The 70,149-nt window shown below is 53.6% G+C and overlaps 2 protein-coding genes across 2 annotated transcripts; one reads left to right on the top strand and one right to left on the bottom strand.

Moving 5' to 3' along the window:
* Window positions 1-16,952: 16,952 nt before the first annotated feature.
* On the bottom strand, window positions 16,953-61,444 carry LOC135405001 (zinc finger protein 420-like). The gene is made up of 4 exons (XM_064639722.1): window positions 60,699-61,444; window positions 19,264-19,617; window positions 17,410-17,610; window positions 16,953-17,241 (listed from the first exon to the last, which is right to left on the bottom strand). Exons 1-4 carry the CDS (start codon window positions 61,442-61,444, stop codon window positions 16,953-16,955), a joined length of 1,590 nt encoding a protein of 529 aa, XP_064495792.1.
* LOC135405559 (B-cell antigen receptor complex-associated protein alpha chain-like) lies at window positions 31,959-36,327 on the top strand. Its single transcript, XM_064640267.1, has 5 exons — window positions 31,959-32,085; window positions 32,886-33,378; window positions 34,267-34,385; window positions 35,903-35,971; window positions 36,076-36,327. The coding sequence occupies exons 2-5, from the start codon at window positions 33,084-33,086 to the stop codon at window positions 36,184-36,186; spliced, it is 594 nt and encodes a 197-aa protein (XP_064496337.1). The 5' UTR covers window positions 31,959-32,085; window positions 32,886-33,083; the 3' UTR covers window positions 36,187-36,327.
* Window positions 61,445-70,149: the final 8,705 nt, after the last annotated feature.

The following is a 70,149-nucleotide window of genomic DNA, read 5'->3' as shown; positions in this document are numbered from 1 at the left end:
GGTTGCCATGGTAACTGCCCATGGCAATGGAAATGTATGATGATTGTCATGGTAACTCACACTAAGAATGGGAATGTATGGTGGTTGCCATGGTAACCGACCATAGTGATGGGAAATGTATGATGGTTGCCATGGTAACTCAGCTTAGCAATGGGAATGTATGATTGTTGCCATGGTAACTGATAGTGAGAATGGGAATGTGTGATTGTATCCATGGTCAACGATTGTAGCAAAAGGAATGTATGCTGGTTGCCATGGTAACTGACTGTAGCAATGGGAATGTGTGATGGTTGCCATGGTAACTGGCCATGGCAATGAGAATGTATTCTATTTCCAAGGTAACTGACCGTAGCAATGGGAATGTATGGTGGTTGTCATGATAACTGTAATTTCCTTAGACTATGAGCACGACATTTTCATCTGCAAAAACATCTGTGAGTGCCCAGAGATCTCCCAAGATGGGCTTTAAAGGTCTCAAGCACATGAGCACTAGAGAGGGGCTAAGGAGCTGTGGCCTCACTGGTGTGGAGACTGAGGACAGTACAGGACAGCCCTGAGAGGGCTTGAAGGGAGGGTTTAGAGCTGATGGATCCTTTTGTCATAGGAGAAAAGAGCATGAGAAAGAATTAATGCCAAGTGCAGCTGGGGAGGACCTGAGTGGACATGAGGAAAAAGGAATTTCACTCCATGGAAAACACTGGGCTGCAACACGTCACCCAGGAAAGGGGTCTGGATGAGCCCCAGGCTTTGTGTGTGCAGGAAGAGCCAGGGAGGACGCAGAGATGTCAGTGCAGGAAGGTGCCAGCCAGGTGGGGCAGCCGGGGGGATGACGACAGCCTGCAGGGAAAGGGGCAGGGCATGGACACCGTAGGACAGCCTGGGCTGGAGAGGAGACAGGGATGGGGAGAAGCTGAAAGGCCCTGCCAGAGCCACCTTCTGCAGGCCTTTGACCAGGGCTGCTATCTGTGCCCCTGATGCCAGGAGGGGAGTGCCCCTTGCAGCCCTGGGGCCTCATGGCCTCCTTGTCCCTGCTCAGCAGCCTGGCAGGTGCCACCCCATGGTCCTGCCCTTGGCATTGCACATCCCACATCCCAGTGCCCCAGGAAGAGCCCTGAGGAATGAGGCAGGGACAGGATCTGCCTTCCCAGGGGCTGAGGGTCAGGGCTTGGCCCGTTGGATTAAAGAAACATGTCAAAGTTTATTCTGCATTAGAGCCACCTTTCCCTTGCTTGTCCATCCTTGTCATCACTGTCTGCAGTTTTCTGTTCCAACTGGAATCTGGGGACACTTTCACAGTCATGTCCTTCAGTGGGACCCATTAACAGTACAAGAAACTTCAGTATTTCAAACTCAGTTCCTCTCAGGGACTGAGTCTCATGTAAACAACATCAATCCCCCCTGAGGGTCATGAAATGCCTGGGGCTGTTGCTGTGCTGCTGAGCTGGGCCGGGCTCCTGGCACACAGGGAGCTCCTGGCAAGCAAGAAGAGCTTCAAAGAGACAGCTCTGCTGGTGAGCAGCTCCTCTGCACAGCCCAGCAGGGCTGAGGGCTCTGCCAGGGCAGCTCAGGGACACCAGCATGGCACAGACAGAGCTTCAAGGGGCTCAGCACTGGCAGGATGGCTGAGAGCTCCCTGCAGGAGGAATCTTGGCAGGGCTGCACATGGTGAGTCTGTGGCTGCAGGGCAGTGCAGGGGCAGCTCCTGGAGGCATCTCCTAAAGCTGGCCCAGCCCCAGTTGATGGGGTGGGTGAGCAGGGGCTGTTTTGGGGCACTTTGGAAGAACTGTGAAGCCAGGGGTGCAGCCAGGGGTGCCCAGGGCTGTGGGGCAGAGCAGGGTCCTGCAGCCCAGGGCGCTGTGCTGGGCAGGGACTCTGCTGCCTGCCAGGGGCAGCTCTCAGCCGGCCCGGGGAGCTGCTCCAGGGCTGGGGGAGAAGGGCTGTGGGCAAGGAGCAAACCTGGCAGCTAAGGTAGGATCTTTTCCATGTCTCACTGTTGCAGGGTCAGACCTGCTCACAGACCACTACATGATAGTGAATGGAGAAGTTTTTGCAAAGCTCACAAAAGACAGGGGCTACAGGAAAGGAATTAGTCCTGAGGTGTGTTTCCTGCTTAGGCATTGTAGCAGAGACATTGTTCTCTCAGTTCAGGAGGCTGCACTGAAATTCAAACTCTTTTACTGTCAGAGATGAATATTTCAGGCAGTGTCAGAAATGAGCACAGGATCTGGGGCAGTGCTGAGCCTTCTTTTGGGGGTGGGCACTCTCCTGTCCCAGCCCTTGACTTCTCTGTGGGAGGGCTCCTGTCCTGGTCTGTCCAGCACAGCTGCACCTCTGGGCTGGCACAGGGGACACTTCACAGAGCTGCCCTTTCAAGCAGCACTGCCCTGCTCTCAGCACAGATCTTGGTGGGGTTTTTAAAGAGGAATCTGTGTGTGAAGTCATCTTCAAGGCAGCCCAAGAGAAAGTGCAGGGCAGATGGGAAACAGGCTGAAAGGCACTGCAGCTCTCCTGGCTCTGCAATAAGCAAGGGAGAGCTCAGCCCTTCTGCCTGTCCTGTCTCAACACTCTTCAGATTTGTCATCAGAAAAATTTGCCCCTAAAAAAACACCCCCCAGGTGTTATAACTGTAACCAAAAAATCCAGTCAAAATTATTTTAAGGATACACTGTGCCTCTCTCCTGCAGCCAAAATTTCTCCAAGACAACAGTACAGGAATTGAACTTTTCCATCAAAGCTGGGTTCCATGTGACATCCCCTGTGATCATGAGAGCTGTTCCAAAGCAGTTCCATGTCTGCACTGCAGCAGAGCAAAGCTGAGTCCTCGGCAGCACATGGGCAGAGCTCCTGCTCCTCACAGCACCCTCAGAGAGCACAAACCAGAGAAAAGAAATGCCTTGACTTGGAGGGGATTTCCCTGAAAACTGCACTGCTTTGCTGAGAGGGGGCTGTCTTAATTGTTCCCTGTGCTTTCCTTTTCAGAACAGACCCTGTCCTAAGGAACAGCAAATGTCCAACAGCAGCTCCCTCACCCAGTTCCTCCTCCTGGCATTGGCAGACAGGCGGGAGCTGCAGCTCCTGCACTTCTGGCTCTTCCTGGCCATCTCCCTGGCTGCCCTCCTGGCCAACGGCCTCATCCTCAGCGCCGTAGCCTGCGACCACCACCTGCACACCCCCATGGGCTTCTTCCTGCTCAACCTCTCCCTCACAGACCTGGGCTGCATCTGCACCACTGTCCCCAAAGCCATGCACAACTCCCTCCGCAACACCACAACCATCTCTTACACAGGATGTGTTACACAGGTCTTTCTGCTTGTCTTCTTTCTTGGAACAGAGTTTTCCCTCCTTACCATCATGTGCTACGACCGCTACGTTGCCATCTGCAAACCCCTGCACTACGGGACCCTCCTGGGCAGCAGAGCTTGTGCCCACATGGCAGCAGCTGCCTGGGCCACTGGGTTTCTCACTGCTCTGCTTCACACAGCCAATACATTTTCCCTGCCCCTGTGCCAGGGCAATGCCCTGGGCCAGTTCTTCTGTGAAATCCCACACATCCTCAAGCTCTCCTGCTCACACTCAGGCTACCGCAGGGAAATTGGGCTCATTGTGGTTAGTGCTTTTTTAGGGTATGGTTTTTTCATTTTCATTGTGTTCTCCTATGTGCAGATCTTCAGGGCTGTGCTGAGGATCCCCTCTCAGCAGGGACGGCACAAAGCCTTTTCCACCTGCCTCCCTCACCTGGCCGTGCTCTCCCTGTTTATCAGCACTGGCATATTTTCCAACCTCAAGCCCCCCTCCATCTCCTTCCCATCCCTGGATCTGATTGTGTCTGTTCTGTACTCAGTGGTGCCTCCAGCACTGAACCCCCTCATCTACAGCCTCAGGAACCAGGAGCTCAAGGATGCCCTGAGGAAAATGATGACTGGATGCCTTTCAGGAGCAATAAAATGCCTGTTTTCTGGTGTGTAGCATTCAGAATGGGACTCCTTAATGGACCAGCCTTCCTGCTCAGGTTTTTCGTGGAGGTCATCAGGTTGTTCTTGCAATAATTTTCTGTGCAATTAAATATTATGCATCTACCTTCTAATTTAGTGTCTACCCACTGAATTTGTCCCAGACATGTACAAATGGTGAATTGTGCTCACTGAGGATTTTAACAAAATAAAGGACCCTGCAGTGCCTTCTTTGTCCAAGACCCTTCTTCTTAGATGTTCCTAAAGGACAGCACACTGCAGGACAGGGGGTATTTGCAAATGGGAAGGGGACAATAATCTCAGCCCATCAGCACTGCCAGGGAGCAGCAGGGCTTGGTCTTTGCAGAGCTGCTCTCTTGCCACTTCCACACTGTCCTCCTGAGCCCCTTTGTCGCTCTAAGGCCTGAGTGCTCTCTGAGCACAGTCCTGTGGGCTGGAAGCCCTTGGAGCACAGGCAGGGACAGGCCCTGGGAACTTGTGAAGCAGAGCTGGGCTCCCTTCCAGCATCTCCAGGATGCTGTGGGATCTTCTGAGGCCACTGCATGGACTGGGTCACTTCTTCTGTGTCCTTGCTCCAGGGCTGGAACTCTCCTGCAGTGACACCATGACACTCCTGCTCTCTGCTTTCCAGGTTTCATTTTCAGATCCAATCTCCCCCTCCTGTTCACAGGGACATCCTGTGAGTGCTTCAGAGCTGCCATCCTGGGGCAGCTCCTGCCCAGCGTGGGCAGGCACAAGGTCTCTCCACCTGCTCCTCTCCCCTCCCCAGTGCCACTGTTTTCTGCAGCCTCCTCATCCTTGCCCAGCACAACCCTCCTGGCACAGTTGGACACAGCCCTTGTTCTACCCCCTCCTCAGGCACCTGCCCAACCCCCTCAGCTCCAGCCTGATGGCCAGAAACCTTCAGGGATGGGAGGCACGGGGGAAAATGTTGAGGAAACCTTTCAGCTGCACTCAAATCCAACTGGAGGGGTTGGCCTTGAGGAAGAAATCCCTTCTCATTCTCCAGAACCACCAGGACAACCTGTGTTGTGTCCTGGGCACTCCTCTGGAAGTGTGGGATATGGAAAAGGTTTTGGTGTCAGGGCTATTGAGAAGGTTGGGCAGTGTCACTGGGAGACCTTTCCCAAACCCTTGGAAAGGCCAGAGCCATCCCAGAGCTTCCTGGGGCCTTGGCAAAGGCAGACATGGAACCAGTCTGCAAACAGGGCAGCAAGGAGGGTTGACAGAGTTCCAGTTCAGGCTGGGAAGGGGATATGACAAGTCCTCCTGCAGCCATTCCCAGGCATGGAAAGGACAAGGCAGGGATTGCAGAACCCCTGTGGGAGGGAATAGAAGAGGATGTTTTGTGCCCAGACTTCATCAAGGTCCTTGACATGGTGTCCTGTGGTCTCCTTATGGCCAGACTGGTGAGAGCTGGACTGAAGAAGTGGAAGATGTGGTGGGTGGGAAGTTGCTGAATGAAGAGTGTCAAATAAAATCCAAGGTACAAAGTCCTCTTGGCAGCAACTTCCTGGTGAAATCCCTCAGTGATCAGCCCTTGAACACCACTGTAGAACATCTTTATTATCTCTCTGTACAATGAGATAAAATGTGTTTTCAAGTCCTTTGTGAATGATGCCAAATTTCAGGGAGCCCTTGAGCAACCTGTCCTGGTTTACAGACACATATTGGGGTGGGAACTACAATAAAATTAAATCATTTCCCTTTTATTCCCTACCAATACAGGGAGACAAAATACAAGGAGGTATAAGTGAAAAAATAAGTTTACTGACAAGAAATATAGCAGCAAAACCAGCAATACCAACAGAACAGTCCAAAGCAACAGCAGAGAGAGAAGTTCCCTCCTCTCTACCCATCTGCCCCAACTCCCTTTTGTAAAGAGATACAAACAGGGATCAACAGGTGCCTCCCTTCCCCCTTCTCCTCCTGAATGAACAAAGAACAAAAAACAAAACCAGGGGAAAGAGGGGGCAAAGCAAAATCTGGGAAACTCTCTGGTCTGAGATCAGTTGTGCTGCCCAAGAACACGCTGACTCCAGAGGTGTCCAAGCGGGGCAGAGCCGGCGACTCCGGTCCCTGTAGTGGTGGGGGGGAGGCAGCGGCTCTGCTTGATTCCATGGAGTTCTGGGGAGGTACAGTGGGTGCCATGAGACTCTTCAGTGTTGCTATGGCCCCTTGGTTCCACGGGGTTCTGAGATATCTCAGGGTTCCTTTTGTTTCAAAGAGACCCCACATGTCACAATGGTCCCTTGGTTCCATGAGATTCCACAGTGTCCCTGCATTCCTTTGGTTCCATGAGGCCCTGCAGTGTCACGGTGCCACTTGATTCTGTGACGTTACAAAGATCAGAATGGCCCCTTGATTGAAGGCGAACTGCACATGGGACTGCCTTGGGGGGAGTGTGGGCACCCAGACAAGGGAGTTGTCACCCCCCTGGATTCAGCCCTGGGGTCACCACATCTGGACTGGTCTGTCTGTCTGTGAGGTTCCCCATTCTGGAGGAATGAGGAAGAACTGGAGAGGGTCTAGAGGAGATCTGACAGGATGGAGGTTTTTCCATATTGAAAATAGAATAAAATCTCCACAAAGAGTAGCAGTGATGGTTCAGACTGAAGGTGAGGAAAAAGAAATGTCACTCAACAGTGACCCTTGTGCTGCAAGAGGTGCCCCAGAGGGAGTCAGGATCAGCCCATGGCTTTGTGTTCCAGGGAACAGCCAGAGCTGGTGCAGAGACATCAGGGAGGGTCTAGAAATGCTGCTGGGAGGGGGTGGGAAAGCAGGAGGGGTGTGTGCAGCCTGCAAGGCCAGAGCAGCAGCAGGGCCAGGGCAGGACAGCCTGCAGGAGAGATGGCCAAGGGCTCTGGCAGGGCTGCAAGGCCCAAAGGCACCCAGGCCTTTGTCCCCTTGCCTCTGGCAGCTGCCTCTGCCACTCAGGCCACCACAAGCAACTTTCCTGGCAGGTTCTGCCCTTGGTTTCTGCCTCGCCCCTCCCTCAGGAGCCTGGCAGGGGTTGCCCAGTTTTGGGCCTTTGTTGTTCCTCCCCCTCCCATCCCAGTGCCCCCCAAACAGCCCTGAGCCAGCCGGGAGGGACAGGATCTGCTGGGCCAGGGCCTGGGGCTCAGGCCTTGGCCTTTGTGCTCCACCAAACCAAGGCAGGCTTTGCTCAGCATTGCAGGGGCCTGCCCAGAGCCTTTGTCTGCCTGCACTCCTGGCCTCCAAGGAGCTGCTCCAAGGAGTCCCTGGGGAGGCTTTGGCAGTGCCTGCCCTCAGTGGGGCCCAGCAATGCTTCAAGGCACTTGGAGTTTGGCTTCTCACTTCTTCAGCAGCTGCTTCAATCTTCTCTCAGTACCTCAGGATCATGGGCTGGGCTGCAAACACACCGTGGGGCTCATTAAAATGCAGAAATCCCTCAGGATCTCTTTGTCTTCCTTTAATTGTCTTCAAGGCAATTTCAAAACAAGTCTTCAAAGTTTGTACTTTTTTGTTTTAATTCAATTATGGATATTTTTTAGTTCAGAGGAGAGGTGATAGAGGTGTTCTCCAAGTGATCTTGATGCTGAGTGTCTCCTCAGGAGATCCACACTGACCCTGGATGATCAACCTTGCTCCTCACCCCCCAACCTCACCAGTTCTGACATGGCCCATCTTGGACTGACAGCTGATGCAACTCCAAACACACCGTGGGACTCATTAAAACATTGAAAAACAAATTATTTTTCTTTCTTCAGTTGTCTTCAATTCTTCAAGACGTAAACAACTAATTAGAGTTGTTTTGTAGTTTATCTAAGGAGGAAGATTTTAAAGTGGAAGTCACCAAAAATATATTTTTTGATGAAAGGGAATGATTTACACAGAGCCTTGGGATGCAAGAGGGTCAGGACGCAAAGGATTTGGATCCAAAGACAAGTTGGCAAAAGAGATTAGTAGTATTTAATCATTGACCAATTGAACAATTATCAAGTGGTTCAATAGAATTTGCTACAATTTCAACAGTGACTGAATTAGAGATTCACCATCACAACATTCCCACCACAGTCAATTCACACCCACACTCAGGCAGAGATGTGTGGACACATCAAGAGCTGGGGGTGGAAAGGTCCTTCTCCCAAATTCTCCTTGTTTTCAGGGAAACACTCCCCCAAATCCCTTTGTGTTTGCCAACAGACAAGGGTCACAGCTGGAGGAGTGTTTGTGGAGGGGGATCAGAATTGTCTTGGGCATCACCAAGGGTCTTTGGAATGTTGCAAACTGGAGGGTTCCCAAGCTGGGAGAGGCTGCCAGAGGTGTCCCACTGAGAGGGAGGTGCTGGGGAGCTGCCAGGGCCTCCCTCAGCCCCGCTGGTTGTGGGCTCACAAGGTGACTGGCTTTAGTTATCTGCTGAATTTCCATCCTGGTGTCAGGAATGACTGGAGTTCCCAAACTATTTGGGAATTGTATCCAAACTGTTCCATTTGGGTTCTGATTCAGGCAGGGAATGTTCCAAGGCTTTCATGGGATGACTTATGGGGGTGGGACTACCTGACCTATAAAGGTCCCACCTTACTCAAACTACTTAGGATTCTATAGTTCTTTCTTATCGTACAGAGCCAAGGCTGACAAGGATCACACAAGTGTCAGACCCAGCTGAGCATCCCCTTTGATGGCCCATCTGGCAGCTCTGCTACAAAGCTGCTGCAAAGAACCTCCAGACCTAAAGGATCTTTTGTACTGGGCTGAGCTGTGGCTCTCAGGGCTGGGGGTTGGCTTTTGGCTGCCAGGTGCCCACCAGGGCTCTCTCTCACTCCTCCTACTTCTCCACTCCCCTTGGTGCCTGCAGGGTTGTTTCTTCCCCATTTCTCTCACTCCTCTCTGGGTCCCAGCACCCTGGATTTTATCCTTTCTCCAAAAGGTTATCACAGAGGTGCCTCTGGAATTGCTTTTTGGCTCAGCTTTGGGCACTGGCTGGTCCATTTTGGAGCCACCTGAAACTGGCTCTCTCTGACACAGAGTCAACTCTTGATCTCCTCTTCCCTAAGGGAAACCTGCAGCCCCCTCCCTGCTACCAAACCTGATCCACAGGGTCATTGAAGTGCCCAGGAATAGAGGAGGTCATTGATCCCATTATTCTTCAGGCTGGTTAAACAAGACTTTGTCCTCTTCCTGTCCCTGACTGCAGGTTCTTTCTGTCAGAGCAGAGCTGTGCTGGACCTCAGCTGTGCTTTGCTCCAGAGCCTGCTGGGGTGGGGGCAGATGGCAATGGCAGAGGGACTGAGGTGCCCCAAGGAGAGCAAACCCTGCTGTTCCCAGGGCCAGGGCGACACAGGGCTGGGCTGGGCAGCCTGGCAGGACAGGGCTTTGCTGCCTGGGGGGTCTCTGCCACTGTGGAGGGCCTGGAGGCTTCAGGTGACTCTGATCTGCAGGAAGGACAAGGTGCTGATGGAAATGTCCTTGGCTTTGGACATCCTGTGATCCAGGAACACTGTAAAAATCACTGGTCTGTTCCTTGGCTACAGCATCAAAGGGATGGCTAAGGGTTATCAAGCGTTGGAACAGAATGTCCAGGGAAGTGGTTGAGTCACCACAGAATCATAGAATTGTTAATGTTGGAAAAGACCTCTGAGATCATGAAGTGCAACCATGATCTGGCATCTTCACAACTAAACCATGTCCCCAAGTGTCACAGCTCAATGTGTTTTGAACACTTCCAGGGATGGTGACTGTGAGACCCCAGGTTTGAGCTACGAGCTCAGCAGAGGGGTTTTATTTTGAAAATATAAAATGCACCAAAATTTTCCACCCTCCAAATATTTGAGAAGGGCCTTCAGTTCTTTTAATACCTTGAGAGAGACCACAAGGAAGAAGACACTGCATACGTTTTCTCAGGAGGTCAAATAAGACACTTTTATTGGCAAACTTTAGAAAATAAGGGAGCTTGGCAAAAGGTTCTAGGGCAACATTCAACCAGAATAGAGCATTCCCCAAACCATTGACTGATCACACGCCAACCCATCCCAGTCAGCTGGATGGTTTATTGACAATGTGTCCCAAGGGGCAGGACCTCCGATGCCATAGAAACCCCTCCCCCTGGATTAGGAAACCTCTGGAATTCAGGAGGTGTTCCAGTGGAGCATGAAAATGAACAGCAATTTTCCTAAAGCCCAGACCCCAGCAGAACAAAGCCAGGCCCCCTCAGTGTCAGAGCAAAGGTCCCCCATCCCTGTGTCCCTGTGGCCGCTGAGGCGGCAGCGCAGGCCCGAGGCGGTGCCGGGTCCCGGTGCAGCCGGGGCAGAGCGGCGGCTGCGCGAGCGGCAACCCCGGCGGTGAGTGCGGCAGCCCCGTGGGAGCGGCGGCTCCGGGCACAGACGCCGGCGGCAGCCGCTGTGGCTCCTGGAACCGAGTGGCCACTGGGACACTGCAGGGCCTCCTGGAATCCAGGGGCCGGTGGGACACGGGGGAGCCTCTTGGAGCCAAGGGAACCCTGGGATGTTTTGGAACATCCTGGAATCAAGGAGCCATTGTGACACTGCAGGGCTTCATGGAACCAAAGGAACCCTGAGAGTTTTTGCAACCTCATGGAATCAAGGGGCCTTTTCTGGCAGGATGCTCTGCTCTGATAATACCTAAAAACTGGTCAGAGAATGCAAACAATGCACACTCTCTGTGATGAGTTACTGCTGGTGTCGAGGTGCTGTTTTTAATGCTGAATTATGCTAAACCCAAAATGCTTCATGAAAGTTCAAACACACATCCTGCTTTCTGAAGCAGGATTTGACAGATAAGCTGCTCCCTGGCCTGCAAATATGTCTGGCAGTCAAACCCTTGATAACTATAAAAGCCCCATCCAACTGTCATGGGGCAGATTCTTCCACAGACTTCCTTGAAGTGTGTGGAGCTTCTGCCATGAAGCAGGGACAGCTCTTCATGGTCACTGCCCAGGGGTTGGGTGGAAGAAAAAAGAATTACCCCCTGTCATTGTGGGATGAGTTACCTCAATCTCTGCTTCAGGATTGTTTCTTTTTGCTGGTTTTGATCCAATTGCATTAATAGAGTTACTTTGATAGACTCCACTGTCCTATCTTACACTATACTGCTAGGGGTTTTTGGCTTTTATAATTTGAAGAAAATAATTCTCTTTAAGGTCTTTCATCTGTTCACTTTTCTGATCAATTTTTTGTTCATTTGTCATAATAAATCATTGTTTTTATAGAAATATTTCTGATTTGCCATCACTAAAACCTGCAGGACAAAATGATTGAATCACACCTCTATAATTCCTTCAATTGAAACCAAAATCTGAGTCTGAGATTGGATCCAGCCACAGGCAGGCTCCTCTCTGAGAAGGACTTTAGAAAGCAAGGGGGTCCTTTGTGCACCTCGTAGCTCAACGAGTTTAGCACAGAATCCCCCTGCACACACACAAACACACAGGCATGGGAATCTACACACACACTCCTGTTCATCCCTACACAGACATAACCCAGACAGACTCGCAGGGGAACTCCACACACCATTCCCACATCACAACATGAGAACGGTTAGAAAAACATAAAATATGTACACCAACCATCACTGCACTGCAGCATTCACAGGATGTGACACCGGTGTCCACTTCTGAAATGTTACAGCCATTCTACACAACCTTTATTTCCTGTCAGCTGAGTATTCTATCAGTTGCATTCTAAGATGAAACTCCAGGCAGATGAACAGCTGAACTTGTTCCACATTTAAACGCTGTTGCACATTTTTAAATGGAGAAAGGGAAACTGCTCAGTGTTCAAATGAATGAAACACAGTGAGCCACAAAAGGCAAAAGTACATAGTGTGCAGCAGCTTCCTGGAGTTACAGATCTGCTCAATTTTTTATGTTTGGCATTCAGAGACCATGTTTAAATTTATTAAACTACTCTTGTTCTGCCCCCTCACCCCTTTTTTGGAGTGTTTCAATTGCCTTTCCTTCTTCCAACAGCTGTGACAACTGTTAAAACAATCAGTAAAATTAAGTCCCCTCTATAATCCCTTAGTCAACGTTACATTTTAATCAGAGGTTGAGGAAGATTTCCTGTTACAAGTGCACTGATTCATTTAAAATTATTAAACTGACACATATGTCAAAATGAGTAGAAACATTTATTGCATCTGTTAGCTCATTCACTATTAGTAATTATTAGTGCTATTGTTATTGCTGAAAGAGCAAAAATTCAAGAGTGCAGCTGGCTTTAAGTTATTGCATTCTTTAACATGTTCTCCCTTAAAATCAAAGCATACCTAGTGATGGTCAGACAGATGTCTCTGCACTCTCAAAATGTTCAGACAATTTTTAGCTTGAATCCTCTCTACCCTCATCCATAACACAAGAACTGCAGAAACTACAATACCTATTTCCTATGTCCTTATGCTCACATGTGCATATGCCTGTCACAATATGTAGTCAAATCACAATTACTATGGATATTAATTATGTGTCAAACTCTGGGGTTTATTAATTGAGACAGGGAAGCAGATATGTTTCTGAATGTTAGTTCTTTCTCTGTGTCCATTCAATCCCATACATTCAATCTCAAGCCCTGCACTCACACAATATACTGGGAGTGTTTTAAGATGGCTTTTAATTGAGCCAAAGAGGAAGAAAAAAATTAGTTCAAACCTTGCACCAGAGCCAAAAAGACATGTGCCCCAATTTCACTGAAATGCATCTACTCTAAGAGGCTTATCTAAACTAATCATTCAAATTAGCTGTAAGAAGGTACATTCAAGACAGTTCCTTTGGGGAGGTTGGGGGGGACAAAGCATTCACAAAAAAAAAACCAAAAAACACCAAAAAAAGCCCAACCTAACACTCAACTTATCATCTCTTTATATATTTTATAAAAAACGTGCCACTGTAGTAAAAGCTGTAGAAACTGCATTCTTATATTTCTGAAGCTATCTTGCACTATACACAGCGCGCTGATCTATAAACCATATCTGAAAGGGGACCCTCTCCTGTTTATTTTCTGTTATTTACCCCGGAACATCACAGTGGGTTTTCCCTGCGCCCCCTTCCCAAACTGTGCTCCCCCCAGCCAGGCTGTTTGCTACTTCCCGTCTCATTTCAGCACCGTGCGATCGCCGCCATTCCCTTTTCCTGCCTGGCTCAATTCCCCCCAGCCCTGCACTGTGCAGGCAGTAAGGACAGCGAGTGGGCAGCTCCCTCTAGCACACTGTCACCTCCCGAGCAGCCTCTGCGCCGCTGCGGCCGGGGCGATGCGGTCCCTGCTCTTCCTGGCGGTGCAGGGAGAGCGGCTCCGGCAGGCAAAGTTCTCCCCAGTCCATGTGCACCCAGCCTTGGAACAAAGCCTTGGAAATCTTTTATCCATACACGGGATGACTGGAACCATCACTTACATCAGGGTTATCTCTACGTGCTGTCTTTATGCCCTCTGACATCTAATGCATGGTTTTTAAAACAACAGATGAAAGGGGTTGCACTTCTTAAAGGTGCAAGGAACACTCAATTCAACCCTCACAGTTGAATAAATAACACTACAATAAATACTGACATCAGAAAAACATCTATTTTAAGTCCTGGAAACCAGAAAAGGGACTTTCCACGTGGGTGTCCTGTCATCCAGAACTAGAAGGGAAGAATTCAATAGAATAAAGAAGTCTATAAGTGTTCTGTCCAAGATCAAGGTGAGATTCTCTCTCTTCTAACATTTCACTGACCTAGGAAGCAAGAATTTGGCACAGAATTAATACCGGAGAAAAATGAGACCAGTGAAAGATCCTGAGCTCAGGAGAACCTGACTGTGCTGGGGAATCAGAGCTTTCACCCTGGGAAATGAACTGCTCTGAAAGAGTGGGAAGAAACCAGGAACAAAGGCTGAGTTCAAATGCTCCAGAGTAAACAACTCCTTCCTCACCAAAAGGTCTGAGCTCCCCTTAACTCATCTCTCGACATCCATGGAAATAAAAGAGCCTGACCTTGAATCCAAGGGAAACAAATTCCAGGGCTTAAGCTGGAGCAAGGTGGGGGGGATGTGTCACTCCTCTATGACATCACATGCTCTCAGTGATGTCACATCCTTCCTGTGACATCACACCTACCTTATGACATCACATCCTCCCCATGACACCACATCCCCTCTATGACATCATGTCCTCCCCTGTGACATCACATCTGCCCTGTGACATCACATCCTCCCCAGGACATCGCATCCTTGTTGTGATATCAAGGCTCCTCTATGATGTCACATCCATCATATGACATCACATCTCTCCTGTGATACCATATCATCCCTGTGACGTCTCATCCTCCCCTGTGACATCACATTGTCCCTGTGGCATCACAGCTCTGCTGTGACATCACATCCTTCCTGTATCTTATATCATCCCCGTGACATCACCACCTCCCTGTGACATCCCATGCTTGCCTGTGACATCGCATCCTCCCTGTGACATCACATCCTTCTTGTGACATCACATCCTCCCTGTGACATCACATTCTTTTTGCGACATTAAGGCCCCTCTATGACATCACATCCATCATATGACATCACACCTCTCCTACGATCTCCTATCATCCCTGTGACGTCACGTCCTCCGCATGCCATAAAAACTCCTTTATGATGTCACATTCCATCATATGACGTCACATCTCTAATGTGGTCTCATATAATCCCTGTGACATCACATCCTCCCTGTGACATCAGGTCCTCCCCTGTGACATCACACCCTTCCGGTGACATTACATCCTCCCCTATGACTTCACAATCATCATATAACATCACACCTCCACATGACATCACAGCTCCCCTATGACACCACATCTTTCTTGTCACATCACATCTCTCCTGTGATATCATATCATCCCTGTGATGTCACATCCTGCCCTGTGACATCATATCATCCCTGTGTCATCAAGGCTTCCCTATGATGTCACATCCATCATATGACATCACACATCTCCTGAGATATGATATCCTCCCTTTGCCATCATGGCATGCCCTGTGACATCACATCGTCCCCATGACATCTCAGCCCCCCCGTGACATCACATCCTCCCTGTTACATCACATTTTTCTTGTGACATCACAGTTTGCATATGACATCACACCCCCTCCTGTGACATCACATCTCCCATATGACATCACAACCATATGGCATCACATCTCTCTTATGACGTCACATCCATCATATGACATCACACCCTACCTGACACGTCGCACCTGCCCGTGACATCACATCCTTCATGTGACATCACATGTCCCCTATGACATCACAGCCACCATATGACATCACATCTCCCCTATGACAGCACGCCTACCTTGTGACATCACATCCTTCCTGTGACATCATATCTCCCCTATGAGGAGATGTGATATCCATCATATTCTGGGATAATGCAGGACCACATGAAATCAAAGGAATTCTGGGACACTGTCGAACCTCCTGCAACCAAGGGTTCCTGGTGACATGTGTGTCCTCCTGGAACCAAGGGAGCCCAGAGATATTTCTGAACCTCCCAGAATCCAGGGGCCATTGGGACCCTGCAGAACCTCCTGCATTCAAGTGCTCCTTGTGAAACTGCAGGCTCTCCTGGAACCCAAGGATTCCTGGAACACTGCAGAGCTCACGGAACCAAGGGGCCACTGACCCACTGCAGCTCCATCTGAAGCACAAAAGACCCTGGGACAGTGGGAAATTTCCAAGAATCCAAAGGGCATTTGGGGACTGCAGGGCCTCATGGAACTAAAGGAACCTTTGGAGACTGTGGAAGCTCATGGAATCCAGGGGCCATTGTGACATGTGGGGCCTCCTGGAAGCAAAGGAACCCTGAGAATTTTTATGGGAAAAAGTTAAGGCAGGAGCTGCTGCTCTCAGTTAATTCAGATCAACAAGGAGTGTTTTGGCCTTGACTGGTGTTTTCCATCCAGAGAGTGCTGTTTGCCAAAGTGGAAACCACTTGGAATGCTCTGCATGGCAGCCTGTGTTTTTGTCTGGTGGCTGAACACAGCCAGCACATGAGGGGAGGGGAATGTGTGGGATCAGGGCACTGCTTTGGGGCCATGCTGGGAATTCCAGTGGACTAAAAGACAAAGCCCAGGTGCTGTTTCCAAAGGAACCCCAATGAAAGGGGGACACCGGAAAGATGGGCGGACAAGTCCCGTAATGGAACTCTGTGTGTGCAGCCTCATTTTCTCCTTCAGCACTCACAGGAGAGGGGGCAAAAAGTGGGGGTTGGGCCCCCAAAACTGTTCAGGTGGAAAATTGGAGACTGAGGGGACAATGGGAAAGTGGGAGGAACAGGGAGACGGGTGGAAAAGGGGAGGTGGTCTGGCAGGCCTGATGGCCCCATGGGGGTCTTTGGGCACAGGGGAGTTGGCAATGGGTGGTGGCCCCCCTGAGCTCCCAACTTACTCTGGGGTTCTGGAGGCTGCTGGATCCAATCTCAGCCTTGGGACAACTGAAACAACAGTTTCAGTTTAGAGAAATTAGAGAGGTGTAAGTGAACCACTTTTGTCCCCAAGGTTTTAATGATGGCAAATAAATCTATTGATTTATTTAGGGTTCCAAATGACCAGACAAAAAATCTTCATCAGAATTATTTACTGCACAAGACAAACACTAAAACTACCAGGAGTACAGGATAAGATAGGACAGTGCTCTACACTAAAGCAATTGTTGAAGCAATTCTACTCAAGCTGGCACAAAGTAATAATTCTTAATTGGAGATGGATGGAACTCCCCCAGACCAATGCTCGTGGGGAGATCTCTGCTCTCAACCTCCAGCAGTGACCTTGGGGGGTCCCCAGCCAAGGCAGGAATCTCCACACACCCCCCAAGAAGGGTTCTGTTGGAAGAACGTGCCTCTGTTAAAGGGGACTGGCCCTTTGTGGTCAAAAGGGATGGACTGACAGTCACTGGACTCCAGGGGTTGCCTCAACACCAGGGGCTTCATTAGGGGTGGAAGCAGCGGCCGAAGCTCTTCCTGCAGTCGGGGCACTGGTAGGGCTTCTCTTACCGGTGGGTCCGTTGGTGTTTGGTTAAGACACCAATCTGGGTGAATCTCTTCCCACACTCCCCACACTTGTAGGGCCTCTCCCCGGTGTGGATGCGCCGGTGGGTGACAAGATGGGATTTCTCCTTGAACCGTTTCCCGCAGTCGGTGCAGCAGAAGGGCCTCTCATCCCTGTGCGTCCGCTCATGCGTGTAGAGATTGCCCCTGGTTGGAAACCTCTTCCCACATTCCAAGCACTTGTAGGGCCGTTCCCCAGTGTGGATGCGATGGTGTTTGCGGAGGGTGGAGCTGTGACTGAAGCTCTTCCCACATTCCCTACACGTGTAAGGACATTCTCCAGTGTGGATGTGCTGGTGGGAACGAAGGTGAAAGCTCCGGTTGAAGCTCTTCCCACATTCCTCACATGTGTACGGCCGTTCCCCACTGTGGATGCGCTGGTGGGTGCAGAGGTGGTACCTCCGGCTGAAGCTCTTCCCACATTCCTCACACTTGTAGGGCCGTTCCCCGCTGTGGATGCGCTGGTGGGTGCGGAGGTGGTAGTTCTGGCTGAAGCTCTTCCCACATTCTCCACACGTGTAGGGACGTGCCCCAGTGTGCATGTCCTGGTGTCGGAGCACGTGAGAGCTCTGACTGAAGCTCTTCCCACATTCCAAGCACCTGAAGGGCTTCTCTCTGCTGGGAGGCTGCTCAGGGACCACCAGGTCAGAGCTCTGGCTCAAGCTCCAGCTGCCTTCCTGGCACAGGCTGGCTCTTTCCTCCTCAGAGCACCCTGGGATGGCTTTGGAGCCCCTCCTGCGGGGGGATCTCCGGCCCTTTTCCTCCCCGCTGCCTTCCTGCACCGTGGAGCCCTTCAAAACGGCCTCTCCCACCAGGGTCTCACGGGGGGATTTGTCCTCCGGGCTCTCCATCCTCAGCTCGGGGCCTGGGGCAGGAAGCAAGAAGGACAGGCAGGGGATTTGCCTCCGGCCCACAGGGAAGGCCAAGGACATCCCCCCAACTCCAGCCCCGGCAGGACGGCGGCGCCAGCGGGGTTGTCCTGCAGCCGGGGCCATGCTCGGCTGACAGAGCCAGCACAACACCCGCCCAAAGGGACACTGACTTCCTCCTCACCTGCCTGGGGGGCCCAAGGCATCTTCCTCTTCCTCACAGCCTCCTCCTCCATCCGCCCAAGCTTTGGGAAGGACAAATCCTGATGGGGGGGAAAACAAGGGCTGAGCGCGTTGGCTTGGGGGTTCCTCCTAGAACTCACTGGGCGTCTTGTGTCCATAAAACCCTCCAAAATACCAAGATTCAGGCAAAAAAAACCCCAGAAATAGCAAGAAGACACTCGCCCCCCCAAACTGCAAAAAGTTAGAGTTAAACCAAAAAATACTCCAAACTATGAACATGCAGCCCAAAAAAATTCTCCCAGAAGTTCCCCATCTCTGTTCTCTTCCCTCTGGGGTTCAGAGGGTCACCCCTGACTGACCCTCTGACTCCTCTGTGGTGTTGGGGGTCCCAAGGGTCCCTTCTCCTCTGACTCTCGCCTTTGGGTGCACGTTCCCAGACATTCCTCCTCTCCAGGTTCTCCACTTCATTGTCCCAGGGATCCCAGGGGTCCCCACTGTCCAGGCTTCCCCTTCTCCGTGTCCCCCATTTCAGGCTCCCAGGGGTCCTGAGGCTCCTCCCTCTCCGTGCTCCCCCCTCCAGGCTGCCAGGGGTCCCCCAGCTCTGCCCTCCACACTCCGCAGCTCCCGGGCTCCACACCCACCCCCGGCACTCCCAGGGGGCCCCAAACCCGCTGTGTCCCCCCCCCCGGCACCGGGCTGACAATGGAGCCGGCGGGGCCTGACCCAGCAACACCAACCCCCATCGCAGGGGGGGACCCACACAAGGGCCTGCTGTGCCCAGGGCAACCAAACAGCCCCACAGGTGGGGGTACACCAGAGGCTGCCCCAGGGCAATGAGAGCAGGGAGCGGATTAGGCTCCCTGACACGTGGGCGGGCTCTGGGTTCAGCCTGACCAGGGGCAGTTTGGCACCAACAGCACGGCCCCAACCGCTGGCTCAGCACAGGGGGCCCGAGCTCCCCCATCTCCAGGCTCTCAGGGCTCTCTAAGCTCCCCCCTCTCTCCAGCCTCCCCCGCTCTCCAGGGAACAAGGTATGGGGACAATAAGGCACCCCCACTGCACATCCACTCCCACTCTCCCTCCCTCCCTCCTCCCCCTACCCCCCTTTCCCACCCCTTCTTCGAGCTGTTCTTCTGTGTGGATGTGCTTGTGCCGGATCAGGTGGGAGCTGTGGCTAAAGCTCTTCCCACACTCCCCACACTTGTAGGGCCTCTCCCCGGTGTGGATGCGCCGGTGGGTGACAAGGTGGGAGTTCTGCTTGAAGCCCTTCCCACAGTCGGTGCAGCGGAAGGGCCTCTCATCTGTGTGCGTCCGCTGGTGCACGACGAGATCTGAGCTGGTCCGACACCTCTTCCCACACTCCCCACACTTGTAGGGCCGTTCTCCAGTGTGGATGCGTTGGTGGGTGCGGAGGGTGGAGCTGTCCCTGAAGCTCTTCCCACATTCCCCACATGAGTAGGGTCGTGCCCCAGTGTGGATGTGCTGGTGCTTGAGGAGGTCACAGCTCTGCCTGAAGCTCTTTCCACATTCCAAGCATCTGAAGGGCTTTTCTCTGCTGGGAGGCTGCTCAGGGACCACCAGCTCAGAGCTCCGCCTCAAGCTCTGGCCGCCTTCCTGGCACAGGCTGGCTCTTTCCTCCTCAGAGCACCCTGGGATGGCTTTGGAGCCCCTCCTGCGGGGGGATCTCCGGCCCTTTTCCTCCCCGCTGCCTTCCTGCACCGGGGAGCCCTTCAAAACGGCCTCTCCCACCAGGGTCTCACAGGGGGATTTGTCCTCCGGGCTCTCCGTCCTCAGCTCGGGGCCTGGGGCAGGAAGCAAGAAGGACAGGGAGGGGATTTGCCTCCGGCCCACAGGGAAGGCCAAGGACATCCCCCCAACTCCGGCCCCGGCAGGACGGCGGCGCCAGCGGGGTTGTCCTGCAGCCGGGGCCATGCTCGGCTGACAGAGCCAGCACAACACCCGCCCAAAGGGACACTGACTTCCTCCTCACCTGCCTGGGGGGCCCAAGGCATCTTCCTCTTCCTCGCAGCCTCCTCCTCCATCCGCCCAAGCTTTGGGAAGGACAAATCCTGATGGGGGGAAAACAAGGGCTGAGCGCATTGGCTTGGGGGTTCCTCCTGCCCAAGTCCATCTCTAGAACTCACTGGGCATCCTGTGTCCATAAAAACCTCCAAAACACCAAGATTCAACCCAGAAAAACCCAAACCACCGAGATTCAGGCAAAAAACCCCTCAGAAACAGAAGGATGAACCCCTCCCCCTAAACTGCAAAAAGTTAAGATTCAGCCAAAAAATACTCCAAAATATGAAGATTCAGCTCAGAAAAAGGTGTTTAATTGGGAGGATGAGGGAAGTGAGGTCATTTCATGGGGACTTGATTGAGTTGCTATATGTTAATCAAAAGCTGTATTACTGTAGTGTAACTTAAAACTCTCCAGGGCTTTTCCTCGAGGTTCTCTGGCCCCCTACTAGTTCGGGGCTGTTTCTCTAAACCACCAAACCACGTGTGCCAAACACTGTGGTTGGTCAGTGCCGACTGGGGGAGCGGGCACTCGGTGAGGGGATGAGAAAACTGCACCGGGAGCTGGGCTGAAAGAGGCTTCAGCACCACTTCTGATGGCCCAGGGGCAGCATCTGGCTTCTCCCAAACAGAGAGAGGGCACTTGTTCCTCTGCAGGGAGTCAAAGGCAGGAGGGTGACTCCTGCTGCATGGATGGAATGGCAGAGGATCCCTTGGGTCCCAAAGATAGATCAGCACTTAGGGATACAAATTTCTCTGCAAAGTCTGCAGTCAGTCTCCTCTCCTCTGGAGAGGAGATTGTGGCCATGGATGGGATTGCAGAGGCTCCCTCAGGCCCCCAGAAGGAATCAGCAACCAGGAAGAGACACAAAATGCCCTCTAAAGAGTTCGGGGGAAGTGTCCTGTAGGGAGGATAAAGTGTCACCCCACCAGGGTGGGGCTGGCAAGTGGGAGGCTGCTCCAGGGGTCTGCAAGAGGCCTCGTGCTCTGCTCGGCCCCACCACTGCCTGGTACCAACACCCCCAGCTGCCCCCGGCCCTGGGCAGCTCTGCTGCCACAGGCTGTGCCGTCACCGTGGCCCTGCAATGGCCCTGCCTGTCCCTCCCCCGTGGCCCTGCCCGTGGCCCTGTCCCTTGGCTCTCTCTCTGCCAGCTCAGTGTGGGGCACACGGGCTGGGGGTCCCTCCCAAGCCCCCCGGGCAGCCGGCGTTGGCTGGGGGGATGTGAGGGCTGGGCCTGCTCAGCACAGCCCCGGCCTCGTGCCCAGCGCCTCTTTCCTGACCCACACAAGACCTTCCCGGTCCCCCAGGGCTCCCCTGCTGCTGCCTCTGCTCCTGGCCCTGCCTTTGCTGCTCCCTTGGCTGGGGCAGCGGCTGCAGGGGGGGGATGGCAGCAGCTTCAGCTCCACGGCACTTCCTGGGGGGAGCTCAGCCCAGGGGGACGGGCAGGGACCTGATGGGGATGGACAGGGGCCCAGCAGGGACAGCCAGGGCCTGCAGGGGAAGGCACAGGGACAACCTGGACCCCCACACTGACAGGGCTCTCTCTGCTCCTCCTTGCAGGTTCTGTGGCCAGGCACAGTTTGTGTTCCTGGGTGCCCACCATCTCAGCACTTGGAGACGCTCAAATCAGCGCCCGCAGCTCTGCAGCAAAGCCCCAGCTCACCTGGCACACAGGGGATGGACACAGCACCTGCTCAGGGATGGGCATTCACAGCTTCATCTGTTTTTTCCCACCACGGGGCTCTCCTTCCTCAGCAGCACCTCTGCCTTGCACTTATTCTCAGCCTCACCTCAGGGCCTGGGCTCAAGGATAGGAACCTGCAGGGAGGGGACATCATGTGCAAGCTGAGGGCTGCCTGCTTGCACTGGCCTCTGGGCTTCTTTCTCCTTCTACAACCAGCCCAGAACTCAGCCTGCTTTTCTAACACCACACATTTACAGACTAACCTTGGAGATAGATATGGACAGACATCTCTATCACCCTGGGGATAGAGCCTCAAGCATGTGCTGCCACAGGAATGGCAATCAGAGAATCACAGAATCAGCGGGGTTGGAAAAGACCTCCAAGATCATCAAGTCCAACCCTGGATCCAACCCCGCCGTGCTTCCCAGACCATGGCACTGATGCCACATCCACTCTCACCTCCAACACCTCCAGGGACACTGACTCCACCCCCTCCCTGCCCAGACCATTCCAAGGCCTGATTACTCTCTCAGCAAAAAATTCCTTCCCAATATCCAACCTAAACCTCCCCTGGCACAGCTCAAGACCCAGCCCTCTTGTCCTACTGCTGCTTCCTGCCAGAACAGCCCCACCCCCACCTGGCTCCAACCTCCTGGCAGGGACTTGCAGACAGTCAGGAGGTCTCCCCTGAGCCTCCTCTTCTCCAGCCTCAACACCCCCAGCTCCCTCAGCCTCTCCTCACACCACTTGTGCTCCAGAGCCCTCCTGCCTTCCAGCACATCAACACACCCCCAGCTTGGTGTCAGCTGCACATTTGCTGATGAAATGCCTGGTTCTGCATCTGCTGAAGATGCTCAAGGGGCAGCAGGACCAAGTCAGGGGCCTGGGAGGGGCTGGAGGAGCTGGGGAGGGGCTTTGGGGATTGGGGGTACAGACCAGTACTGACCAGTACAGACCAGGACAGACCAGTACCTCCTCACTGCTCCCCAGATCTCTCCTGGAGCTGGGCCACTCTGTCCTGGGACACCTGAGCCCCCCCAGTGCCCTCCCAGTACAGCCCAGTACCCCCAGTACAGCCCACTGTGTTCTTGTCCCAGGGTGCCGGGTGATCCCTCTTTGAGGGGGTTGGAAGGGATTTGAGGGGGGGCTGGGGGAGATTTGGGGGGATCTGGGGGTGTTTGATTGGAATTTGGGGGTTTTGGGGGCCTTTGGGTGCATTTGGGGGAATTAAAAGGTCTTTGGGGCACTGGGGGGTCAAAGGGATCTGTAGGAGGAGAGGATTAAATTTAAAGGGGTGTTGGGGGATATTTGAGGGGGCTAATGGGGCCCTGGGGGGAGAGGAGGGTCAGCACCACCAGCTTGCGATGCTGCAGTTCGGTGTTAAACCCAACCCTGAGACCCCCCTGGTGTCCCCAAGACCCTCTTGGTGTCCCCAGTTCCCTCCTTAACACCTCAAGACCCCCCTGGTGTCTCCATTTCTCGCAGGGCCTCCCCACGGCCCCAATTCCCCCTTGACACCCCCAATTCCCTTGTCCACAAATCCCTCCCAACTGTCTCCAAACCCCATCCCTGATGTCCCAAATTCTGCATCTCACCCCAGGACCACCCTGGACACTGACCCCAAAAACACCCCCCCCACACACACACACTCACAGAAAGGCCAAAGGCATCTGGGAATATGTTGGGGACAGCTGAGGGGCTCTGAGGGGCACTGGGTGATTACTGGGGGATACTGGGACACACTGGGGGAAACCAGGGAGCACTGGGAGGGACTGGGGGGAACTGAAGAATGCTGGGAGGGCACTGAGAAGGACTGGGGAGTTACTGGGGGATTACCAGGACACACAGGGGGACACTGGCAGGTTACTCGGCCATACTGGGGGTTACTGGGTGCTCACTGCAGGATCACTGGGCCATACTGGGGGGCAGTGGGAGTCACTGGGACACACTGGGTAGTCACTGAGGGGGTTACTGGGCTGTACTGAGGGTCACTGGGAGGTCACTGGGATATACCGGGGGCACTGGGATCCCCTTACCCAGATGTGGTACATCTCCTCCCCCGGATTTGGGGAGCATCCCTAGGACCCCTCCCTTGGGGCCTGGAAGATCCCCTGAACCCCACTGCTGGGCTTTAGGGGACCCCCGGGCCCCCCTCCCTGTGGGGTCTCTGTGTGCTGAGTGTTGGGGGTCTCTGGGGTTCGGGGGGGTCACTGGGATCCCAGTTCCCTGGGGTCGGTCCACCAGGCCGGCAAGGGCGCTGTGGTGGGAAAAGTAATGGCGGATCGCGCACAGCCTCATGGGAGTTGCAGTTTCCTCATGAGTACTCCGCCGGCGCGCCTGCGCAGTGCAGCCAGGGCGCTCGATCAGCCCCCCACCCCCTCCGCGGCTTCCAGGCCTCGCGCTCTGCCCTTCGGGAACCCCCGAACCCCTCGGCTAAACCCTCCCGAGCCCTCCAGCCTTTCCACCCACACCCGCGCTCCCCGCAGCCCCCGGGGGGATCCCCGGAGCCCCGCTCTCCCGCAGGCCCCGCCAGCTCACAGTGCAGCACGGAGCCAGCGCCATCTTTGCTTCCCGGAAGCAACCACGGCGCTCTGCGCGCGCACCGCCTGTACAGAGCCCCCGCCCCCTCCGCCCTCCGCCCGCCGCGCTCCCGTCAGGAATGTTCGCACGGGCGGTGCCGCAGCGCCCTCAGCCTGAACTGAACCTGGTTTTACCTCATGAAATCTTTGATCTCTGGTAGCCAAGCCCCTCTTTCCTTCCCCAACTGTCTTGTCCTTTGGGGGGGGTCATAGCGGCCCTTTGCACTTGAGCGGACTGAGGTTTCTACCAGAAAGGGCCAGTCCCCTTTCCCAGGGGCAGCTTCTTCCAACAGAACCCTTCGTGGGGGTGTGTGCAGATTCCTGCCTTAGCTGGGGACCCCCCCAGGGTCACTGCTGGAGGTTGAGAGCAGAGATCTCCCCATGAACGTTGGTCTGAGGGAGTTCCATCCATCTCTAATTAAGAATTATTGCTTTTTTGCCAGCTTGAGTAGAATTGCTTCAACAATTGCTTTAGTGTAGAGCACTGTCCTATCTTATCCTGTACTCCTGGTAGTTTTAGTGCTTCTATTGTACAGTAAATAACTGTAATGAAGATCTTTTGTCTGATCATTTGTAACCCTAAATAAATTGATTTCTATCAATAGATCTGATTTACCATCATTAAAACCTGGGGGACTAAAGTGTTTCAGTCACACCTCTGTAATTCCTCTAAACTGAAAGTGTTGGCATAACCCAAGGCTGAGATTGGATCCAGCAGCCCCCAGCACCCCACAGTAAGTTGGGAGCTCAGGGGGCCATCCCCCTTTCCCAGCCCCTCTGTGCCCAAAGACCCTCATAGGACCATCTGACCCACCAGACCACCCCCCTTTTTCCATGCTTCTCCCTCTTCCTTTCACTTTTCCATAGTCCCCTCAATCCCCCCCCCGGATTACTCTGGGGGTCCCAACCCCCATTTTTCCCTCCTCTCACATCTTCCACATCATTTCCCCAATCCCCATCTTCATCCAACTCAATTTGGGGTCCCAGTACCCCAAAAAAAGGGGTTAGGTGGGGTCCTGGATGGGCTCTGAGTATGTTTGAGGGGTTCTCCAGGGCCTGTGTGCAGGTTTAGGGGGGTCCCAGCACCTTTTGGGGTGAGCTGGGTGCTTTACTGAGGGGCAGGTGCCCCACCAAGACCCTCCCAGAGCGGGTTTACACAGGGGGAACACAGGGAGTTCCCCATTCTCAATCCATCCCGGGGCCAGTTCTGCCCCCCCCCAAACTCGGCTCCACCCCCTGGGATTCCCCCAAGCTCCTCCCCCACTGCTCCCTCAATAACCAGGACTGGGGAGAACTGGGAAGCTTTACTGGGATCACTGGGAGCAGCCAGGCAGAGGCAGAGTGGCAGCAGGGGAGGGGGGGGACACACGACCCCCCCAAAATCCTCACGGGGATGGAGGGGGTCCAGTCTGGGCCTGAGGCCCTGGGGAGGGGCTGCGGCCGCCGCCGGCTCAGGAGCTCTGTGGGGAGAGAAAAGGGGGTGACACCGGGGTGGGGGGACAGGGGGGACACCGGGATACACCGAGACCCGGACTGGATCCAGTGGGACCAGAACTGGGGAACAGGGATCATACTGGGAGCACCTGGCAGCATGTTGGAGGCAACTGGGATATACTGGGAGTGACTGGAACCACAGTAGGGGTGACTGGGAGCAACTGGAACCACACTGGGGGCAACAGGGATCATACTGGGAGCAGCTGGGCCCCTACTGGGGTCATACTGGGATCATACTGGGAGTGACTGCAATAATCCTGGGAGTGTGTGAGAGGGACTGCAGCCATACTGGGGATGAGTGGGATCAAACTGGATTTGTACTGGAAGTGTCCGGAAGTTACTGGGATCATACTGGGAGGCACTAGGACCCCATTGGGGGTGACTGGGAGTGGCTGTGAGCAACTGGGATCATGCTGGAAGCTACTGGGAGCAACTGGGAGTGAGTGGGACCACACTGGAGGCAACTGGGATATACTAGGAGAGACTAGGAGTGACTGGAATCATACTGGGAGTGACTGGGAGCGTAGTGGGACTGACTGGGAGCATGCTGGAGGCAACTGGGATATACAAGGAGTGGCTGGGAGTGACAGGGTTCATACTGGGAGGGACTGGAACCATAGTAGGGGTGAATGGGAGCAACTGAAACCCTGCTGGGGGCAACTGGGATCCTACTGGGAGCAGCTGGGCCCCTAGTGGGGTCCTGTTGGGGTCTTACTGGGAGTGACTACAATACTACTGAGAGTGTGTGAGAGGGACTGCAGCCATACTGGGGATGAGCAGGATCAAACTGGATTAGTACTGGAAGTCTCTGGAAGTTACTGGGATCCTACTGGGGATGACTGGACTCATACTGGGATCATACTGGGAGCAACTGGGACCATGCAGGGGGCAAATGGCATCCTCCAGGGAGTGACTGGGAGTGACTGGGGCCATACTGGACTCAGACTGGGAGTCCCTGAGAGTGAAAGGAACCATCCTGGGGGTGGCTGGGAGCAACTGGGACCACCTTGGGGGCAACTGGGATCCTATTGGGAGTGACTGGCAGTGACTGGGATCATAGTGGGAGTGACCAGCACCATACTGGAATTATAGTGGGAGTGACTGTAAAGGACCAGGATCAAACTGGGAGTGACTGGAACTACGCAGGGGGGAACTGGGAGCCAGTGGGGCCAGGCTGGAAGCCAACTGGGAACATCCTTGGAGCAACTGGGATCCTGCTGGAAACAACTGGGAGTAACTGGGAGTGACAGGGTGCATGCTGGAGGCAACTGGCATAAACTGGGATTGACTGGGATCATCTTGATGGAAACTGGAACCATCCTGGGGCAAGTAGAAGTAACTGGGTGTGACTATGAGCATGCTGAGGGCAACTGGGATATACTGGGAGTGTCTGCAACCATCCTGGGGGTGACTGGGACCACATGGGGAGCGACTTGGACCATGCTGGGGGCAACTGAGAGCAACTGGGAGTGACTGGATCTACAGTGGGGCAACTTGGATTGACTGGGACCATACTGGGGGAAGACTGGGATCATACTTGGATTGACTGGATCTATGCTGGAGGCAACTGGGACAAACTGGGGGCAACTGCAATCATACAGGGATCATACTGGGATCAGACGAGGATCATACTGGGAGCAACTGGGTCTGTGCTACAGGCAACTGGGAGCAATTGGGATTACACTGGGAGGAACTGGGAGCTACTGGGACCTTGCTGGGGACAACTGTGAGCAACTGGTATCACACCGGGAGGAAGTGGGAGCAACTGTGACCATGCTGGGCACAACTGGGATCATATTGGGAGCAACTGGGCCCACAGTGAAGGTGGCTGGGGTCATACTGGGGGTGACTGGGAGCATTCTGAGGGCAGCTGGGACCATGTTGGCACAACTCATCACTGGTTGCCAAAGTCATCACATACCTAAAATAAACCTGAAACTCTGCTTTTCAGTTAACCTGCTGGCTTGCAGTCAAATTATCAGACAGTGCAATTACAAACTACTAGAAAAGGATCAAACTGCATTCAGCAGGTGTTTTTTGGAAAAAATCCTAAAATTTCCTGGTGTTGCCAATCAAAACAGCTGTTTAAATTACACTTTTATGAATCCCAAAAATCCAATGAGATTGAAGAAGCTCTTGGTAAAAGACAACCTGCTGGCATATCTAAATCATCTTTTGATTTGCTGCAACATTAGAAAACAGACATTAACTTGGAACTGGCAAAATCAGCATGAAAAATCTAATAGACTAATATGGGAGTTGGTTGTTGTGAGGAAAACAAAGTTTCTTGGTCTTCAGCTGATATTGCCAAAATGACAAATTTAAGTATCAACAACAGTATCTCAGAGGGACAGGCCAAGAGCAGGAAGGTGGCTGGGGAAGGGCCTGTGAGGTCCCTTCTCTCAGCAGGAGCTGATGACTCAGCCCGTGACTCATGGCTGGGCCAGGGGCTCTGCAGCTGCCCCTGCCCTGGCCTCTGACAGCCCAGCACAAGGCCCCTTTGGTTCAAAGAGGCCCTGCAGTGTCACAATGGCCTCTTGATTTTGTGAGGTCCCACAGTGTCCCAGGGCTCCCCTGATTCCATGAGGCCCCGCATGTCCCAGTGGCCACTTGCTTCCATGTGTTTCTGCAGTTGCCCAGGATTCCTTTTGTTCCATGAGGCCCCACAGGTCACAGTGGCCCTTTGATTCCATGAGGTTCTGCTGTGTTCCAGGTTTCCTTCAGTTCCATGTGGCCCTGACATGTCACAATGGACCCTTGATACCATGAGGGTCCACAATCTTTAAGGGCATTTTTGTTCCACGAGGCTCTGCAGTGTCCCAAGGACCACTTGATTCCAGGTGGTTGCTCAGTGTCACAAAGGCCCCTTGTTTCCACAAGGTTCTGCAGTGTCTCATTGTTCCCACTCTTCCATGAGGTTCTGCAGTGTCACATTGGCCCCTTCATTCCATGAGGTTCCACAGTGTCCCCGGATTCCTTTGGCTCCATGAGGCCCTGCACTGTCAGACTGGGCCCTTGATTCTCTGAGGTTCCACAGTGTAACAATGGCCCCTTGGTTCCCTGAAATTCCAAAATGTTTCTGGGTTCCCGTGGTTTCATGAGGGCCCACGTGTCAAATGGCCCCTTGGTTCCACGAGTATCCACAGTGTCTCAATTTTCCTTTGTCTCCATGAGGCCTTGGAGTGTCACAATGACCCCTTGGTTCCATGAATTCCAGAATGTCTTGGAGCTCCTTTGGTTCCACGGGGAGCTGCATGTCCCAGTGTTCCCTTGTTACCGGGATGTTCTCCACAATTCCTTTAGTTCCATGAGGCTCTGCAGTGTCACAACTGGCCCTTGACTCCATGAGGTTCCAAAAAGTCCCAGGGTTCCTTTGTCTCCATGAGGCCCTGTAGTGTCACAATGGCCCCTTGTTTCCATGAGGTTCCACAGTGTCCCAGGATTCATTTTTTCCATGAGGCCGTGGACTTTTACTATGGAGCCCTGATTCCATGCACCCATGCTGTGTCCCAATGGCACCTTGGTTCCATGAGATCCTACAGTGTCCCAGGGTTCCTTCTGGAGTGTGAGACCCTGCAGTGTCACAGGTGCCCCTTGATTCCATGATATTCCACAGGGTTCCTCTGATTACATGAGGCCCCATATGACACAATGGCTCCTTGATTCCATCAGGTTCCACAGCTTCAAAGGTTCCTTGATTCCATGAGGTCTCACAGTGTCACAAGGGTCCCTTTAGCTCCCTGTGACTCTTTGACATCCCGTGACCTCATGGCTCTTTAGGAGCCCAGAGAACTTCCACAGGGGGAAATGCCGGATTCTGCCCTGGGATGGGGCAACCCCGCATGGACGGACAGACTGGGAAGGAGAGGCTGGAAAGCAGTGGTGGGAAAGGGCCCTGGGGGTGCTGGTGGGTGGCCAGTTGCCCTGAGTCAGCAGTGCCCTGGCAGCCAGGAGGGCCAAGCCTGTCCTGGGGGCATCAGGCCCAGCATGGCCAGGCCAGGGAGGGGATTGTCCCGCTCTGCTCTGCCCTGGGGCGGCCTCACCTGCACCATTGGGGCAGTTTGGGGGGACACAATGGAAGGGAGAGATTGAGCCATTGGAGAGTGTCCAAAGGAGGGCAACAAAGATGGGGAAGGGCCTTGGGGGGAAGGTGTGTGAGGACACTGAGGGCACTTGGTGTGTTCAGCTGGAGAAGAGGAGGCTGAGGGGAGACCTCACTGCAGGTCCAACTTCCTGGGGAGGGGCAGAGGAGGGGCAGGCCCTGAGCTCTGCTCTGGGGGGACCAGGGACAGGACTGAGGGTACTGAACAGGCTCCCCAGGGCAGTGGGCACAGCACCAAGGCTGCCAGGGCTCCAGCAGCATTTGGATGATACTCTCAGACCCAGGGTGTGATTCTTGGGAATGGTCCTGGGCAGGGTTAAGTGTTGGACTTGGTGATCCTGGTGAGTCCCTTCCACCTTGGCATATTCTTTGAGTCTGTGATTCTGTAATGTCCTGTTGATTCCACAAGGTTCCACAATGTCCCTCTGTTGTTTCTGTGCCATGAGGCCCCCACTGTGGTGTCACCCCCTTTTCTCTCCCCACAGAGCTCCTGAGCTGGTGGCTGGACCCCCCCCCCATCCCCACGAGGATTTTGGGGTGTCCTGTGTCCCTCCCTCCCCTGCTTTTATTCTGACACCACCCAGCTGCTTCCAGTGATCCCAGTAAACCTTCTCAGTTCTCCCCAGTCCTGGTTATGGGAGACAGTGGGGAAGGGGCTTGGGGGAATCCCAAGGGGTGGAGCCAAGTTTGGGGGGGAGAATCAGCCCGGGATGGATCAGAAATGGGGATCCCTGTGTTCCCCCTGTGTCAACCCGCTCTGGGGGGGCTTTGAGAGGGGACCTGCCCCTCAGTAGGCACCCAGCTCACCCTAAAAGGTGCTGGGACCCCCCAAAACCTCCCCACAGCCCCTCAAGGACCCCCAAACATACTCAGAGCCCATTCAGGACCCCACCCAACCCCTTTTCTGGAGGGACTTCTCTGGGCACTGGTGGTGCTGGGAGCCCTCCTGGCTGCGGGCGAGGAGCTCTCGGGTGAGCAGGGGGTGGGAAGGGGGCAGACAGTGGGAAAATGGGAATCAGAGGGGATAAAGGGGTGGTGGGACCCCAAAGTTAGTGAGAGGGCAGAGGGACTCCCCAAAAGTGGAGGGGGGGAGGGCTCTGAGGTTTGGATGATGATGGGAAATGTGTGGGAGAAGTCAGAAGAGTGGGGAAAGGGGAGGGTGGGACCCCCAAACTGAGCATGAGGGGGCTGGGGATGGAGGGGACAATGGGAAAGTGGAAGGAACAGCGAGAAGGGTGGAAAAGGGAGGGTGGTCTGGCAGGTCCCACAGTCCCATGGGGGTCTTTCGGCACAGGGGGGTTGGCAAAGGGGGGTAGCCCCCCTGAGCTCCCAACTTCCTGTGGGGTGCTGGGGGCTGCTGGATCCAACCTCAGCCTTGGATTATGCCAACACTTTCAGTTTAGAGGAATTACAAAGGTGTGACTGAACCACTTTTGTCCTCCAGGTTTTAATGATGGCAAATCAGATCTCTTGATAGAAATGAGTTATTTAGGGTTACGAATGATCAGACAAAAGATCTTCATCAGAATTATTTACTGCACAATAGAAACACTAAAACTACCAGGAGTACAGGATAAGACAGGACAGTGCTCTACACTAAAGCAATTGTTGAATCTCCGGCTGCCTTCCTGTCACAGGCTGGCTCTTCCCTCCTCAGAGCACCCTGGGCTGGCTTTGGAGCCCCTCCTGCGGGGGGATCTCCGGCCCTTTTCCTCCCCGCTGCCTTCCTGCGCCGGGGAGCCCTTCAAAACGGCCTCTCCCACCAGGGTCTCACGGGGGGATTTGTCCTCCGGGCTCTCCGTCCTCAGCTCAGGGCCTGGGGCAGGAGGGAAGAAGGACAGGGGGGACCTGGGAGGACCCCAAGACCCAAACCGAGTCCCCTGAGACCCTCAAAATTCCTCCCCTCAGAAGTCCTGGGGGGATTTTGAGGCAGCAGGTCGGGGGATGGATGGGCGTGGCCCCCAGCCCTTCCCCCCGGGGAAATTTTGGGTGGGCGCGGCCTCCCGGGTCACTGGGCTGCATCTCCTGTTTTTGGGGCCTCGGCAGGGACAGTGGGGGGATGGAGGGGGCTCCCCAAAATCGGAGGCCTCTCCCAAACTGGGAGATCACAAGACCCCTGCTCATCCTCATCCTGCTCCTCGCAGGTAGGATTTGGGTCTGGGGGTCTCAGTTTTGGTCTGGGGGGGTCTCAATTTGGGTCTGAGGGGTCTCTGGGGTTTCAGTTTGGGTCAGGGGGTCTCAGCTTTGGGTCTGGGGGTCTCAGGGGTCCCAAGGCCTCAGTTTGGGTCTGGGAGCCTTGGTTCTGGGGGTCTTAGTTTGGGTTTGGGTGTCTCAGTTTGGGTCAGGGGGGCTCAGGATTTGGGTCTGGGGATCTCAGGCTTTGGGTCTGGGAGTCTCAGGGGTCTCAGGGTTTGGGTCTGGGGGTCTCAGTTTGGGTCTTGGGGGTCTCAGTTTGGGTCAGGGGGTCTCAGTTTGGGTCAGGGAGTCTCAGGGTTTGGGTCTGGGGGGCTCAGGATTTGGTTCTGGGGGTCTTAGGGATCCCAAGGTCTCCATTTGGGTCTGGGGGTCTCAGGGTTTGGGTCTGGGGGGTCTCAGGGTGTCTCAGCATCGGGTTTTGTCCCCCACACCTGTGTCAAAATGTCCCCTGCCTACCCCCTCCCCCCCCAGTATTTCCTGTCCTCAAACTGGGACAGGGAACCGAAACTGAGAGGGGGGAGGGGGGGAACTGGGAGGGGCTGGGGGGCCCCAATGACCCCCCGATGGGTCTGGGGAACCTTCAGAGACCCCGGGGGGACCTCCAATGACCCCTCACAGTTCTGGGAACTCCCAAAGACCCCCCTCCAGCAGGGACAGGGACCCCCAGTGACCCCCTCAGGGTCAGAAGCCCTCCGTGGGGGTTGGGGAGCTCCGGGGGACCCCCCATAACCCCCCTCTGTCCCCGCAGGCTCCCAGTGCTCCCAGCCCCCCCCCCGAAGGCTGCGCCTCGTGCCCGACCCCCTCCCCGCCTCCCCCCCCGGAGCCCCCCGAGACACCGACCCCCGTGACCGTGACCACCGGGAGCCCCCCGAGCCCCTCCTGCTCCCCGGCCCCGCCCCGGGGGTGGCTCCGGGTGTGGGGGGGGCCCCCCTCCCGCGAGAGGCCCATGGGGACCCCCCTGACCCTCGAGTGCCACTTCCGAGGCCCCCCCGACACCGCCCTGACCTGGCTCCAGGCGTGTCCCCCCGGGCTCGGGGAGGTCCCCCGGAGCTGCCCCTGGCCCCAGGAGGTGGTGGCCACCCGGGGGGGCCGCCGGATGGACCGGGTGGTGCAGGAAGGGGGGGGAAGCTCCACCCTGACCTTCCCCAAACTGTCCCGCAACGACTCCGGGCTCTTCTTCTGCCGCGTGGAGTCCGGGGGGGAGACGGCCCAGAGCTGCGGCACCTTCGTCAGGGTCCTCGGTGAGTGGGGGGCGCGGGGGGGTCTCAGCCGGATCACTCGGCCCCTCCCGGTGCCCCCAGCATGGTACCAGTATAGCCCAGTCCCTCCCAGTTTAACCCAGTCCATCCCAGTCCCCTCCAAGGGTATCCCAGTGCCCCCCAGCCCTGCGGCACCTTCAGGAGGGTCCAGGGGGTCTCGGGGAGGTGTCAGGGGGGGCTGGGGGGGCTCATTTTAGTCACCTGGTCCCTCCCAGTGCCCCCAGCGTGGTGCCAGTATAGCCCAGTGCCCCCAGTCCATCCCAGTATAACCCAGTCTGTCACAGTCCCCTCCAAGGGTATCCCAGTGCCCCCCAGCCCTGCGGCACCCTCGGGAGGGTCCAGGGGGTCTCGGGGAGGAGTCAGGGGGGGCTGGGGGGTCTCATCTGAGTCACTCGTCTTTCCCAGTCCATCCTAGTCCCCTCCCAGTATAACCCAGTCCATCCCAGTCCCCTCCCAGTATAACCCAGTGCTACCACGAGCCCCCCCAGTCCATCCCAGTGCCCTGCAGTGCCCCCCAGTCCATCCCAGTTATTCCCAGTATCCCCTTTGATACCCTCCCAGTGCCCCCAGTCCTACTCCAGTCCGTTCCAGTCACTCCCAGTATCCCCCTTGAGTCCCTCCCAGTGCCCTTCCAGTATAACCCAGTCCCTCCCAGTATAACCCAGTGCCCTCCACTCCCCCCCAGTATAACCCAGTGCCCTCCCAGTACAACCCAGTGCCCTCCAGTCCCTCCCAGTATAACCCAGTGCCCTCCCAGTATAGCCCAGGCCCTCCCAGTATAACCCAGTGCCCTGCACTCCCTCCCAGTATACCCCAGTCCCTCCCAGTATACCCCAGTCCCTCCCAGTTACCCAGTCCCCGTTCCCGCAGAGCCGGTTCCCGCCCCGTTCCTGGCGCTGAGGGAGAGCACCAAGAACCGGATCCTGACGGCGCAGGGGGTGCTGCTGCTGCTCTGCTCGGCCGGGCCGGGGCTGCTGCTGCTGCTCAGGGTGGGACACTGGGACAAACCGGGACAACTGGGACAGGGGGACACCAACTGGGACACTGGGACACCAACTGGGACACTGGGACACCAACTAGGAAACTGGGACAACTGGGACACCAACTGGGACACTGGGACACCAACTGGGACACTGGGACACCAACTAGGACACTGAGACAACTGGGACAACTGGGACACTGGGACAAACTGGGACAGCTGGGACAGGGGGACACCAACTGGGACACTGGGACACCCAACTGGGACACTGGGACAACTGGGACAGGGGGACACCAACTGGGACACTGAGACCCCCAGTTCTGTCACTGGGACCCCCAGTTGGGACACTGGGGACACCAACTGGAACTTTGGGACCCCTAAATGGGACACTGGGGACGCCAATTGGGACACTGGGGACACCTAATTGGGACATTGGGGAAACCAACTGGGATGCTGGGGACACTAATTGGGACATTGAGACACCAACTGGGACATTGGGGACACCAACTGGGACACTGGGGACACCAGGTGGGACATTGGGACCCGTAAATGGGACACTGGGGACACCAATTGGGACACTGGGGACACCAATTGAGACATTGGGGACATTAATTGAGACCCTGGGGACACCAATTGCCCCCCAGGTCCCCCTAAATCCCCCCCTGGGTAACCCCAATCCCCCCGACACCCCCAACCCCCCCCGGTACCCCCAATTCCCCTCCGGATGCCCCAAAACCCCTTCAAACCCCCCGTACCTCCCAGTTCTCCCCAATTCCCCCCCAGTTCTCCCCAATCTCCTCCTGCCATCCCCAAATCCCCCCAGTCCTCCCCAGAGACACCCAACCCCCCTGGCCACACCTAAATCCCCCTGGTGCCCCCAAAAACCCCCCTGGCCACCCCAACGCCCCCCGACCACCCCTAGTTTTCCCTCGTCACCCCTTAATTCCCCCTTGGTGCCCCCAAGCCCCCCCCGGATACCCCTAAATACCCCGTAGTGCCCCCAACCCCCCCTTGGCCACCCCAAAACCCCTGGAGCCCCCCAACCCCCCCCCCGGCCACCCCTAAATCCCCCCTGGTGCCCCCAGAAACCCCCCCCGGCCACTCCAAAATCCCCCTGGTGCCCCCAAAAACCCCCCTGGCCACCCCCCCCCCCCGGCCACCCTTAGTTTTCCCCCGTCACCCCTTAATTCCCCCCTGGTGCTCCCAAAACCCCCCTGGCCACCCCAAACCCCCCCTGTGCTCCCTTTCCTCCCCCCCGACCACCCCTAAATCCCCCCTGGTGCCCCCAGAAACCCCCCCTGGCCACCCCAAACCCCCCCTGTACCTCTAACCCCCCCCTCCACCACTCCTAAATCTCCCCTGTTGCCCCCCAGAACCCCCCTGGCCACCCCAAAAATTCCCTGTGCCCCCTTTTTTCCCCCTGGCCATCCCTAAACCCCCCCTAGCCACCCCTAAATCCAACTTTGGTGTCCCCAAGGCCCCCCTGGCCACTCCAACCCCCCCCATGCCCCCTGTTCCCCCCCACAGAAGCGCTGGGCCAACGAGCAGCTGCTGCACCCCGAAAAAACCACATGCGAGGAAGAAAACCTCTACGAGGTGATGTTCCGGGGGCCCCCGTGCCCCAAAATCGTGCTGGGGGGGTCTGTCACCCCCTAAACCCCCCCAAACCGACCCGAATCCCCCCCTTTCCCTGCTTTCAGGGGCTGAACCTGGACGAGTGTTCAATGTATGAGGACATTTCCCGGGGGGTCCAACCCACCTACCAGGACGTGGGGACCCTCCCCGGCGACTCCCAGCTGGAAAAGCCCTGAGGGACCCCCCGAAAAAGGGGGGTGGGACCCCCCGGGAAGGGGTTTGGGATCCCCTGGCTCTGCTTGGCCCCCCCGATGCTCTGCTCTGGTGACACAAGGCCGTGCTGACCCCACCCCAAATAAAGCTGCTGTACTGCCGGACGGGTTCTGTGGGTTTTGGGGGGTTAATTACTTGTTAGTAATTAACGAGTGGTTAATTAATCAGCAAGGGGAGGCAGGTGAGAGCAGAGATGCCTCAGAGTCTGATGGGAAGGGGGGTCTTGTAGTGACCCCCTATTTTTCCCCTATTATCCCCCATTTTCCTTCTTCATCCTCTATTTTCCCCATTTTCCCTCATTATCCCCCATTTTCCCCATTACCCTGTTTTCCCTCATTTCCCCCATTTTCCCCCCATTTTCCCCCATTTCCTCCATTATCCCCTATTTCCCCTTATTTCCCCCATTCCCCCCCCATTTTTCCTCATTATCTCCTATTTTCCCCATTATTCCCATTTCTGCATTATCTCCTATTTTCCCTCATTTCCCCCCATTATCCTCTATTTTCCCCTCACTCTCCCATTTTCCCTCACTTTCCCTCTATCATGGTTTGAGATAGCCCCAAAATCCAATTCCCTAACTCTATCCCCCCTCCCACATCTCAACCCAATGTGAGATGGGTTTTTCCAGACAAAACACACCAGACTCAAAGTGGGGGAAAGGGAATATATTACAATGACTGTACAAATAAATACCATATCACATTATACACACGATCACAACTACCTCTACCATGACATATAGTATTTACAGTGGATCAGATCTCTTCTCCCCTCCAAATGAAAGTCCAGGAGGGAAAGAAGAACAGATCCCTTCCAGTCCTTAATCAGCAGCATCTTCTAAGGCAGCAGGTTCTGTCTGTCTTCTCCACATGCAGCAGCTGTGGCTGGCTTTCTGCCAGCACTCACGAGGGAGGTACCGAGCTCCCTCGGCCCCCTTGACGCAGGCGAAGGGGTCTTCCGTGGGCTTCGTAACCCCAGACAAGGTCGTATCACCACGTCATATCCCGAAGACACAGGGGGGTCTTCCTGACGGTCTGGTATCTCAAGAGATTCAAGCTTGCAGGACCTCTGTGCCCTGTCTCTCAGGCTGCCACCGTGGCAGCAGTGCGAGGGGGGAGCCAAGGTCAACTCCCCCTGCATTCCATCTGGCCGTCCCGGTCCAGCTCCAGGACGTCTTTTGAGCTTCTTAGCTCCTCTCTCTCTCCGGTGCTGCATGTCTAAAACTCTTCTCCAAAATAGGAGTCCATGTCCCTCTTCGCCAAGAGGGGTCTCAAGGGAGTTTTGGGGGATCTGGTACAGTCTTACCCCAAACTCTGTCTCTCAGCTGCTGGTTCTCTCTCTCTCCCTTTCCAGGAGTCTTCTCTCCGGTGCTGCGTGTTGTTTCTGCTGCTCTTCCAGTTCAGGTTCTTATCTCTGGCTCTCTGCCATCATTTCTCTGGTCAGCATCGGCTGCTGCTCTGCGCCCATGGAGAAAACATCTCCCAGCATAACTACAGGCACCTAGCCCAGCTTTATGCTGTTCCAGGTCCCTGCAGCCCCCAGCCAGGGGCTGGGAGGGGGCCAGAGGCCCCAAGGGGCACAGAGCCCCTACCTCGTGTCTCTACAACATGGCCACCTCTCCTCAACAACCAAAACTACAACTCTTCTCTTCCGGTCTGGTTGTGATACGTTTACATTTCTGCAGGAGCGCCCATTGGGCAGAACTTCAAAACTTCCAGGGGTTTCCACCCCTTGGGGTCTACCACTTTTCTTTAGCCTCTGGGGGAAAACAAGATTCAAACCACGACACCATGGTAACTAACTGTAGCAACGGGAATATATGCTGGTTGCCATTGGTAACTGACTATACCTGTGGGAAGTATGATGGTTGCCATGGTAAGTGACCGTAGAAATGGGAATGTCTGGTGGTTTGCCATTGGTAATCGACTGTACCAGTGGGAAGTATGATGGTTACCATGGTAAGTGACCATAGAAATGGTAATGTCTGGTGGTTTGCCATTGGTAATCGACTGTACCAGTGGGAAGTATGATGGTTACCATGGTAACCGACTGTAGCAATGGGAATGTATGCTGGTTGCCATGGTAACTGCCCATAACAATGGAAATGTGTGATGGTTGCCATGGTAACCGACTGCAATGACGGGAATGTATGATGGTTGCCAGGGTAACAACCGTGGCAATTGCAATGTATGATGGTTGCCATGGTAACTGATCGTAGCAACAGGAATGTCTGATGGTTGCCATGGTAACTGACCGTAGAAACGGGAATGTATGATGGTTGCCAAGGTAACTGACCGTAGCAATGAGAATGATGCTGTGTCCATGGTAACCAACCATAGCAGTGGGAATGTATGATTGTTGCCACGGTAACTGACTGTAGCAATGAAAATGTGTGATGGTTGTCATGGTAACTGACCTTAGCAATGGAAATGTATGGTAGTTGCTGTGGTAACTGACCGTGGCAATGAGAATATATGCTGTTTGCCATGGTAACTGACCACAGCAGTGGGGATGTATGGTAGTTGCCATGGTAACTGACCGTATCAATGCGACTGTATGATGGTTGCCATGGTAACTCACCATAGCAATGGGAATGTGTGATGGTTGCCATGGTCACCGACTGTAGTGACAGGAATGTATGATGGTTGCCATGGCAACCAACTGTAGCAATGGGAATGTGTGATGTTTGCCATGGTCACTGAGCATAGCAATTGGAATGGATGCTGGTTGCCATGGTAACTGACTGTACCAGTGGGAAGCATTATGGTTGCCATGGTAACTGACCGTAGCAGTGGGAAGTATTCTGTTTGCCACAGTAATTGACTGTAGCAATGGGAATGTATTATGGTTGGCATGGTAACCGACCATAGCAATGACAATGTATTACGGTTGCCATGGTAACTGACTGTGGCAATGAGAATGTATTCTATTTGCCATGGTAACTGACCATAGCAATGAGAATGCATGCTGGTTTTCATGGCAACTGTGATTTCCTTAGGCTATGAGCACGATATTTTCATCTGTAAAAACATTAGTGAGTGTCCAGAGATCTCCCAAGATGGGCTTTAAATGTCTCAAGCACATGAGCACTAGAGAGGGGCTAAGGAGCTGCGGCCTCAATGGTGTGGAGACTGAGGACAGTACAGGACAGCCCTGAGAGGGCTTGAAGGGAGGATTTAGAGATGGTGGATCCTTTTGTCAGAGCAGAAAGGAGCATGAGAAAGAAAGAATTAATGCCAAATGCAGCTGGGGAGGTCCCGAGTGGACATGAGGAAAAAGGAATTTCACTCCATGGAAAACACTGGGGTGCAATATGTCACCCAGGAGTCTGGATGAGCCCAAGGCTTTGTGTGTCCAGGAAGAGCCAGGGAGGACGCAGAGATGTCAGTGCAGGAAGGTGCCAGCCAGGTGGGGCAGCCGGGGAGATGAGGACAGCCTGCAGGGAAAGGAGCAGGGCATGGACACCGTAGGACAGCCTGGGCTGGAGAGGAGACAGGGAGGGGGAGAAGCTGAAAGGCCCTGACACAGCCACCTTCTGCAGGCCTTTGGCCATGGCTGCTGTCTGTGCCCCTGATGCCAGGAGGAGGGGAGTGGCCCTTGCAGCCCTGGGGCCTCATGGCCTCCTTGTCCCTGCTCAGCAGCCTGGCAGGTGCCACCCCATGGTCCTGCCCTTGGCATTGCACATCCCATATCCCAGTGCCCCAGGAAGAGCCCTGAGGAATGAGGCAGGGACAGGATCTGCCTTCCCAGGGGCTGGGGGTCAGGGCTTGGTCCTCTGGATTAAGGAAACAAGTCAAAGTTTATTCAGCATCAGAGCCACCTTTCCCTTGCTTGTCCATCCTTGTCCATCACTGTCTGCAGTTTTCTGCTCTAACTGGAACCCAGGGAGAAGTTCTCAGTTGTGTCCCTCAGTGAGACTTATTAGCACTACAAGAAACTTCAGTGTTTCAATCTCATTTTGACTTCTTGAAAAGTTTGAACTTCCTCTCAGGAACTGAGTCTCACATAAACAACACCAAACCCCCCTGAGGGTCATGAAATGCCTCGGGGCTGTTGCTGTGCTGTTGAGCTGGGCCAGGCTCCTGGCACACAGGGCAGTGCTGCAGATAGACAGCTCTGCTGGTGAGCAGCTCCTCTGCACAGCCCAGCAGGGCTGAGGGCACTGCCAGGGCAGCTCAGGGACACCAGCAGGGCACAGACAGAGCTTCAAGGGGCTCAGCACTGGCAGGAGGGCTGAGAGCTCCCTGCAGGAGGAATCTTGGCAGGGCTGCACATGGTGAGTCTGTGGCTGCAGGGCAGTGCAGGGGCAGCTCCTGGAGGCATCTCCTAAAGCTGGCCCAGCCCCACTGATGGGATGGGTGAGCAGAGGCTGTTTTGGGGCAGTTTGGAAGAGCTGTGAAGCCAGGGGTGCAGCCAGGGGTGCCCAGGGCTGTGGGGCAGAGCAGGGTCCTGCAGCCCAGGGCGCTGTGCTGGGCAGGGACTCTGCTGCCTGCCAGGGGCAGCTCTCAGCTGACCCAGGGAACTGCTGCCAGGGCTGGGGCAGAAGGGCTGTGGGCAAGGAGCAAACCTGGCAGGGGAGGGAGGTTCTTTTCCATGTCTTGCTGTTGCAGGGTCAGACCTGCTCACAGCTCCAGATCACTGCAGCATATTGAATGGAGAATGTTTTGCAAAGCTCAGAAAAGACAGGGGCTACAGGAAAGGAATTAGTCCTGAGGTGTGTTTCCTGCTTGGGCATTGTAGCATAGACATTGTTCTCTCAGTTCAGGAGGCTGCACTGAAATTCCAACTCTTTTACTCTCTAAGGTGAATATTTCAGGCAGGATCAGAGATGAGCACAGGATCCTGGGCAGTGCTGAGCCTTCCCTTGGGGGTGGGCACTCTCCTGTCCCAGCCCTTGGCTTCCCTGTGGGAGGGCTCCTGTCCTGCTCTGTCCAGCACAGCTGCACCTCCGGGCTGGCACAGGGGACACTTCACAGAGCTGCCCTTTCAAGTAGCGCTGCCCTGCTCTCAGCACAGATCTTGGTGAGGTTTTTAAAGAATAATCTGTGTGTGAAGTCATCCTCAAGGCAGCACAACAGAAACTTCAGGGCAGATGGGAAACAGACTGAGAGGCACTGCAGCTCTCCTGGCCCTGCAATAAGCCATGCAGAGCACAGCCCTTCTGCCTGTCCTGTCTCAAGAATCTTCAGATTTGTCACCAGAAAAATTTGCCCCTAAAAAAACATCCCCAGGTGTTATGATTGTAACCAAACAACCGAGTCAAAATTATTTTAAGGATACTCTGTGCCTCTCTTCTGCAGTACAAATTGCTCCAAGACAACAGTACAGGAATTGAACTTTTCCATCAAAGCTGGGTTCCATGTGACATCCCCTGTGATCATGAGAGCTGTCCCAAACCAGTTCCGTGTCTGCACTGCAGCAGAGCAAAGCTGAGTCCTTGGCAGCACATGGCCAGAGCTCCTGCTCCTCACAGCACCCTCAGAGAGCACAAACCAGAGAAAAGAAATGCCTTGACTTGGAGGAGATTTCCCTGAAAACTGAGATGGCTTTGCTGAGAGGGGGCTGTCTTAATTGTTCCCTGTGCTTTCCTTTTCTGAACAGACCCTGTCCTAAGGAACAGCAAATGTCCAACAGCAGCTCCCCCACCCAGTTCCTCCTCCTGGCATTCGCAGACAGGAGGGAGCTGCAGCTCCTGCACTTCTGGCTCTTCCTGGCCATCTCCCTGGCTGCCCTCCTGGCCAATGGCCTCATCCTCAGTGCCATAGCCTGTGACCACCACCTGCACACCCCCATGGGCTTCTTCCTGCTCAACCTCTCCCTCACAGACCTGGGCTGCATCTGCACCACTGTCCCCAAAGCCATGCACAATTCCCTCTGGGACACCACAACCATCTCTTACATGGGATGTGCTGCACAGGCCTTTCTGCTTGTCTTCTTCATTGGAGCAGAGTTTTCCCTCCTCACCACCATGTGCTACGACCGCTACGTTGCCATCTGCAAACCCCTGCACTACGGGACCCTCCTGGGCAGCAGAGCTTGTGCCCACATGGCAGCAACTGCCTGGGCTGCTGGGTTTCTCCATACTCTGCTGCACACAGCCAGTACATTTTCCCTTCCCCTGTGCCACGGCAATGCCCTGGGCCAGTTCTTCTGTGAAATCCCTGCCATCCTCAAGCTCTCCTGCTCACACTCAGGCTACCTCAGGGAAATTGGGCTCACTGTGGTTACTGCCTGTTTAATGTTCGGTTGTTTTGTTTTCATTTTGTTCTCCTATGTGCAGATCTTCAGGGCTGTGCTGAGGATCCCCTCTCAGCAGGGACGGCACAAAGCCTTTTCCACGTGCCTCCCTCACCTGGCCGTGGTCTCCCTGTTTATCAGCACCTCATTCTTTGTCTACTTGAAGCCCCTCTTTTTCTCCTTACCATCCCTGGATCTGACCCTGTCAGTTCTGTACTCAGTGGTGCCCCCAGCTCTGAACCCTCTCATCTACAGCCTGAGGAATCAGGAGATCAAGGATGCCTTAAGGAAACTGAAAACTGGTTGTTTTTCAGAAGAAATAAACTTTTGTTCTGCTGCATGTTATCTTCCTCATTAAAGGCCAATCCTGTTATGGACTTCATTAAAGGCCCAGCATACCTTCTCTATTTTTTGCTCCTGATAGGAGTGTTATTTTTGTGAGAATTTGTTCACATCAAAAAATCTTTATGTCAATAAATATATCTATAAGGATATATATATATCTGTTTATATAAAACCACCATTTTCAATTCAGTGTTTGCCTTTCTAGCCTGGCCCACAGACTGTAAAAACTGGGAAATGTACTCACTGTCTGCTTCAACCAAATAAAGAACTCTGCATTGGCTTGTTTGCCTGACATCTTTCCTCTCTGACTTCTCTGCAGCTGCAGGGTCGGTGCCTCTGTGCAGAACTGGGCCAGAAAAGAGTCCCAGCAGAGCAGCACTGCCAGGGAGCAGCAGCCCTTCTCCTGCATGGCCTCCTCTCCCTTCCCTTCCACACTGTCCTGCAGAGCCCTGTGTTGTTGGAGGCCTCAGTGCTCTGGCAGTCGGTGCCAGTCCTGCTGCAGGACTGTCCAGGGACTGCAGGCAGGGACAGCCACGGGCACTGCTGGCACAGAGCTGACCTCTGCAGCAGCACTGCCATCCTGCAGGGGCATCTCCTCAGGCCAGGGCCTCAAAGCTTCCATCTGCTTTCCACTTTGCTCTCCAGGATGTGCCCAACACAACGCCCTGCAGAGGAAAACAGCAGTGACCAGCACAAGGGTGGGAGTGCTCAGGGTGGGGGCACCCAGCAGTGCCCTGGCACAGCCAGCGCCGCTCCCAGCACTGGCCTCTCACCCCAGGCCATTGGGCTTGTTCTTCCCTCCAGGGAGGGACATCAAATGACCAGCTCAGGAGTCCATGTTTGCACTGCATGCACAAGACATGCCCCTGTGTCACGGCTTGGGGCTGGGGGGGTGGAAGGCTTAGACAAAGTTGATGGCAGAAACCGTCTCGTTGAGCTACGAGGTGCACAAAGGACCCCCTTGCTTTCTAAATTCCTTCTCAGAGAGGAGCCTGGGGGTGGCTGGATCCAATCTTAAGCTCAGAGTTTGGTTTCAACTGAGGGAATTATAGAGGTGTGATTCAATCACTTTGTCCTGCAGGTTTTAGTGATGACAAATCAGAAATATTTCTATAAAATGAATGATTTATTATGACAAATGAACAGAAAATTGATCAGACAGTGACCAGATGAAAGACCTTAAACACAATTATTTACTGCACAGTATAAAAGCCAAAAACTTGTAGCAGTATAGTGTAAGATAGGACAGTGCAGTCTATCAAAGTCATTCTATCAATTAGATCAAAGCCAGCAAAAACAAACAATCCTGAAGCAGAGATTGAGGTAACTCACCCCACAATGACAGGGGGTAGTTCTCTGTCTTTCACTTAACCCTTGGGCAGTGACCATGAGGAGCTGTCCCTGCTCCATGGCAGAAGCTCCACACACTTCAAGGAAGGCTGTGGAAGAATCTGCCCCCGGAAAGTTGGACAGGGCTTTTACAGTTATCCAGGATTTGACTGCCAGACATATTTGCAGGCCAGGGAGCAGGTTATCTGTCAAATCCTGCTTCAGAAAGCAGGATGTGTGTCTGAAGTTTCATGAAGCATTTTGGGTTTAGCATAATGCAACATTAAAAACAGCACCTTGACAGCAGCAGTAACTCATCACAGTGTGCATTGTTTGCATTCTCTGACCATTGTTTAGGTATTGTCAGAGCAGAGCATCCTGCCAGAAATGGCCCCTTGATTCCATGAGGTTGCAAAAACTCTGAGGGTTCCTTTGGTTCCTCAAGGCCCTACGGTGTCACAATGGCCCCTTGATTCCAGGATGTTCCAAAACATCCCAGGGTTCCTTTGGCTCCAAGAGGCTCCCCAGTGTCCCACCGGCCCCTGGATTCCAGGAGGCCCTGCAGTGTCCCAATGGCCACTCGGTTCCAGGAGCCACAGCGGCTGCCGCCGGCGTCTGTGCCCGGAGCCGCCGCTCCCACGGGGCTGCCGCACTCACCGCCGGGGTTGCCGCTCGCGCAGCCGCCGCTCTGCCCCGGCTGCACCGGGACCCGGCACCGCCTCGGGCCTGCGCTGCCGCCTCAGCGGCCACAGGGACACAGGGATGGGGGACCTTTGCTCTGACACTGAGGGGGCCTGGCTTTGTTCTGCTGGGGTCTGGGCTTTAGGAAAATTGCTGTTCATTTTCATGCTCCACTGGAACACCTCCTGAATTCCAAAGGTTTCCTAATACAGGGGGAGGGGTTTCTATGGCATCGGAGGTGCCGCCCCTCGGGACACATTGTCAATAAACCATCCAGCTGATTGGGATGGGTGTAAGAGCTGGGGAACACAGGATAATCAGTCCTCCCCTGAAAACCTTGGAACATTCCCTACACGAATCGTAACCCAAATGGAAGAGTTACGATACAATACCCAAATAGTTTGGAAACTCCAGTCATTCCTGACACCAGGATGGAAATTCAGCAGATAACTAAAGCCAGTCCCCTTGGGAGCCCACAACCAGCGGGGCTGAGGGAGGCCCTGGCAGCTCCCCAGCACCTCCCTCTCAGTGGGACACCTCTGGCAGCCTCTCCCAGCTCCAGAACCCTCCAGTTTCCAACACTCCAAAGACCCTCGCTGGTGCCCAGGACAATTCTGATCCCCCTCAACAAACACTCCTCCAGCTCTGACCCTTGTCTGTTGGCAAACACAAAGGGATTTGGGGGAGTGTTTCCCTGACAACAAGGAGAATTTGGGAGAGGGACCTTTCCACGCCCAGCTCTTGATGTGTCCACACATCTCTGCCTGGGTGTGGGTGTGAATTGACTGTGGTGTGAAGGTTGTTATTGGGAATCTATAATTCAGTCACTATTAAAATTGTAGCAAATGCTATTGAATCACTTGATTACTGTTCAATTGGTCAATGATTAAGTGCTACTAATCTCTTTTGCCCCCTTGTCTTTGGATACAAATCCTTTGCACCCTGACCCTCTTGCATCCCAAGGCTCTGTGTAAATTATTCCCTTTCATAAAAATATATATTTTTTTCGTGACATCCACTTTAAAATTTTCCTCCTTAGCTAAACTACAGAACAACTCCAATTAGATGTAGGAGTAGGACTCTTGATGACTTGAAGACAATTAAAGGAAGAGAAATAATTTGTTTTCCTGTGTTTTAATGGTCCCACAGTGTGTTTGGAGTTGCATCAGCTGTCAGTCCAAGATGGGCCATGTCAGAACTGGTGAGGTTGGGGCGTGAGGAGCAAGGTTGATCATCCAGGGTCAGTGTGGATCTCCTGAGGAGACACTCAGCATCAAGATCACTTGGAGAACACCTTTATCACATCTTCTCTGAACTTAAAAATATCCATAATTGAATTAAAACAAAAAAAGTACAAAGTTCAAAGACTTGTTTTGAAATTGCCTTGAAGACAATTAAAGGAAGACAAAGAGATCCTGAGGGATTTCTGCATTTTAATGAGCCCCACGGTGTGTTTGCAGCCCAGCCCATGATCCTGAGGTACTGAGAGAAGATTGAAGCAGCTGCTGAAGAAGTCAGAAGCCAAAGTCCAAGTGCCTTGAAGCATTGCTGGGCCCCACTGAGGGCAGGCACTGCCAAAGCCTCCCCAGGGACTCCTTGGAGCAGCTCCTTGGAGGCCAGGAGTGCAGGCAGACAAAGGCTCTGGGCAGGCCCCTGCAATGCTGAGCAAAGCCTGCCTTGGTTTTGTGGAGCACAAAGGCCAAGGCCTGAGCCCCAGGCCCTGGCCCAGCAGATCCTGTCCCTCCCGGCTGGCTCAGGGCTGTTTGGGGGGCACTGGGATGGGAGGGGGAGCAACAACAAAGGCCCAAAACTGGGCAACCCCTGCCAGGCTCCTGAGGGAGGGGCGAGGCAGAAACCAAGTGCAGAACCTGCCAGGCAAGTTGCTTGTGGTGGCCTGAGTGGCAGAGGCAGCTACCAGAGGCAAGGGGACAAAGGCCTGGGTGCCTTTGGGCCTTGCAGCCCTGCCAGAGCCCTTGGCCATCTCTCCTGCAGGCTGTCCTGCCCTGGCCCTGCTGCTGCTCTGGCCTTGCAGGCTGCACACACCCCTCCTGCTTTCCCACCCCCTCCCAGCAGCATTTCTAGACCCTCCCTGATGTCTCTGCACCAGCTCTGGCTGTTCCCTGGAACACAAAGCCATGGGCTGATCCTGACTTCCTTCTGGGTGGCCTCTTGCAGCACAAGGGTCCTCTTTGAGTGATATTTCTTTTTCTTCACCTTCAGTCTGAACCTTCAATGCTACTCTTTGTGGAGATTTCATTCTATTTCCAATATGGAGAAAAGCTCCATCCTGTCAGATCTCCTCTAGACCCTCTCCAGTTCTTCCTCATTCCTCCAGAATGGGGAACCTCACAGACAGACAGACCAGTCCAGACGTGGTGAGCCCAGGGCTGAGCCCAGGGGGGTGACAACTCCCTTGTCTGGGTGCCCACACTCCCCCTAGGGCAGCCCCATGTGCAGTTGGCCTTAAATCAAGGGGCCATTCTGATTCTTTGTAACATCACGGAATCAAGTGGCACCGTGACACTGCAGGGCCTCATGGAACCAAAGGAATGCAGGGACACTGTGGAATCCCATGGAATCAAGGGCCCATTGTGACAAGGGCCCATTCCATGACTCTTTGGAACAAAAGGAACTTTGAGACATCTCAGAACCCCGTGGAACCAAGGGGCAATGGTGACACTGAAGAGTCTCATGGCACTCACTGTGCCTCCCCAGAACTCCATGGAATCAAGCAGAGCCGCTGCCTCCCCCCCGCCGCCGCACGGACCGGAGTCGCCGGCTCTGCCCCGCTTGGACACCTCTGGAGTCAGCGTGTTCTTGGGCAGCACAACTGATCTCAGAGCAGAGAGTTTCCCACATTTTGCTTTGCCCCCTCTCTCCCCTGGTTTTGTTTTTTTTGTTCTTTGTTCATTCAGGAGGAAAAGGGGAAAGAGAGGCACATGTTGATCCCTGTTTGTATCTCTTTACAAAAGGGAGTTGGGGCAGATGGGTAGAGAGGAGGCAATTTCTCTCTCTGCTGTTGCTTTGAATAGTTCTGTTGGTATTGCTGGTTTTGCTGCTATATTTCTTGTCAGTAAACTCTTATTGTTTTCACCTCTACCTCCTTATATTTTGTCTCCTTGTACTGGTGGGGAATAAAAGAGGAGTGAATTAATTTTATTTGAGTTCCCACCCCAATATGTGTCTTTAAACCAGGACAGGTTGCTCAAGGGCTCCCTGAAATTTGGCATCATCCACAAAGGACTTGAAAATACATTTTGTCCCATTGTACAGAGAGATAAGAAAGATGTTCTATAGTGGTGTTCAAGGGCTGGTCACTGAGAGATTTCACCAGGAAGTTGCTGCCAAGAGGACTTTGTACCATGGATTTTATTTGACCCTCTTCATTCAGCCAACTTCCCACCATCTTCCACGTCTTCAGTCCAGCTTCCACCAATCCGGCCATAAGGAGACCACAGGAGACCATGTCAGGGGCCTTGATAAAGTCTGGGCACACAACATCCCCTTCTTTTCCCTCCCACAGGGGTTCTGCAATCCCTGCCTTGTCCTTCCCATGCCTGGCAATGGCTGCAGCAGGACTTGCCCTATCCCCTTCCCAGCCTGAGCTGGAACTCTGCCAACCCTCCTTGCTGCCCTGTTTGCAGACTGGTTCCATGTCTGCCTTTGCCAAGGCCCCAGAAAGCTCTGGGATGGCTCTGGCCTTTCCAAGGGTTTGGGAGAGGTCTCTCAGTGACACTGCCCAGCCTTCTCAATAGCCCTGACACCAAAACCTTTTCCATATCTCACACTTCCAGAGGAGTGCCCAGGACACAACACAGGTTGTCCTGGTGGTTCTGGAGAATGAGGAGGGATTTCTTCCTAGAGACCAACCCCTCCAATTGGATTTGAGTGCAGCTGAAAGGTTTCCTCAGCATTTTCCCTGGTGCCTCCCTGCCCTGAAGGTTTCTGGCCATCAGGCTGGAGCTGAGGGGGTTGGGCAGGTGCCTGAGGAGGGGGTAGAACAAGGGCTGTGTCCAACTGTGCCAGGAGGGCTGTGCTGGGCAAGGAGGAGGAGGCTGCAGAAAACAGTGGCACTGGGGAGGTGAGAGGAGCAGGTGGAGAGACCTTGTGCCTGCCCACGCTGGGCAGGAGCTGCCCCAGGATGGCAGCTCTGAAGCACTCCCAGGATGTCCCTGTGAACAGGAGGGGAAGACTGGATCTAAAATTGAAACCTGGAAAGCAGAGAGCAGGAGTGTCATGGGGAAAATGCAGGAGAGTTCCAGCCCTGGAGCAAGGTCACAGAAGAAGTGACCCTGTACATGCAGTGGCCTCAGGAGATCCCACAGTATCCTGGAGATGCTGTAAGAGAGCCCAGCTCTGCTTCAGAAGTTCCCAGGGCCTGTCCCTGCCTGTGCTCCAAGGGCTTCCAGCCCCCAGGACTGTGCTCAGAGAGCACTCAGGCCTTACAGCGAGAAAGGGGCTCAGGAGGACAGTGTGGAAGTGGCAAGAGAGCAGCTCTGCAAAGACCAAGCACTGCTGCTCCCTGGCAGTGCTGCTGGGCTGGGATTATTGTCCCCTCCCCGTTTGCAAATACACCCTGTCCTGCAGTGTGCTGTCCTTTAGGAACATCTAAGTAGAAGGGTCTTGGACAAAGAAGGCACTTCAGGGTTCTTTATTTTGTTTAAATACTCAGCCAGCACAATTCATCATTTATACATCTCTGGGTCAAATTCAATGGGTAGACATGAAATTAGAAGGCAGATGCATAATAATATTTCATTGCACATAAAATTATTGCAACAACAACCTGATGACCTCCACGAAAATCCTGAGCAGGAAGGCTGGTCCATTAAAGAGGCCCATTCTGAATGCTACACATCAGAAACTTGGCACATAATTGCTCCTGAAAAGCATCCAGTCATTGTTTTTCTTATGGCATCTTTGACCTCCTGGTTCCTGAGGCTGTAGATGAGGGGGTTCAGTGCTGGAGGCACCACCGAGTACAGAACTGATAGTGCCAGATCCAGGGATGGGGAGGAGATGGAGGGGGATTTGAGGTGGGATAACAGGACAGTGCTGACAAACAGGGAGACCACGGCCAGGTGAGGGAGGCACGTGGAAAAGGCTTTGTGCCGTCCCTGCTGAGAGGGGATCCTCAGCACAGCCCTGAAGATCTGCACATAGGAGAACACAATGAAAATGAAATAACCGAACACTAAACAGGCACTAACCATAAGAAGCTGAATTTCCCTGAGGTAGCCTGAGTGTGAGCAGGAGAGCTTGAGGATGTGTGGGATTTCACAGAAGAACTGGCCCAGGGCATTGCCCTGGCACAGGGGCAGGGAAAATGTATTGGCTGTGTGCAGCAGAGCACTGAGAAAGCCAGTGGCCCAGGCAGCTGCTGCCATGTGGGCACAAGCTCTGCTGCCCAGGAGGGTCCCGTAGTGCAGGGGTTTGCAGATGGCAACGTAGCGGTCGTAGCACATGATGGTGAGGAGGGAAAACTCTGCTGAGATGAAGAAGAAAAAGAAAAAGAGCTGTGCAGCACATCCCATGTAGGAGATGGTTGTGGTGTTATGGAGGGAATTGTCCATGGCTTTGGGGACAGTGGTGCAGATGCAGCCCAGGTCTGTGAGGGAGAGGTTGAGCAGGAAGAAGCCCATGGGGGTGTGCAGGTGGTGGTCACAGGCTACGGCGCTGAGGATGAGGCCGTTGGCCAGGAGGGCAGCCAGGGAGATGACCAGGAAGAGCCAGAAGTGCAGGAGCTGCAGCTCCCGCCTGTCTGCAAATGCCAGGAGGAGGAAGTGGGGCATGGAGCTGCTGTTGGGCATTTGCTGTTCCTTAGGACAGGGTCTGTTGAGAAAAGGAAAGCACAGGGAACAATTAAGACAGGCCCCTCTCCGCAAAGCCAGGGCAGTTTTCAGGGAAACCCCCTCCAAGTCAAGGCATTTCTTTTCTCTAGTTTGTGCTCTCTGAGGGTGCTGTGAGGAGCAGGAGCTCTCCCCATGTGCTGCCAAGGACTCAGCTTTGCTCTGCTGCAGTGCAGACACGGAGCTGGTTTGGGACAGCTCTCATGATCACAGGGGATGTCACATGGAACCCAGCTTTGATGGAAAAGTTAAAATCCTGTGCTGTTTTCTTGGAGTAATTTGGGCTGCAGAAGAGAGGCACAGAGTATCCTTAAAATAATTTTTACTGGGTTTTTTGGTTACAATGATAACACCTGGGGGTGTTTTTTTAGGGGCAAATTTTTCTGATGACAAATCTGAAGATTCTTGAGACAGGATAGGCAGAAGGGCTGAGCTCTCCCTTGCTTATTGCAGAGCCAGGAGAGCTGCAATGCCTCTCAGTCTGTTTCCCATCTGCCCTGCACTTTCCCTTGGGCTGCCTTGAAGATGACTTCACACACAGATTCATCCTTAAAAACCCCACCAAGATCTGTGCTGAGAGCAGGACAGTGCTGCTTGAAAGGGCAGCTCTGGGAAGTGTCCCCTGTGTCAGCCCAGAGGTGCAGCTGTTCTGGACAGAGCAGGACAGGAGCCCTCCTGCAGAGAAGGCAAGCGCTGGGACAGGAGAGTGCCCACCCCCAAGGGAAGGCTCAGCACTGCCCAGGATCCTGTGCTCATCTCTGATCCTGCCTGAAATATTCATCTCTAAGAGTAAAAAGTTGGAATTTCACTGCAGCCTCCTGAATGGAGAGAACAATGTCTATGCTACAATGCCTAAGCAGGAAACACACCTCAGGACTAATTCCTTTCCTGTAGCCCCTGTCTTTTGTGAGCTTTGCAAAAACGTCTCCATTCAATATGGTGTAGTGGTCTGGAGCTGTGAGAAGGTCTGACTCTGCAACAGAGAGACATGGAAAAGGTCCTCCTTCAGCTGCCAGGTTTGCTCCTTGCCCACAGCCCTTCTGTCCCAGCCCTGGCAGCAGCTCCCCGGGCCGGCTGAGAGCTGCCCCTGGCAGGCAGCAGAGTCCCTGCCCAGCACAGCACCCTGGGCTGCAGGACCCTGCTCTGCCCCAGAGCCCTGGGCACCCCTGGCTGCACCCCCGACTTCACAGCTCTTCCAAAGAGCCCCAGAAGAGCCCCCTCCTCACCCATCCCATCAGTTGGGACTGAGCCAGCTTTAGAAGATGCCTCCAGGAGCTGCCCCTGCACTGCCCTGCAGCCACAGACTCACCATGTGCAGCCCTGCCAAGATTCCTCCTGCAGGGAGCTCTCAGTCCTCCTGCCAGTGCTGAGCCCCTTGAAGCTCTGTCTGTGCCCTGCTGGTGTCCCTGAGCTGCCCTGGCAGTGCCCTCAGCCCTACTGGGCTGTGCAGAGGAGCTGCTCACCAGCAGAGCTGTCTCTTTGAAGCTCTTCTTGCTTGCCAGGAGCTCCCTGTGTGCCAGGAGCCCGGCCCAGCTCAGCAGCACAGCAACAGCCCCAGGCATTTCATGACCCTCAGGGGGTTTGATGTTGTTTACATGAGACTCAGTCCCTGAGAGGAAGTTCAAACAACTTCTCAAGAAGTCAAAGTGAGATTGAAACACTAAAGTTTCTTGTAGTGCTAATGAGTCTCACTGAGGGACACAACTGAGAACGTGTCCCCAGGTTTCAGTTAGAGCAGAAAAGTGCAGACAGTGATGACAAGGATGGACAAGCAAGGGAAAGGTGGCTCTGATGTTGAATAAAGCTTGACTTGTTTCTTTAATCCAGAGGACCAAGCCCTGACCCCAGCCCCTGGGAAGGCAGATCCTGTCCCTGCCTCATTCCTCAGGGCTCTTCCTGGGGCACTGGGATGTGGGATGTGCAATGCCATGGGCAGGACCATGGGGTGGCACCTGCCAGGCTGCTGAGCAGGGACAAGGAGGCCATGAGGCCCCAGGGCTGCAAGGGCCACTCCCCTCCTCCTGGCATCAGGGGCACAGACAGCAGCCATGGCCAAAGGCCTGCAGAAGGTGGCTCTGTCAGGGCCTTTCAGCTTCTCCCCATCCCTGTCTCCTCTCCAGCCCAGGCTGTCCTACGGTGTCCATGCCCTGCCCCTTTCCCTGCAGGCTGTCGTCATCCCCCCGGCTGCCCCACCTGGCTGGCACCTTCCTGCACTGACATCTCTGCGTCCTCCCTGGTTCTTCCTGCACACACAAAGCCTTGGGCTCATCCAGACTCCTTCTTTGTGACATATTGCACCACAACACTGACCTCAGAGGGAAATTTCTGACTTCTTGTCACCAGTCTAGGCCACCCCAGCTGCCCTTGGTGGCACTAGTTCTTTCTTAGGCTGTTTTCTGACAGGAAGAAAAGCTCCACCAGCTCTGACACCCCCCTTCCAGACCTCTCAGGCTACTCCTCTACTGTCCTCAATCTTTGCACCACTGACCCCTGAGTCCTCAGCCTCTATATACGGGTCATGTGCTTGAGGCCACAAATTCTTTCCTGGTACATCTCTGGGACCTCTCCAGGGTTTTGGAAGATGACAATAGAGTGCTCTTATCCCAGGAAACACAGAGGGACCCTTTTTTCCAAGGGTTGTCTTGGCAGAATGAGGCACAATCTCTTTAAACTTTCTGGCACAAGGGAGCTCTGAGCTCTGGGTACGGAGGGAGCTCCAAGTGCCAACCACTGGAGTGGGAGCTACAAATCCTCAGGGCTTGTGTTCTTTGGAGGGCCAGACACTGGTGAGAGTGGTGTGTGTGTGTGTGCTCATGTAAGGACTTGAAGGGCACAATGAACTGTCTCAAAACACTGTCAAAGCAGGAAAATCCCATAAGGCGCCACAGCACATAAGCACTGGTGGCAAACAGGAAGGCCTTTAATTCCAAGACCTAAACAGAGGTGAAGCTTTGGAATTAGCCCTAAGGACAGAATTGCACTGTGCAGAGTGTGGGAAAGAGCAGACAGCCCCAACAGGAAGCCAGGGCTGGTAAGGCAGGTCTGGGGAACCCATCCAGACAAAGATTCCCACCTGCAGACTGGAAGCACACTGGGCAAAACTCCCACCATGGCAAGGTGTGGGAAAGGAAGCAAGTCCTTGTACATGTGCCAGCCCAAGCTGTGGGAACAGCATCTACCCCCTGAATACCCGGGGCTTGGGCTGTATAAAAGTGATAGCCCAGAAGCACAACTTGGGGACCCTCCACCGAGCAGAGCAGGGGGAAGAAGGACCGGTGGGAGCCTCAGGGATCTCCATGGTGTGATACATTTACTTCATCTCTGTCTCTCTCTCAGTGGCTTCCCACCACCCTCTTCTTCTCTCTCTTTCCATTTCTTTCTCTGTCTCTGCCTCCTATTTACTGTTAAATCAAACCTGGACTGCTTGACTTTGGCACATGGTCTCCTTTGCAGCTGAATTTGGGCAGAGGCATCTTTTCATAATGGGAACCTGACAGTATCCATGAGGTTTTACGGTGTGGGAATGGTCACTGGATTCAATGAGGTTCCACAGAGTCACAGGGTCCATTTGGCTTCGTAAGGCTCTGTAGGGTGATAATGGACCCTTGATTCCATGAGTTTGCAAAATGTCTCAGGACTCCTTTGGTTCAAGGAGGCCCCACATATCACAGTGGCCCCTTGGTTCCATGAGATTCCACAGTGTCCCAGGACTCCTTTGGTTCCATGAGGCCCTGCAGTGTCACAGAAGCTTTTGAGTGCACGAGGTTCCTCAGTGTCACAATGGTCTCTTGATTCTATGAGGTCCTGAAATGTCTCAGGGCTCCCTTGGTTCCATGAGGCTCTTCATGGCACAATGAACCCTTAATTCCATGAGATTCCACAGTGTCCAAGAATTCCTTTGATTTCATGAGGCCCTGGAGCGCCACAATGGCCCCTTGATTCCATGAGTTTCCGCAGTGTCCCAGGGTTCCTTTGGCTCCAGAAGGCCCTACAGTGTCACAATGGCCCCTTTACTCCAGGAGGTTCCACAGTGTCCTTGCTGGAACACACATGGCTGTAATGTTGTCACCCCTGCAGAGCTGCCTCCAGCTCTGGGCTCCAGCACAGGAAGGACATGGACCTGTTGGAGCGAGACCAGAGGGGACCAGCAATAGGATCAGATGGATGGAGCAGCTCTGCTGTGAGGAAAGGCTGAGAGAATTGAGATTGTTCAGGCTGGAGAAGAGAAGGCTTTGGGGTGACCTAATTGTGGCCTTCCAGTGCCTGAAGGGAGCCAACAAGAAAGATGGAGAGAGACTTTGGACAAGGGCCTGGAGTGACAGGACAAGGAGAATGGCTTCACACTGAGAAAGGGAAGGGTTAGATGGGATATTAGGAAGAATTTGTGGACTGTGATGGTAGTGAGATCCTGGCACAGGTTGGTCAGAGAAGTTCTGGCTGCCCCATCCCTGGAAGTGTTCACAGCCAGGTTGGATGGGGCTCTGAGCTCTGAGTCTAGTGGAAGGTGTCCCTGCCCATGGCAGGGGGTTGGACTGAGATTCTCTTTAAGGTCCCTTCCAACCCAAACCATTCCATGATTCTGTGACTGGTGGAGGATGTGGTGGTCGGAGCCGATGGGCACAGAGACCCCAAAATGATGGATTTTTCCATTCTGGGTGAAGGAAGGAGGGGGCAGCAGGACTGACACCCTGGACTGCTGGTGGTCAGACTTTGTCCTGTTTGGGAGACTGACTGAGCTGGGTGTGAGTGTGGATGTGCTGGAGGGCAGGAAGGCTCTGCAGAGGGATCTGGACAGGCTGGATCAAGAAGGTCAAGTGTCAGGACCTGCCCTTGGGTCCCAACAACCCCCTGGAATGCTCCAGGCTGGGGGCAGAGGGGCTGGAGAGCTGCTCAGCAGGAAGGGACTTGGGGGTGCTGCTTGACAGGGGCTGGATATGAGGCAGAGTGTGCCCAGGAGGGCAAGAAGGCCAAGGGCATCGTGGCCTTTGTGGAGAAGAGTGTGGCCAGCAGGAGCAGAGAACTGATTGCCCCTCTGTGCTGGGCACTGGGGAGGCCCCACCTGGAGTGCTGTGTCCAGTTCTGGCCCCTCAGTGCCCAAAGGCCCTTGAGGGGCTGGAGCGTGTCCAGAGAAGGGAACGGAGCTGGGGAAGGCTCTGGAAAACATGTCTGCTGAGGGACGGCTGAGGGAACTGGGCTTGTTGAGTGTGGAGAAGGGGAGGCTCAGGGGGGACCTCATTGCTCTCTACAAGGCTATTTGAGAAGTGGCTTGTAATTTTTATAATCTGTGTATATAGATACATATGCCTTGTATTTGTGGAAAATAAATCCATTTCATTAAATGTCCCATTTCACCAGGGAGAACCTGCGTTAAACTTTGATTGTATTTTGTACTTAATGAGTTTGTATCATTAATGGTTGGGTATATTGTAGAACTCACATTTGACAGCAGTAACAGCAGTAACAGGAGACTTCATGTATTTGTAGAGGAGATTTTTGGGGCCTGTTTCTTGGTTTTGGGAACACAAAGGCTGATGCTTGGCAAGGATAGAATATTGTTATTGTAGTGTAGGTCATATTTTTATGTATTGATGGATGTCCTGCAGCAAACAGGGCTGATGTGCAAATGTGTGTGTCAGTGTGTTCTGGAACCTGGTTGTGTAACTGTCTGATGGGATCTGTGAGAACTGAGAGTTGGTGTTTAGAAATGATCTCATACCTGAAGAACAACAGAGCATATCTGAAATCCCATGGGAATTTTCAGTTTAGAGGGTCAAACCCACAGATATTGCACAGTCTGTTACAATGAAGGCAAGACCAGTCTGATGATAATGAGGGGACTGAGCCTGTGAGACCCAAGACTTGTGTTCCTAATGTTAAATCCTGAATGTCTAAAGCTGCAACTTTTAACTGACCTGCTCTTCAAAAAATAGCAAAATTAAAGATTAAAATTAAACCCCGCAGTGTCAGGAGCAGATCTTGGCTGACCTGCATGTTCCATGCTAAATACAAAATTGAGCACTTCAGTCATAATGGTCTGCACCTTTCCTGGATTGCCCTGATGCTGTTTGTGCTGAACAGGTGTTACAATAAAGGCAGTTTTACCTGTCCCTTGTTTACTTTTCTGAGCTCTTTGGAGCTGTCTTTTCTTGTAAGAGCAATATATGGTTATCTGTGTTTGTCTGGTGGTAATTTCTCAAGGGATTTGTGCACAGGACGGGGCCTGAATTTCTTGGGTGGTTTGCACAGGTTCTTTGATAACACATTCCCTGGTGATACTTGAAAGTTTTTTATAAAATGTCTTTTGTAGCATATGCTGTCATCTGTAATGCTTGTTTGTTTGTTTGTTTGTTTTCAGGGATGGGACTTGTGTAATACTCACAGTCTAATGCTTGGTCCTTAGGATTTCTTTATTATTTTTAATTTTAATTCAAGTGTTTTAGTATCCCATTTTCCCTGCAGATGTGTGGAGGAATTGATTTGCTCACTGTAAGCAAAATAGCTGCTCTTGGTTGAAGGACTGGTAAGTTGTAATTCCTAATAACATTTACTTTTTAGCTTTTTAAAAACACCCAGTGAAGCAGACAAGGCTCTAACGTTGAACTGGCTGCAGCTTTTGGTTGAATACAGTCAGTAACTGTCTCCTGTTCTACAGTTGTTCTGTTGCTGTTTTTCATTCACAAAGGTCTGGCTTTGCCCAAAATGATCTGTAATGCCAGGACAGTTTGGTATTTGTTTGGTTTTGTTTTTTTTTTAAATTAAACTGCGTGCTGATAGACTTCAGATCATTCCTCACATAGTCAAAAAAACCACAACATTGGCAGGCTTGAGTAGAAAAAATTAAATTAAAATTAATAATTAAAAAATTATTCATCTCTACTGGATGAATAAGGGAACAGAATCTTTTCCAGTTTCCTGAACTAAAAGGAATTTGGTCTTGACCTTTTGTTGTCCCTGCCACATTTTGTGACTTTGGACCAGTTTTATCACCGAGTTCAGTCCTGAAGCAAAAAAGTGGAATTCATGAATTGGAGGAATTCAGTTTTTAATGCGTGTCCATGAGCTTAGTTTTGATGCTTTTTGGCAAGTATTTAATCTCTTCTGCTCCTGGGCTCTGTGAGTTTTATTACTTTGTTCCTTCAGAAGTCTTAAACTGTTTTTCCCACTGCAGATCTGTGTAGAACAGCAGATTTCTTGCCACGTTTCTCCTTCCAGCTCTTCCTCAAAACTCTTCCTGTGCCATCCACTGACGTCTTTCTAGCCCCCAGTCATCTGCTCGAATCTCTAAAACATGTGACTCATGTTCCATTTTTATATTCATCTTCACATGACTCCTGAATCTTTCTGTGTGCATTTTTGTTTGTTTCCTCACTGGGTTGTAAATGAGCTGTTGTCACATCTGGTTTCTTGGGTAGGACTTTGGCCTTTCAGTTACACACCGAGTAATTCTTCCCTCCTTTTCTGGTTTATAATCCTTACCTAAAGGAAGGGGCTGAATGTGAAAGCCTTAATTTACTTAGTGAAACAGTTGTCTACAAAAGAAGTTGCTTCAAACACCAATTGCAAAAGCATCCAAATGTGTGGATCCTGAAAGATCCAGTATTGCCCTCTCTGGTGAGCGTAGATAATGTTTAGTTGAAGCACCAATTTTTATTTTCCAATTGTTTAAGAGAAGAGGGAAAATACTTGAAAACACCAGGAGCTTTATTGAAGTTGACATACTTTGCTTAATGCAATAAAGTTTATGATTTCAAACTAACACCCAAAAAAGAGTGCATCTGTGAATAAAGTCACATCTTACTGGGAATTCCTCTCTAAATCTGAGAAACCTGGCAAACAGCCTTAGCTAAAAATACCCAAACCTACATGAGTTGTGCTTTGACTGCTGTGCTTACAGAACATCTGATGGTGGTAAAATATAAATATGTAAAAAATGTTTAAATAAAATAAATGTTTAAATAAAATGGTATCCAAATATAAACTTGAATTCCTACGCCTTATATATATATAAAAAAAATATAAATACGTTAAAAATGTTTAAATAAAATACATGTTTAAATAAAATAAATATTTAAATAAAATGGTATCCCAATAAAAATTCAAATTCCTACGCCTTAAATACATTAAAAAAATATAAATAAAGATATAAAAAATGTTTAAATAAAATAAATGTTTAAATAAGATGGTACCCAAATAGAAATTCAAATTCCTACGCCTTAAATATATTAAAAAAATACAAATAAAAATATAAAAAATGTTTAAATAAAAATTGTTTAAATGAAATGGTATCCAAATATAAATTCAAATTCTTTTGCCTTAAATATATAAAAAATATAAATACCTAAAAAATGTTTAAATAAAATAAATATTTGAATAAAATGGTACCCAAATATAAATTTGAATTCCTGCGCCTTAAATATAAAAAATGTAAATATATTAAAAATGTTTAAATAAAATAAATGTTCAAATAAAATGGTATTCAGCAAAAAACTGAAGAGAAAAACTTTGTAAATTTTGTTTCAGAATCGTTGCCTTGAACCTTTGGTCGAGGTTGGGAATGGTTTGTCTCCCTTGGCAGGGAGGGTCAGTACTCTTTGTCATTCTGACATGACTGCCCAGGGCCCTGATTTTATTGTGGCCAAAATACTGGGCTTGGAAACCAAACCAGGAGCTGGTAGGTAACAGCAGCTTGAAAAGTGGGCTGATGCCTAATTGATGTGGCAGAAGGAATGAAAGACTCATGACAGCTAAGAAAAAAATTGGGCTTTTCAGTGCCTACCTCAGGTTAGGATCACTGCCTGTGTCTTAGTGGAGGAAGATGTTTTTGTAACTTTATTGAAACTTGTTAGTAAAATGTGCCTGAATTCCTAAGGAAACAACCACTGTGAAATCTTTAAAAACCAAATGGAGATTTCCAAAGTGTAGAAGTTGCTATTAATATTTTGGCCGTTCTGTGGCATCTTTTTGGTGTATGAATAACTCTGAGAACAAGAACGTGTTCTTAATTATAACACATTATCAGGTCTCTTTACTGCTAATTATTTTACAAGGTTGAGAGAAGAGTTTAAGATGAAAATTGTGGGGTTACTTGCAAAGTTTTTGGTACAACCAATGCAGTTGGACCTGGTGGGGAAATTTGCCCTTAAATTGGTTTTGGCAGATCTCATGAGTGTCTGAGGCAGAGGCCAACCCAACTGGAAAGAGCCTTTCAAGGGTGACTAAGATGTAACTAAATTACCTATCTGGGAGGTGGGGAAAGCTGATGTCAGGAATTAACTTTCCTTATTTTAGGCTTATTAAAAATAAAATAATACATAAATATTAAAATTATTTTAATGGTCTTATTTATGGGGGTTTCACTGTGCTTATGTTAGTACTTCTGAGTGTTTGATTGTCACAAAAATGGACAGCTTCGTGGTTTTTTTTTTTTATTTTTCATGTTTTGATACTTTGGTCAAGGCATTAACATTAAAAATCATTCAAAACTTTAATTCATGTTCAAACACCGAAATAGATTTGAAATGAGGGTAATGAGAACAGTGGGGGAAAAAAAAACCCCAAGCCCAAAACCAAAACAACCCCCAAAACTGTTCATTTTTCCATTGTATTTTAAACAAGGAAGTCTGTAGAGCAGCAGAAAACAGGACACGTGGGCAGGTGTGAAAGTCAGACTGGGGCTTGTTGCACTGGTTCCAGTGCTCTTTGCTTCAGTGTAACTGGTCATTTTGAGATGAGACTGGGGAAACTGGGCTGCCAGGGCAGAGACCACTGGCTGGCCCCACTGGTTTTTGCTGGGCAGTGGGTAATTTCTGCCTCACTTGTCAGAATCAGCCCATGGTTATCAGGGAACGGGGTAGTGGTGAATTTGGCTTTCAGACTAAAATAAGGTTAAACTTACACATATTCCAAAGAATAAATTGATGTTGGAGTGCAGATACTCAAAATCCTGAAGACGTTTTGAAACCTTTTTTGTGTGTCAGTCCTACGGCCGAAGCTCTTCCCGCAGTCGGGGCACTCACTCACAGGGCTTCCCTTACTGGTGGGTCCGTTGGTGTTTGGTCAAGTGACAGCTCTGGGTGAAGCTCTTCCCACACCCACACTCTCCACACTTGTAGGGCCTCTCCCCGGTGTGGATGCGCCGGTGCCTGACGAGGGTGGAGTTGTGCTTGAAGCCCTTCCCACAGTCAGTGCAGCGGAAGGGCCTCTCATCCGTGTGCGTCCGCTGGTGCACAAGGAGATGTGAGCTGGTGTGAAACCTCTTCCCACATTCCAAGCACTTGTAGGGCCGTTCTCCAGTGTGGATGCGCTGGTGGATGTGGAGGGTGGAGCTCTGGTAGAAGCTCTTCCCACATTCCCCACACGTGTAGGGCCGTTCCCCAGTGTGGATGAGCCGGTGGGTGAATAGGGTGGAGCGATGGTTGAAGCTCTTCCCACACTCCCCACATGTGTAGGGCCGTTCCCCAGTGTGGATCATCTGGTGGTGGCAGAGGGTGGAGCTCTGCTTGAAGCTCATCCCACATTCCCCACATGTGTAGGGACACTCCCCAGTGTGGATGAGCTGGTGGGAGAGGAGGCAGGAGCTCTTCCTGAAGCCCTTCCCACATTCCCCACATGTGTATGGCCATTCCCCAGTGTGGATATGGTGGTGTCGGATCAGGTCGGAGCTGTCCCTGAAGCTCTTCCCACATTCCCCACATGTGTAGCGCCGTTCCCCAGTGTGGATTTGCTGGTGTCGGATCAGGCTGGAGCTGTGCCTGAAGCTCTTTCCACATTCACCACACATGTAGGGATGTTCTCCAGTGTGGATGTGCTGGTGTTGGATTAGTTCAGTGCTTGTCCTGAAGCTCTTCCCACATTCCAAGCACCTGAAGGGCTTCTCCCTGCTGGGAGGCTGATCAGGGACCACCAGCTCAGAGCTCCGCCTCAAGCTCTGGCCGCCTTCCCAACACAGGCTGGCTCTTTCCTCCTCAGAGCACCCTGGGATGGCTTTGGAGCCCCTCCTGCGGGGGGATCTCCGGCCCTTTTCCTCCCCGCTGCCTTCCTGCGCCATGGAGCCCTTCAAAACGGCCTCTCCCACCAGGGTCTCACGGGGGGATTTGTCCTCCGGGCTCTCCGTCCTCAGCTCGGGGCCTGGGGCAGGAAGCAAGAAGGACAGGCAGGGGATTTGCCTCCGGCCCACAGGGAAGGCCAAGGACATCCCCCCAACTCTGGCCCCGGCAGGACGGCGGCGCCAGCGGGGTTGTCCTGCAGCCGGGGCCATGCTCGGCTGACAGAGCCAGCACAACACCCGCCCAAAGGGACACTGACTCCCTCCTCACCTGCCTGGGGGGCCCAAGGCATCTTCCTCTTCCTCGCAGCCTCCTCCTCCATCCGCCCAAGCTTTGGGAAGGGCAAATCCTGATGAGGGGGAGAAAACAAGGGCTGAGCGCGTTGGCTTGGGGGTTCCTCCTGCCCAAGTCCATCTCTAGAACTCACCGGGCATCCTGTGTCCATAAAACCCTCCAAAACACCAAGACTCAGCCCAGAAAAACCCAAACCACCGAGATTCAGGAAAAAACCCTCTTAGAAATAGTGAGACGAATCCCCCACATACTGCAAAAATTTTAGACTCAGCTAAAAAGTACTCTAAAATACCAAGATTCAGCCATAAAAACTCTCACAGGAGTTCCCCCTCTCTGGTCTCTCCCCTCTGGGGTTCAGAGGGTCTCCCCTGTCTGGGATGCTGGGAGTCCCACTTAGGGATGCTGAGAGTGTTGGGGGTCCCAAGGACCACTTCTCCTGTGACTCTCGCCTTTGGGGTGCCATGTTCCCAGACATTCCCCCTCTCCAGTTTCTCCACTTCGTTGTCCCGGGAATCTCAGAGGTCCCCACTTTCCAGGTTTCCCGTTCTCCACAGCCCCTTCTCCAGGCTCTCGGGGCTCTCACAGCTCCCCCCTCTCTCCAGCCTCCCCCGCTCTCCAGGGATCAAGGCATGGGGACACCAAGGCAACCCCACAGCAACTCCACTCCTGCTCTCCCCCCTCTCCCACCCTTTCCGACTGGCCCCCCAAATCCTCGCTCCCCCCAGCTCCCTTTGGGGGTGACCCACCGCCCCTCGTGCTCCCTTTGGGGGTCCCACCCGCTCTTTTCGCTTCTCTCGCCCCTTTCCCATCGTGGCCGCTCCGCTCACCCGACAGCGGCAGGAAGGGCAGGGACAGGGGTGGAGCAGCAACAGAAACAGCAGGAGAACAATCGCCCCCCCATCCCACAGGTGTCCAGAAAGGGGGAACTCGTCCAGAATATCCTGGGGGGAGCGTGGGGGGTCATGACATACGTGGGCTGCCAGCACAGATTTTCCTGCAAAGACTGCAGAGAGTCAAGCTCTAGAGAGGAGATTGTGCCCCATGGATGGGATTGCAGAGGGGCCCTCAGGTCCCCAGAAGCAATCAGCAACCAGGAATATAGAAAAAAGGGGAGTGTCCTATAGGGAGGGGACAGTGTCACCCCACCAGGGCAGGGCTGGCAAGTGGGAGGCTGCTCCAGGGGTCTGCAAGAGGCCTCTTGCTCTGCTCGGCCCCAGCACTGGCTGGTACCAACACCCCCGGCTGCCCCCGGCCCTGGGCAGCTCTGCTGCCACAGGCTGTGCCCTCACCGTGGCCCTGCAATGGCCCTGCCTGTCCCTCACCCGTGGCCCTGCCCGTGGCCCTGTCCCTTGGCTCTCTCTCTGCCAGCTCAGTGTGGGGCACACGGGCTGGGGGTCCCTCCCAAGCCCCCTGGGCAGCCGGCGTTGGCTGGGGGGATGTGAGGGCTGGGCCTGCTCAGCACAGCCCCGGCCTCGTGCCCAGCGCCTCTTTCCTGACCCACACAAGACCTTCCCGGCCCCCCCAGGGCTCCCCTGCTGCTGCCTCTGCTCCTGGCCCTGCCTTTGCTGCTCCCTTGGCTGGGGCAGCACCTGCAGGGGGGGGATGGCAGCAGCTTCAGCTCCACGGCACTTCCTGGGGGGAGCTCAGCTCGGGGGGACGGGCAGGGACCTGATGGGGATGGACAGGGGCCCAGCAGGGACAGACAGGGCCTGCAGGGGAAGGCACAGGGACAACCTGGCCCCCCACACTGCCACGGCTCTCTCTGCTCCTCCTTGCAGGCTCCGTGGCCAGGCACAGTTTGTGTTCCACCATCTCAGCACTTGGAGACGCTCAAATCAGCGCCTGCAGCTCTGCAGCAAAGCCCCAGCTCACCTGGCACACGGGGGATGGACACAGCACCTGCTCGGGGATGGGCACAATTTTTCCTCTTCTCCACCACGGGGCTCTCCTTCCTCAGCAGCACCTCTGCCTTGCACTTATTCTCAGCCTCACCTCAGGGACAGCTCTGGGCTCACCTCCGCGCCACTTCTCAGCCTCACCTCAGGGCCTGGGCTCAAGGACAGGAACCTGCAGGGAGGGGACATCAGGTGCAAGCTGAGGGCTGCCTGCTTGCACTGGCCTCTGGGCTTCTTTCTCCTTCTACAATCAGCCTACAACTCAGCCTGCTTTTCTAACACCACACATTTACAGACTAACCTTGGAGATAGATATGGACAGACATCTCTATCACCCTGGGGATAGAGCCTCAAGCATGTGCTGCCATAGGAATGGCAATCACAGAATCACAGAATCAGCCGGGTTGGAAAAGACCTCTGAGATCATCAAGTCCAACCCTTGATCCAACCCTGTCCTGCTTCCCAGACCATGGCACTGATGCCACATCCACTCTCACCTTCAACACCTCCAGGGACGCTGACTCCACCCCCTCCCTGCCCAGACCATTCCAAGGCCTGATTACTCTCTCTGCAAAAAATTCCTTCCCAATATCCAACCCAAACCTCCCCTGGCACAGCTCAAGACCCAGCCTTCTTGTCCTACTGCTGCTTCCTGGCAGAACAGCCCCACCCCCACCTGGCTCCAACCTCCTGGCAGGGACTTGCAGACAGTCAGGAGGTCTCCCCTGAGCCTCCTCTTCTCCAGCCTCAACACCCCCAGCTCCCTCAGCCTCTCCTCACACCACTTGTGCTCCAGAGCCCTCCTGCCTTCCAGCACATCAACACACCCCCAGCTTGGTGTCACCTGCACATTTGCTGATGAAATGCCTGGTTCTGCAGCAGCTGCAGATGCTCAAGGGGCAGCAGGACCAAGTCAGGAATCTGGGGGGGCCTGGGGGGCTTTGGGGATTGGGGGCACAAACCAGTACAGACCAGTACAGACCAGTACCTCCTCACTGCTCCCCAGATCTCTCCTGGAGCTGGGCCACGTTGTCCTGAGACATCTGAGCCCCCCCCCAGTGCCCTCTCAGCACAGCCCAGTGCCCCCAGTACAGCCCACTGTGTTCCTGTCCCAGGGTGCCAGGTGATCCCTCTTGGGGTGGGGTTGGAAGGGATTTGGCGGGGGGGGGGGGTCCTAGGTGAGATTTGGGGGGATCTGGGGAGTTTGGGTGGGGATTTGGGGGTCTTGGAGGCATTGGGGTTTCAAAGGGATCTGTGGGGGGAGGGGATTAAATGGAAAATGGCGGTTAGGGAACATTTGGGAGGGGTTAATAGAGCCTGGAGTGGAAGAGGAGGGGCTGCACCACAAGCAGGTGAACCCTGAGATCCCCTTTGGTGTCCCCAAGACCCTCTTGGTGTCCCTAATTCCCCTCTTGACACCCCAAGATAACCCTGGTGTCTCCAGCATCCCCAGGGCCTCTCCCTGGCCATTATTCCCCCCTTGACACCCCCAATTTCACTGTCCACAATCCCCTCCCCACTGTCCCCAAACCCCATCCCTGATGTCCCCAACCCTCCATCTCATCCCAGGAGACCCCCTTGGACCCTCTGACCACAAAAACACCCTCCCACTACACTCACAGAAAGGTCAAGGGCATCTGGGGACACACTGGGGACAGTTAAGGGGATTTGGGGGCACTGGGTGATTACTGGGGGATACTGGGACACACTGGAGGGAACCAGGGGGCACTGGGAGGGACTGGAGGGTTACTGAGGGATGCTGGGAGGGCACTGGGAGGGACTGGGGAGGTACTGGGGGATTACCAGGACACAAGGGGAGACACTGGCAGGTTACTGGGCCATACTGGGGGTTACTGGGTGCTCACTGCAGGATCACTGGGCCATCCTGGGGGGCAGTGGGAGGTCACTGGGACACACTGGCTGGTCACTGAGGGGGTTACTGGGCCATACTGAGAGTCACTGGGAGGTCACTGGGCGATACTGAGGGGCACTGGGCGATACTGAGGGGCACTGGGATCCCCTTACCCAGATGTGCTACATCTCCCCCCGGATTTTGGGCCACAGGACCCCTCCCCTGAGGGCTGGGAGATTCCCTGAACCCCACTGCTGGGCTTTAGAGGACACCCGGGCCCCCCTGTCTGTGGGGTCTCTGTGTGCTGAGTTTTGGGGGTCTCTGGGGTTCGAGGGGGGAATTGGGATCCCCTTTCCCTGGGCTCGGTTCGCTGGGCTGGCAGAGACGCTGTAGTGGGATGGGAAATGCCCTCATAGGAGTTTTAGTTGGCCGTGGCCAGGCAGGACTGACACGGAGACCCCATAAAACCCAGGCAAAACTCCTGAAACCCCCTCAGAAATCCACCTCTGGACCCATCAAAACCTCCTCAAAAACACCTCAAATCCCCTCAGAGTCCTCATCTCCCCCCCAGGACCCCCTAAACCCTCTCAGTGACCTGCAAAACCCACCTGGGACCCCCAAGCCCCTTCAGAGACCTCAAAAACCCCCTCAGGGACCCTCAAAACCGTCTGGGACTCCATAAATCCCCCTAGAAACCCACAAAACTGCTTCAAATACACCCCTCCCCCCAAAGCCCCCAGGACCTCCCAATTCCCTCGGAAACTCCAAAACTCCCTCAGGGATTCCCAAACCCATTGAGGGACCCCCCAGAACCTCCTCAGGGACCCCTAAAAGCCCCTAAGGGACCACAAAACCACACAACAGCAGAAGAACTTTCTGTAAAGGAAGGGAGCAAAGAACCTGAGAAGGAGGAGACCAAGGAAAAACTGAAGCAAAGCAATAAAATCATCCTGGCCCTTGCAGTTTTTTCCTGACCTTTTTCTCACTTTTCCTTTTTTTAGGGTTCTTTTTTTGGTTGGGTGGTTTTGAATTTTTTTTCCGAGGGACTTTCCCGGCAATCGAATCACCCTTCCGGGTTCTTGGGAGGCCTCCGGGCCCCACGGCCCCCGAAAGGCTCCTCCGAACCTCCGAACCCTCCGCGCTAAACCCTCCCGAGCGCTCCAGCCTTTCCCCCCACAGCCGCGCTCCCCGCAGCCCCCGAGGGGATCCCCAGACCCCGCTCTCCCGCACCCCCCGCCTGCACTCAGAGCTCACCGACCGACCCGCCGCCATCACCGATTCCCGGCAGCCAACGCGGCAGGGGCGGGGGCGGGGCTGCGGGGGCGTGGCCGCGCGCTGATTGGCTGCGGCGGCGTTCTCTGAACGCGGTGCGCGCGCAGCCGGGACTCGGTGATGGCGGCGGGGCCTGCGGTTCGCTCTGAGTGCTGTGAGTCCCCCCGGGGGGGCTCGGGAGGGTTTAGCGGGGGGGTTCGGGGATAACCGAGGAGGTTTTGAGGGGTCCCTGAGGGAGTTCGGTGTCCTGAGGGGACTCAGGGGGTGGTTGAAGGTTCCTGAAGGGGTTTGGGGGTCTCTGAGGGGGTTTTGGTTTCTGAGGAGATTTGGGGGGTGCCAGGTGGGCTTTGGGGGTCTCTGAGGAGGTTTGGGGGTCCTGGCGGGACCTTTTAGGCAGTTTTGGGGTCTTTGGGGGTTTACGGGGTGTTAGATGGTTTTGAGGGTCTCTGAGGGGGATTGGGGGGTCCCTAAAGGGGACTGGGGGGTCCCAGGTGGGTTTTGCGGGTCACTGAGAGGGTTTAGAAGGTGCTGTGGAGGGATGAGGTCTCTGAGGGCATTTGAGGGGACCTTGAGAAGGTTTTGATGTGTCGAGGGGGGGCTTTCAGGGGTTTTGAGGGCATTTTGGGGGCGTTCCGTAAAGCCCAGCAGTGGGTTTAGGGGGTCCCCCAGCCCCAAAGAGGAGGGGTCCTAGGGATGCCCCCCAAAATCCGGGAGGGAAATGTACCACATTCGAGTAAGGGGATCCCTAGACCCCAGTATATCCCAGTGACTTTCCAGTGACCCCTTCAGTGACCAGCCAGTGTGTCCCAGTGACCTCCCACTACCCCCCAGGATGGCCCAGTGATCCTCCAGTGAGCACCCAGTAACCTCCAGTATGGCCCAGTAACCTCCCAGTGTCTCCCCGTGTGTCCTAATAATCCCCCAGTAACCCCCCAGTGCCCTCCCAGTGTCCCTCAGTTCCCCCCAGTGTGTCCCAGTATCCCCCAGTAATCACCCAGGGCCCTGCAAAGCCCCCCAACTCTCCCCAATGTTTCCCCAGATGCCCTTGGCCTTTCTGTGAGTGTGTGTGGGGGGAGGTCAGAGGGTTTTTGTGGTCAGAGGGTCCAGGGGGGCTCCTGGGGTGAGATGGAGGGTTGGGGACATCAGGGATGGGGTTTGGGGACAGTGGGGAGGGGTTTGTGGGCAGTGGAATTGGGGGTGCCTAGGGGGGAATTAGGGCTATGGGAAGTCCCTGGGAACATTGGAGACACCAGGGGGGCCTCGGGGTGTCAAGGGAGGAACTGGGGACACCAAGAGGGTCTTGGGGACACCAGGGGGGGTCTCAAGACTCACCTGCTCTTGGTGCAGCCCCTCCTCTGCCCTCCCAGGCCTCATTAACCCCCCCAAATGTCTCCTAACCTCCATTTACCCTTTAATCCCCTCCCCCCATAGGTACCTCTGACCCCCCAATGTCCCCAAGACCTCTTTTAACTTCCCTAAAGGCACTCAAAACCCTCAAATCCCCATCCAAACTCTTCAGATCCCCCCAAATCTCCCCCAGTCCCCCCCTCAAATCCATTCCAACCCCCCTCAAAGAGGGATCACCTGGCACCCTGGGACAGGAACACAGTGGGCTGTACTGGGGGCACTGGGCTGTACTGGGAGGGCACTGGGGGGGGCTCAGGTGTCCCAGGACAAGGTGGCCCTGCTCCAGGAGAGATCTGGGAAGCAGTGAGGAGGTACTGGTCTGTCCTGGTCTGTCCTGGTCTGTCCTGGTCTGTCCTGGTCTGTACCCCCAATCCCCAAAGCCCCTCCCCAGCTCCCCCAGGACCCTCCTGGACCCCAGAGCCCCCCAGGCCCCCTTTAGGCCCCCGACTTTGTCCTGCTGCCCCTTGAGCATCTCCAGCTCCTGCAGAACCAGGCATTTCTTTGCTCCCCACAGGGTCCTTCCCACACCCAGAATGGAATCTGGAGGCAGCAGGATGTGCACAGGGCTCCCATTTCCTACAGTGCAAAGGGGCTGCAGGGAATGATTCCCCTGCTCTTGCAAATCTGCCAAAACCTTCAGGGCACAGAAGTGGGAGCTTCAGGAATTTGCTGGCCTTGGGAGTGGAGCTCACAGGGTATTGAGAGGAACATATCCCTCAAATACAATCTCTCTGCATACACAATATCTGTCTGGACAGAGAGATAAAGCAGTAATCAGATATATTCTGTATCATATATATGGGACATATTCTATAGAATCCATCCTTAGATGTTGTATGATAGATCTATAAGATATTACAAATAATAAGCAATAATAAGGCAAGTGTACTCCTTAGGGACACACACTTCAGAAGGGAACTTGCACTTGACCCCCCACTCTCTTCAGCTTCGAGCCACCTGGTGCCACAGAGGGGGACAGAGCTCCTGTGGAACTTTCTATTCCACTGACACAGAGCAAGGAATAAACCCAAACTATTGCCTGGGTTTGTTCCCTGGGGGTCTCTGCAGCAGCAAGCACAGCCCCACACTGACTGCTCTGGGCTGTGCAGGCATTTGTGGTTCTGCCTGTCTCACACACACACAAAACAGTCTGGTTAGTGCTGCCCTCAGGAAACCCCCCCAGCCTTGCTCCAGCTAAAGCCATGGAATTTGTCTTTGTTTCCCTTGGGTTCAGGGTCAGGCTGTGCCTGTGTCCAGCCCAGAGGCTCAGAAAAGCATTTCTCCTCTCCCACTGCAATCTGCTGCTGCAGACAGGACCCAGGCACTGGTGGCACTGGGAGTGAACAGCAGAGTGTTTCCAGGGGCTCTCTGAAGGAACACAAGTGTCCAAAGAAACCAGCACAAGTGTCCACAGAAGTCCCAGTCCTTCATCTCTGAATGAGCTTGTTCAGCCCAGGAAAAACTGTCTAAGTTTTATTCCCATGGAAGGAGGTTTTTCCCACTTAAATGTGGGTTTAGTTCCAAACCAGTTTCTTCATTTCCTCCTCCCAATTTCCCTGAAGGACACTGACAGGGACCATGGACACTGAGAGGGATCAGAGAGTTTGTCCCTTGGCCATACAGCTCCTGCTGTTTGGCAGCACAGGAGAGGTTAATTAGAGCCCAGGCTCCAATCCCAGGGCACCTGGGGATCAGCACTTGGGGATACAAACTGACCTTG

The sequence above is a fragment of the Pseudopipra pipra genome, chromosome W (genome assembly GCF_036250125.1).
Source record: "Pseudopipra pipra isolate bDixPip1 chromosome W, bDixPip1.hap1, whole genome shotgun sequence".
Classification (NCBI taxonomy): Eukaryota; Metazoa; Chordata; class Aves; order Passeriformes; family Pipridae; genus Pseudopipra; species Pseudopipra pipra.
Note: the sequence above shows the minus strand (reverse complement) of the source record. Positions and strands in the feature narration are given on the sequence as shown.

Excerpts from the sequence above, each read along its gene's own strand:
- LOC135405559 (XM_064640267.1), top strand. The coding sequence starts at position 33,084 with ATGGGGACCCCCCTGACCCTCGAGTGCCACTTCCGAGGCCCCCCCGAC. Across the intron at positions 34,386-35,902 it reads GGCTGCTGCTGCTGCTCAGG|AAGCGCTGGGCCAACGAGCA; the intron begins GTGGGACACTGG and ends TCCCCCCCACAG. Across the intron at positions 35,972-36,075 it reads AGGAAGAAAACCTCTACGAG|GGGCTGAACCTGGACGAGTG; the intron begins GTGATGTTCCGG and ends CCCTGCTTTCAG.
- LOC135405001 (XM_064639722.1), bottom strand. The coding sequence starts at position 61,444 with ATGTGTGGTGAATGTGGAAAGAGCTTCAGGCACAGCTCCAGCCTGATC. Across the intron at positions 19,618-60,698 it reads AAACACCAACGGACCCACCA|CAGAGAAAAGCCCTTCAGAT; the intron begins GTAAGGGAAGCC and ends GCAGCCTCCCAG. Across the intron at positions 17,242-17,409 it reads GGGAAGAGCTTCAGCCGGAG|CTCCACCCTCCGCAAACACC; the intron begins GTACCACCTCTG and ends CTTCAGTCACAG.